The following is a 72,089-nucleotide window of genomic DNA, read 5'->3' as shown; positions in this document are numbered from 1 at the left end:
CTAAGTATTAAAAATAGAGCAACAGTGAATATTGATTTCCAAGTATCTCTGATAGTCTTTTGGTATACAGCAAGCAGTGCTATATATGGTTCATATTATAGTTTTATATTTAGCTCTTGAGGAACCAAAATACTGAGATTTTGTGGGGATTTTTAGCACTTAATATGATTTATTAATGGCTTCACTCCCTGCATCCTTGCTATTATCCATTGTTATTTCATACCTTGATAATAGCCACTCTAACTGAGGTAAGTTAGAATAGCAAAATTCTCTCATTTTGAATTTCTCGATTGGCAAAAGACATTGATCACCTTTTAACATGTTAATAGATTTATATTTCTGCTTTTGTAACTCTTATTATATTTATGGACTATTTTATGGGTTGTTTAGTTTCTTAATGTTTGTGTTTTTATCTCTTTTGTACTTAGATATTGTATCTTAGATATTGGAGGTCAGTGGGATGTGTCACTGCCAAAGATTGTGTGGCAAAGATTATGTAGACTGCCTCTTAATTCTGTTAGTTTTCTTTACTGCACAGAAACTTTTTAATTTAATAATGTTCCATCTGTCAATTTGGGTCCTTTTATCCTAAGTAACTTGAATCTTAATTAGAAAGTTCTTACCTATGCCTGTGTCTTATAATGTTCTCTATAGTTTTTTCTCTTGCTGTGCCTCAATATTGTATCATTTACTCACTGAGGCAACTTTATCCTTTTTTATCCTTGATCTACCAGGATGTTTTTATAACAGTGCAAAATAAAATGTTACATATGAAAAAGTAATGTAGATAAGGATCTAGGTGAAAAAGAACTCTGATACATTATTGGTATGACTGGTAATTAGTATATTCCTCTGGAAATCAAAAATCAGTATAGAAGCATCTCAAAAAGACTGTAAATAAAATAATTATGTTTACCAGATGAACCACTGCAAAGTATATATACCCCAAAATAAGCTGGATTTGAGCATATCAAAATATTTAGACAGACTTTAATGACACATCAAATATTTTTCTGTCAAATGTGGAAAACAGAAAAAATTATATGAAAATGAGGAGAAGTGAGTCTATACGCCAAGAAAAAAACAAGGTATTTGTAGGATGTAGCTTAAATTTGATTAGCCTACAACAGGTTATCTTTACCAGTCTCATATTATCACTTTTCCTATTCACTGTATTTATTCTGCTCCAAACATAACCGTGTAACCATGCTTTCTAAAGGTGGGTTTGTGATAAATAATCAAACATTAATCTGTACCAAATTCCCTACAAGCATAGATTTCAAAAAGAAAAGGTTTGTGCATACATTTTTATTTCTATAGAAAGTACTTCATATCTAAATTTGGCATCTCTGAGGCAATAAATGATGGTCGTGGTTTGCAGTTACCCTGAGAATTTGTTGTTCTGAGATGCTTTCCTCTAGGATGCAGAGGCACACATCCTCCACCACATCAGAGGCAGTGTATTTTCATATTGTGCTGCATGTCACACTCAGTCAGGTTTACAATACTTCAGGCAAGTGAGTTCTTTGTAGTAAGTGATAGAAATGTCAATATCATTTACTTTCCAACCAAGCAATAAATTAGTCAAAAATGCTATCTCTAAAACAACATGAAAGAAAACCATGTATTTTAGGTTAGAATATGGTGAGTAGAGATGGTCCATCCATACTCGTTATTTACCAGGATCCTGGCTGAAAGATGGAAGTGCACATTTACCAGAATCAATGTACACAACTGAGAAAGGCTTTTAAACTAATAAATGGTAAGTGTTTTGATATATTTTATATTGACCTATGGAGAAATAATGGCATTTGAATAGAGTAAGATGCAAAGTTTTTTTATAACATTAGAGAATATTTTAATTCTTATTTGATAGTTTTGTTTTGTTTGTTTTTGGTTTTTGGTTTTTTGAGACAGGGTTTCTCTGTGTAGCCCTGGCTGTCCTGGAACTCACTCTGTAGACCAGGCTGGCCTCGAACTCAGAAATCTGCCTGCCTCTGCCTCCTGAGTGCTGGGATTAAAGGCATGCGCCACCACACCCGGCGTGGTATTCTTTTTTTTTTTTTTTTTTTTGGTTTTTCGAGACAGGTATTCTTAATATACAATAAAATTCAATACAATTGTATTTCTTGGCCTGTGAGTCATATAATCTTGTAATGTGATTTGTGTTTTTAATCCTTTATACTATATTGTGAAAATGTATTTTGTATATAATCGTTGAAGCAGAACTAGTCAGTAATTTCAAATAAGGAGATTTTAAAGAATTATATAGTTAGACATTTATATCAATGTTGTCAAGTACACAGATTTTACAAATGAAACCATTATATATTATATGGTTATTCAAGTATCTATATGTTGTGAAGAACCTTTGAGTCCATGACATTGTTTTTTACAATGTTTTATGGTTATAGCAGAGTTAAAAATACCAGGGTGCTGAATATTTTTCAAACCAACTTTGGTTTGGCATATTAGATTTCTGAATCTCAGGTTGCTTCAGTTAGCTGGAGTGGCCTGTCTCAAGTGTTCAATTCTTTTAGAAACCATTTATCAGTACAGATGCTCACAAAGCTCCTTCTATAAATTCCTGTAAATGACAAAAGGGAAGACATTTATCCTGAATAACTTTTGATTCTTTGTATTTTTATCTTGTATTTGTACTATTTTCTAAAGAATAACATATACTACACAGGTTGCAAATAACTTTATCATCAGATAAGAATTCATGATCTTATACATTTTCTACTTTAAATGGCTTAAATTCTTTCATTATGAAAAAATGACATCGTAATTTTTTTCCTAGAAAGAACCCTAAAACTTTATTAAAATGTTTTCCATAAAGTAAATTATAATTAAAATATGGATAAAATTTTACATAAAATCTTTCAAAAATAGAGCCTTTTTAAGAAAATAAGCATTGTCCATATTATATACTTATATTCGTAAATGATCTTTTCATACATCTTTCTTCTTCCTTGAATTCCTTCACATAAAAAGGAAAAATAAGCATTGTATGCTTTCATGATCATTTATCTTTCTTTTCACTTTGTGTTTTCTTTAGTATGCTGTAAAAATATATTTCCCTATTTCTATAATAATTTGCTATACATCTAATACCTATCTATTTTTAAAACCATGGGAATATGAAAAAAAAAGTTATGTTGCTCTCAAGGGAAGTATCACCAAACTTTTCCTAATGAAACTGTAAAAGAAAGGAAGTATTATCTGTAATGTCACCAAAAATGCACAATTTGGAAGTCTTATAAGAAGTGCAACTGAATTGACCTATTTGTTTCATGGAAATATTGGGAAGGCAATATTATTAGTCACAAAATATCACTATAAATCAGTAAGTTTCAGCTTTGTTAAAATGATTAAAATTGACACAGTAAACAAATTCTAAATACTGGCATGGACAAAGATATGTATTAAATTCCAAATATATGCTATTATTTGTATGCCATTTGATTCTACTTTACAAATTAGAAGGAATTACATGCTATCTTAGTTTCTATGCATTTTGCAAAAAAAAATGTGAATCTATTATAATGAATTTATTATAATGATTCGCTTGAAAATTTGGATGCTTACAGAATTATAAATTCTGGAATAATACTTAATCAAGATAGTTTAGAAATATAAACTATTGGGGGAGTTGTTTGGTTGGTTGGTGGATTTTGTTTGTTTGTTTTAGTTGGTTTGTTTGGTTTTCTTTTCATCCCACCTGTGGTTTTCCCTACCTCTTCTTTCCCCAGTCCCTCTCTGCTACCTCCCCTTCCCCACCTCCATCCCCCACTCCTCCATTTCTCTTCAGAAAAAGCCAGGCTTCCCATGATATCAACCAGCCATGGCATATCAAGGTACAGTAAGAGTAGGCCCCTCCTTTCCTATTAAGGCTGGACAAGGCAACCCAATAGGAGGGAAAGTTCCAAAGGTAGGCAACAGAGACAATGCTCCCACTGTTACAAGTTGCACAAAGAGACCAAGCTACATAACTGTAAGATATCTGTAGAAGGCCTATGTTAATCCCATGAAAGCTCCCTGGTTGATGCTCTTTCTCTGTGAGCCTTTATGAGCCCAGATTGACTCTGCAGGTAAAAATATGAAGTATTTGTTACAACAGTCCTTCTAAAAATGTATGAAAATGTATATCTACTGAAATATTAGATTTATATTTATAGGTGAAATGTTAGTTATTACTTTTTCTATAAATATCTTTCCCCTCTCTCGCTTGTCATGACTCTGAAGACACGACTAAGAAATCATACTAAAACAAAACAAACAAAAAACTGAACAAAACAAAACAAAAAACAACAAAACAGCTTATGTTAGCAGGTTGAATTGATGATTCAGTTTGAAACTTGTAAGTTTTTCATGTTAGCACTTAACTAAGATCATCATCATACTGATCCTACAGTACTCTCATTTTACATTGCCATTTATTTAAATTCTTTGTTGTTTTCTTTTCTTAGAAGTTTTGTAAGTGTGTATTCCTAAATTACGTTGTATGACTACCAGGAATATACAGAGTTATCTAATATAACCCCCAAATTTTAAATATCAAACAATTGAATAGTCTATTGAAATAAATTATAGGAAAGATAGGCAAAGATTAATATTAATGAAACTGAAAATTTATATTTCAGATGACAAAAACTCTAAAATACACAATTATACTCAGATCTTAACAAGAATAGAAAAATTTGTTCTTTAAACTTACTAAGGATATGGAGGACAAGATTGTGCGTAAACTCTAAGATAATTTTTAAAAATATTTTGACATTGGTTGAACTTCTAAGAAATTTTCTATGATGAAAAGGGAAAAAATTTTAACATGTGTACTTTTTTTCCTAAACTTTTTTTTTTAAGACATGTTAGAATAAAGAAGGAATGAAGAATCAGTCAGTAGAGATTGTGTTCATTTTGCTGGGACTGACAGATGATCGTCAGCTACAAATTCTGATTTTCCTGTTTATGTTTTTCAATTACATCTTGAGCTTGATGGGGAACTTAGTAATTATCTTTCTCACCCTGCTGGATCTTCGCCTCAAGACTCCAATGTACTTCTTTCTCCGGAATTTCTCCTTCTTGGAAATGGCATTCACATCTTCTTGCATTCCACGTTTCTTGATGAGCATTCTCACTGGAGACAAAACAATTTCCTATGGATCTTGTTTAACTCAATTATTCTTCTTCTTTCTATTACTAATCACAGAGTTCTACCTCCTGGCTGCCATGTCCTATGACCGCTATGTAGCCATCTGCAGACCACTGCATTATCCCATCATCATGAATAGCAAAGTGTGCCACATACTGGTCCTCAGCTCCTGGGTGACTGGGTTTTTATCCATCTTTCCCCCTTTAATATTGGGACTCAAACTGGATTTCTGTGCTTCCAAACTGATAGACCACTTCTTGTGTGACACTTCTCCTGTCCTGCAGCTGTCTTGCACAGACACTCGTTTCATAGAATGGATGGCTTTTGTCATAGCTATAATGACACTTATCATCACCTTGATCCTAGTGATTCTTTCCTACACACTCATCATCAAAACCATCCTAAAGTTCCCTTCAGCTCAACAAAGGAAAAAGGCCTTTTCCACCTGCTCCTCACACATGGTTGTTGTCTCCATCACATATGGGAGTTGTATCTTCATGTATATTAAAACATCAGCCAAGGAGAGGGTGAGTTTAAATAAAGGTGTAGCTGTGCTCAACACTTCTGTGGCCCCTTTGCTAAACCCTTTCATTTACACCCTAAGAAACCAGCAGGTGAAGGATGCTTTCAAGCAGATGCTTCAAAGATTGTGTCATTCTCAAAACAGTGAGTTAAGATTTAGGCATCAATAGCATGCTGTTGAGACATTTCTAAAAACCGAAAATTAATGTTAGATGTATCCACGATGGCCTATGCTATTTCTCTTCAAAACTTAGATCATAATGAGTACTCTCATTGCTCTATGTTCATCTTTCAGAATCAATCTTTTGAATCACTAGGAGAAAAATGCTTCTTTAATTCATAATGTGTAATTCTATCTTTGCTTAGAAATCTCTCTTCTTGTGATAGGTTTATTTACTAAATGTACTGTACAATTAAATGCTGTTAGATATTCTGAATTAGTCCTATGTCCATAATTAATTGCTAAGTATTTTATTTGCAGTTTAATATTTTGTTTTGTTAAAAGTAGAGACAAGTAGAGAGCATGAAATCAATCTATAATGTGATGGATATTATCATGGAAAATCCCTAGGAAATCTGAGTTGATCTGAACTTTAAATTAGTGTTGTAGAACGAAGTGTCCACATGATGAAACTTGTGATGTGAATAAAGAAAATAAATATTGAAGTACACTGTGATGAGATGATTGAAGCATGCAAAGGAGTAAGATGTTTCTCCTCTAGATTTGTAATCATTTAGAATTAGTTCTCAGCCTAATTAGATCATTTGTTCAATAGTGTCAACGCAAAAGTAACACAGCTTGGTTGTCAAAGGTAATTAAAGATATTTATTCTAGAGCTAAATTTTTAGTAACTGAGGCCTAGAAACAGATTTGTGTTACTTGTAGTCCCAAATGCCTATTGGAAACAGTCTTATGAAGTTTGTTTTTCTTTTAGTAACAGATCAAAGAAAGCCATAAGTCAGGATGTTTCTTAAATACATTGATGGAAGCATCTAAAAAGTAGATTACAGAAATGTGGGGAATCTTTCCTATAGGCTACAGATATTACCTGATGACAGGCTTAGCTTTTTGGTTATAGAACCAACTAATCTGTTAATGATTCCATAGCATTTTTTTTCTATTGTTCTTGAATTTTAATTACTTTTATCCTTTTATTGAAAATGATATTTTCCTCATATATTACATTCTGATTAGTTTCCCTCTACTCCTCCCAGTTCCTAACCATCTCCCCTCCCCCATTCTAATCCACCCTATTTCTGTCCCTCATTAGAAAACAAACAGACTTCCACGGGATAAAATCAGAACACAAGGGATAAAATCAGGGATTAAAAGTGTGTACTAACAGTGTGTCTGCATTCCAGCCAGATCATAGTGTAATTCAGGGCATGTCTGCATTCTGGCTGTGATCACTTTCCAGAGAGGCTTGTTGCTGAATTAAAATTCTTCTACAGACTCTTCAGCCCCAGCTGATTAGAATGTCTTAATCTTAATTCAAAATAGCAAATGGTCCTGATAGAGTCCTTAAATTTCCCTCTGAAATTTCACAAGCCAGGCCTCCATCTCCAGCTGCTCTCAAAAATTCTTATCTTCCAAGCTCCTAAAGAACATTCCACTTAGTTCTCAACACTCAGTGGACTTTTTAGTCCAAAGTTCCAAAGTCCTTCCACAATTCTCCCAAAAACATGGTCAGGACTGTCATGGCAATACCTCACTACACTGGTACCAATTTGTCTTAGGGTTTTTATTGCTACAATGAAAAAGCAAGTTGGGAAGAAAAGGTTTAGTTCTCTTATACTTCCACAGCACCATACATCATAAAGAAATTCAATATAGGAACTCAAACAGAGCAGGATCCTAGAGGCAGGAACTGATGCAGAAGCCATAGAGGAATACTACTTACTGACTTGCTTCATATGGATTGCTCAGACTGCTTTCTTATAGACCCCAGGATCACCAGACCAGAGATGGCAGCACTCACAGTAGGCTAGGCCTTTCCCCACTGATCACTAATTTTGAAAATGCCTTACAGCTGAATCTCATAGGGTCATTTTCTCAACTGAGTCTTCTTCCCTTCTAATGACTCCAGCTTGAGTTAAATTCTCTCTGTCTCTCTCTGTCCCTCTGTCTCTCTCTCTCTGTGTCTCTCTCTCTCTCTGTCTCTCTCTCTCTCTGTCTCTCTGTCTCTGTCTCTGTCTTTCTCTCTCTCTCTCTCTCTCTCTCTCTCTCTCTCTCTCTCTCTCTCTCTCACACACACACACACACACACACACACACACACACATACACAAAACCAGTCAGTTTATCCCTCTTTTGTTTTCAAGGCTCCTGTTCTTTATTACCCTTTTTCCACAGGTCTCTACATCTTCACTCCAGTCACTCCCCTAATAATGCCCATGTCCTTTAGTAATTAAATGAAGTATCCACAGTTGATATTTCAGTTACTGTAAATACTCTTGTCCCTTATGAAAATTTAACTGAAAGAAAATACTCAATTTGCATATTATTTATAGAGTTTATGAGCTCACATAAAATTTTGAGGTCTCCTACTGGGAACCAGGAGTTACCCCCACAACCCATACATATGCCAATTTCAGTCAGAAGTGATCCATCAGGGTCTCAGACCCGACTGAAGAGCCAACTGCAACCACAAATGTTTCCCAGGGCCAGTTTATAAAAGAAAAACCACAATAAGCTCATGTGCAGGTGCAGGAAGTTCTGCCCAGTGGTCAGCTCTGACTCAAGCTATTTTGGCTAGTTAGACAGAACAGTTCTAAATGACCTTTATTTTGAATGGCCCTTAGTGGAGCTTATGGTTGTGGAACTTCTTAGGATTAACAAACCTCAGAAAATAACAGGATATGTGGTCAACCTGACCCTGCTCTGAGTCAAGCTATATTTCTATGTCAGTAGCAATATGGAATTATTGGCAGGTATGGAACAAAATGGCTACAACTAAGCTGGGGAAGCAGGCTTCAACACCTCCCATGCTATACTTGATTCCCTGTACTGATTTGATGTATTAGCCTGTCTGTTGCACCTCTTTATTTGACAGATCTCATTCCATTTTGGCACTGTATTGCTATTTTTCTTTTTTCAGAAAAACACAATAATGAATATTACTTTAATAGGTGTAGAAAATAGATATAATGCCCTGCCAAGTCTTTTAATATAGCTTTCCACATTGTACCTTTGCAGCAGTGTAGCTTGACTGTCTGCCAAACAGGATTTCACCTAGGTCTCCTCCAAAGTTTTAGAAATAATTCTTAGAATGAAACAGAACTCATGAAAGTGAAGGGAACCCTATAGATGGTCATGGCAGGCATGGAAGCCAACTGTGAAGAGGTGAGAATGAAAACTCAATTCACATTATACTAGCTTAGGGACCAAAGGAAGGACCTCAATCATACCGATAATATAGAGATCATTTGGTCTATTAGGTATCTTCAATAAGGTAATACAGCTTTGGGAATCCTCTGTATATACAGATATTATAAGGAAGGTCCTTTAGACTATTATGTACTTCAGTTCCTGATTGTGGGAGCTTGAGTAGGCCTTGAATGTAAGGTTCATTTAAATTACTAGCCATTTATGGTCCTGGTTGTAGGAGCTTGATATAGTCTGGCCTAATAGGCTATTTATTAGTCACTTCCAATTCCCAGCTATCTGGGTCGAGGAACAGGTTTCATACTTTTTTCCATTGGAAATAACCATTGCTTAAGATTTCTGGTTTCTCTAGAGATCTGTGAAAGCAAGTATCTTCATGTTGTGCTCCCAACATTGAAAGATCCATTCCAATTCTGTTACTCCCTATAACAACCCATCCCAGCTGAAATTGGAAAGTGGTTTATTTGTTACTGAGGTAGACAATGTTCAGCCTCCTTTTGAAGAGCTCATGGGGGTGAAGTCTGAAAACTACTAACAATGTTTATGATTTGAACTAGAGGTCTGCCAGGAAGTGAAGTTACATTAGTGGGAAATGACAGTGATTTTCAGTAATATTTGGGTGTTTGCTAATAATCTTACCAGAAATGTAAATGGTTCCCAAACTGAAAACCCACTATGGATGTCATATTAGCTCATCATCCTGGATACAAAGAACAAGTCTCTTCTCTATCTCCCAATACTAAATTATATACAAAACCCACCCTCTAAAAAATCTGCAATAGAAGAACTAAGGGAAAAGTATGTTAGGAAAGAGCTTCCCAGCTCCTCCTCCTTTAAGAGGAAGGTCATCAGTGACACTAATGTGTTAGCATGCAGTTAAACGCAACTCTGTGAAAATACCTAAAGATGTAGAATCAGAAGTTACAATTGATATTTTTATCATTGTTCATGTCTGTGTGGGGAAAATGTAAAGAAAACTGACTTAAGTATCATTTTGTCCACAGTTTGATTCTATTGCATAGGAACATTATGAAATTTGAACCATTATGAGTACTCAGGTTCAGAAGTCTCACTTATAATACTTCAAACCCCTTTGAAGCCCTGATTGAAAGGCCTGATCAACAGGATAGAGTCTAAAGTTGGAATGGAAAGAATCATTAAAAGTATAATTTTTAAAATATATTACATTATATCACCAAGCTTTTACTAATCTGTAAATAAATTGCATCTGTATTCTAAAATCTATCAGTTCCCTGAGAGAAAAAAAGATTAATTTTCAAGTTCTACAAAAGATTCCTTCCAATCAGTAATTTTCATATTCTGTGTAGAAGTGTATAGGTTTTCATTTGAGTTTAATTTTTTAAACTACTGATATTAGTAATATTTACAGATATTGACATGAAACATCCTCTGAGAATAAATGTTTATAACTCCATTGATTATAGAATGTGGTCTATAAAAAATATAATACTTGCAGTTATATACTTGGAATGAAATGCATAATTACGTACTAGATAGGTAGGTCAGCAGGTACAAGTCTTGCTACACAAGCTTGAGGAACTTAGTTCAAAATAACAATACTCATAAAATCTGTGTGGGTGCTGGTGAGTTGGAGCAAGTGGAATCCCAGTAGCTTGCTAGCCAGTCATTCTGCTATAAATGGTAAGCTTCATATTCATTGAAGAAACCATTTATAAAAATAAGGTGGGAAAGACTAGAAAACACCTGACCTCTGACCTCTCTATACACATGCTTAGTTGAGCACAACCATGCAAAAAGTAGACACAAATATAAAGTGTACACACACACACACACACACACACACACCACAGCTAAAATGTATAATAGAGGATTTTGCATCTTTAAAAGACAAGGAAGATTTTTCTGTTTTTTTTCCCAGGAATAATTTATTTATATTTATTTTATTAGCTTTTTATTGAATTATACATATATAAAGAATATTCTAATGGGCATAACAATCAAAGAAAATGCAAAAGGCAAAAAGATCCTAAGTCAAAACATCCAGGAAATCCAGGACACAATGAGAAGACCAAACCTACGGATAATAGTAGATGAGAATGAATATTCTCAACTTAAAGGGCCAGCAAATATCTTCAACAAAATTATAGAAGAAAACTTCCCAAACCTAAAAAAGAGAGGCCCATGAACATACAAGAAACCTACAGAACTCCAAATAGACTGGACCAGAAAAGAAATTCCTCCCGAAACATAATAATCAGAACAACAAATGCACTAAATAAAGATAGAATATTAAAAGCAGTAAGGGAGAAAGGTCAAATAACATATAAAGGCAGGCCTATTAGAATTACATCAGACATTCACCAGAGACTATGAAAGCCCGAAGATCCTGGACAAATGTTATACAGACACTAAGAGAACACAAATGCCAGCCCAGGCTACTATACCCAGCCAAACTTTCAATTACCATAGATGGAGAAACCAAAGTATTCCATGACAAAACCAAATTCACACAATACCTTTACACAAATCCAGCCCTTCAAAGGATAATAACAGGAAAAAAATAAAACCCCCAAAAAACAAAACAACAATACAAGGACGGAAACTACACCCTAGAAAAAGCAAGAAAGTAATCCTTCAACAAACCTAGAAGAAGACAATCACAAGAACAGAATGCCAACTCTAACAACAAAAATAATAGGAAACAACAATTACTATTCCTTAATACCTCTTAATATCAATGGACTCCATTCTCCCAATAAAAAGACATAGACTAACAGACTGGCTACACAAACAGGACCCAACAATCTGCTACTAACAGGAAACCCATCTCGGGGAAAAATACAGACACTACCTCAGAATGAAAGACTAGAAAACAATTTTCCAAGCAAATGGTCTGAAGAAACAAGCTAGAGTAGCCATTCTAATATTGAATAAAATCTACTTCAAACCCAAAGTTTTCAAAAAAAGACAAGGAGGGGCACTTCATACACTTCAAAGGTAAAATCTTCCAAGAGGAACTCTCAATTCTGAATATCTATGCTCCAAATGCAAGGGCAACCACATACATTAAAGAAATTTTAGTAAAGCTCAAAGCACACATTGCACCTCACACAATAATAGTGGGAGACTTCAACACACCACTTTCATCAATGGTCATATCGTGGAAACAGAAACTAAACAGAGACACAGTGAAACTAACAGAAGTTATGAAACAAATGGATTTTACAGATATCTACAGAACATTTTATCCTAAAACAAAAGGATATACCCTTCTCAGCACTTCATGATACCTTCTCTAAAACAGGCCTCAAGAGATACAAAAATATTGAAATTGCCCATGCATCCTATCAGATCACCATGGACTAAGGCTGATCTTCAATAACAAAATAAATAATAGAAAGTCAACATTCACGTGGAAACAGAACAACACTCTCCTCAATGATACTTTGGTCAAGGAAGGAATGAAGAAAGAAATTAAGGACTTTTTAGAGTTTAATGAAAATGAAGCCACAACATACCCAAACTTAAGGGACACAATGAAAGCATTTCTAAGAGGAAAACTCATAGCTCTGAGTGCCTCCAAAAAGAAACTAGAGAGAGCACACACTAGCAGCTTGACAACACACCTAAAAGCTCTAGAAAAAAAGGAAGCAAATTCACCAAAGAGGAGTAGACTACAGGAAATAATCAAACTCAGGGGCAAAATCAACCAACTGGAAACAAGAACTATTCAAAGACACTAGCAAGATTTTGCTGAAAGGACCCAGATATAGCTGTCTCAAAGAATCAACAAAAAGAGGAGTTGATTCTTTGAGAAAATCAACAAGATAGATAAACCCTTAGCCAGACTCACTAGAGGGCACAGGGACAGCATCCTAATTAACAAAATCAGAAATGAAAAGGGAGACATAACAACAGATCCTGAAGAAATCCAAAACACCATCAGGTCCTTCCACAAAAGACTATACTCAACAAAACTGGAAAATCTGGATGAAATGGACAAATTTCTAGACAGATACCAGGTAACAGCATTAAATCAGGATCAGATTAATGATCTAAACAGTCCTATATCCCCTAAAGAAATAGACGCAGTCATTAATAGTCTCCCAACCAAAAAAGAATAAGCCCAGGACCAGATGGATTTAGTGCAGTTTTATCAGACGTTCAATGAAGATCTAATTCCAGTTCTTCACAAACTATTCCACAAAATAGAAGCAGAAGGCACTCTACCCAATTCATTCTATGAAAGCATAATTACTCTAAAACCTAAACGACAGAAAGACCCAACAAAGATAGAGAACTTCAGACCAATTTTCCTTATGAATATAAATGCAAAAATACTCAAAAAAATTATCGCTAACAGAATCCAAGAACACATCAAAACAATCATACATCCTGACCAAGTATGTTTCATTCCAGGGAAGCAGGGATGGTTTAATCAATGTAATCCACTATATAAACAAACTCAAAGACAAAATCCACACCCTTAGATGTAGAGAAAGCATTTGACAAAATCCAATACCCATTCATGATAAAAGTCTTGGAAAGATCAGGAATTCAAGGTCCATACCTAAACATGATAAAAGCAATCTATAGCAAACCAGTAGCCAACATCAAAGTAAATGGTGAGAAGTTGGAAGCAATCCCACTAAAATCAGGGACTAGACAAGGCTGCCCACTTTCTCCTTACCTATTCAACATTGTACTTGAAGTCCTAGCCAGAGCAATTAGACAACAAAAGGAGATCAAGGGGATACAAATTGGAAAGGAAGAAGTCAAAATATCACTTTTTGCAGATGATATGATAGTATATATAAGTGACCCTAAAAATTCCACCAGAGAACTCCTAAGCCTGAGAAACACCTTCAGTGAAGTAGCTGGAAACAAAATTAACTTAAATAAGTCAATGGCCTTTCTCTACACAAAGGATAAACAGGCTGAGAAAGAAATTAGGGAAACAACACCCTTTACAATAGTCACAAATAATATCAAATACCTTGGCATGACTCTAACTTAGGAAGTGAAAGATCTATATGATAAGAACTTCAAGTCTCTGAAGAAAGAAATTAAAGAAGATCTCAGAAGATGATAAGATCTCCCATGCTCATGGATTGGCAGGGTCAGCACAGTAAAAATGGCTATCTTGCCAAAAGCAATCTACAGATTCAATGTAATCCCCATAAAAATTCCAACTCAATTCTTCAACGAACTAGAAAGGGCAATTTGCAAATTCATCTGGAATAACAAAAAACCTAGGATAGCAAAAACTCTTCTCAATGATAAAAGAACCTCTGGTGGAATCACCATGCCTGACCTAAAGTATTGCCCGCCGCTTTTGTGTCCCCCTGGTAAGAACATGCTCAGGGCAACCGGAATCTTCTGCAGCACAAACTTTATTGCTTACCCCATCAGGAGCCAGTGGAGAAGAGAGCCAGAGAGAGAGAGATATGGCGGAGCCCCCTCCCTTTTATGGAGGACTGTCCTCCGCCTCGGACGTGTCACTCCCTGATTGGCTGCAGCCCATCAGCTGGAGTTGTCGTCACGGGAAAGGCAGAGCACATGGTGTGGAAAGCTACCCCGGCACATGCGCAGCTTGCTTGTTTACTACTTAGAACACGGGTGTCAGTGCCATCATCGCCATCTTGTAATGGCAAATGTGAAGGCGGCTCCTTACACTAAAGCTGTTCTACTACAGAGCAATTGTGATAAAAACTGCATGGTACTGGTAAAGCGACAGACAAATAGACCAATTGAATAGAATTGAAGACCCAGAAATGAACCCACACACCTATGGTCACTTGATCTTTGACAAGGGAGCAAAAACCATCCAGTGGAAAATAGATAGCATTTTCAACAAATGGTGCTCGCCCAACTGGTGGTTATCATGTAGAGGAATGCGAATTGATCCATTCCTATCTCCTTGTATTAAGGTCAAATCTAAGTAGATTAAGGAACTCCACATAAAACCAGAGACACTGAAACTTATAGAGGAGAAAGCGGGGGAAAGCCTAGAAGATATGGGTACAGGGGGAAAATTCCTGAATAGAACAGGGATGACTTGTGTTGTAAGATTAAGAATCCACAAATGGACCCTGATATAGCAGTCTCTTGTGAGGCTATGCTGGGGCCTGGCAAACACAGAAGTGGATGCCCACAGTCAGCTATTGGATGGAACACAGGGCCCACAATGTAGGAGCTAGAGAAAGTACCCAAGGAGCTAACAGGGTCTGCAATCCTATAGGTGGAACAACAATATGAACTAACCAGTACCCTCGGAGCTCTTGTCTCTAGCTGCATATGTATCAGAAGATGGCCTAGTCGGCCATCATTGGGAAGAGAGGCCCCTTGGTTTTGCAAACTTTATATACTTCAGTATGGTAGAATGCCAGGATCAAGAAGTAGGAGTGGGTGGGTAGGGGAGTTGGCGAGTGTCTCGTGGACTTTTGGGATAGCATTTGAAATATAAATGAAGAAAATACCTAATTAAAAAAATAAATTAAAAAATATTCTAATTAATATAATTCCTTTGTCTTTAAATTCATTCCCACTCCTAATAACTACTCCTCCTCCCTAAGTATCCCACTCCTACATTCTTGTCTTATTTTAAACAGTGGCATCTATTTTTAACTATTCATTGTAGACCAGGGAACTACTCAGAGAATAAACAGCTAAAGAAAAAGACAGTTTCTTCCCCACAAATCATCAGTATCCAGTAGTTCAGTTGGGAAGAATACTACTCTCTTAGCCTCTTGGCAATCCCTGATTGACATTGCAGTACTCAGAATTTCTACGTCCATTTCAGGCAGCCCTAACTTCTCTAAAGTTGTGACAGCATTGTCTGTGTCATGCCCCCAAACCACTATTTTCTAACCTTTCTCCCCTCTTTGGACCCTTAGATTCTTCTAACCCCTCTCTGTAATACCCCTGTGCCTTCAATAGATAATGTAAATGTCCTGTTTAGGACTGATCACTCAAACACCACTTATGATCAGACCTTAAGCAGATATGTATCCCTTCATTCACAATCATTTATTACAAAAGAAGCCTCTATGAGTAAGACCAGGAGTAGCACTTGTGTATGTATACATTAAGAAGGTAATTTGGTGATATGACAATTTCGCTTAACAGTGGTATGATAAAACTCCACTGGTTCTGAGATGTCATCAGTCAAAGATTTTTGGCTCTCTTTACAATACCATATGAGAATTTCATCTTGTAATATCAGCCAGCGTTTAATCATAATAAAGTTGGATACCTCCACGCTAGTCATGCCACCATTGTATCAGTGAGCACAACTTGCCTGGAAGGTTGGTCTTCACAGGGTTTACTTCTGGCTTGAGCCATTAGTCCCTTTTCTCTACTACTAACAAGATGGAAGTTCCAAGATTGGTTTCTCTGTACTATGCAAAATGGAATAATGACAAGAGAATGCAGTATTTTAGAGGTCTCTGGGGCCTTCTTTGGCCGACAACACAAAAAAAGAGAAAACTCATACCTGTCACTAACTGGGGTTATTTAATTACCCTTGCCTTACAGGAGAATCAATATGCAGGCTTTAGAGATATCATCCATATATATGTGTATATATACCTTGGTTTTAGTTACTTCCCCTTTGTTCCACCTTATCTCTCTCACAACCACATCCATGCTTTAAACTATATACCCTGAAATCCCTGCTCCTCTTTTTCATCTGATCTATGTTCTGAACTTCTTCCCACCTTTAAAGTCCTCCCAATCCCATGACCCTTTCTAGTTTGCTTATTTCTAATAATTCTACAAGTTATACATAAAATCTAAAGATCTAAGACTAGGATTCCTGTAGGAGAGAAGTTTTAGGCAGTTGTTTCTAGGCCTGAGTCATATGTTACAGAACAATATTTTTCCTGTTATCCTTTCCTCCTGATATTTAATAATCTAATTTTCTTTAAGCTGGATAAAACAGATTCTATGCATAGCCCATATTATTGTTATTTATTCATCTGTTGATGAACATTTATTCAGACTCAATTTCTTTGTTTCCTTTTTTATTAGATGTTTTCTTTATTACACTGCAAATTTTATCCCCTTTCCTCATTTCCTATCTGAAACCTTCCCCTCCCCCTGCTCACTAACCCACCCATTCTCATTTCTGTATCCTGATATTCCCCTACACTGGGGCATCGAGTCTTCACAGGACCAAGGGCCTCTCCTTCCATTGATGTCCCACAAGGTCATCCTCTACCACATATGTGGCTGGAGACATGGGTTCCTCCATGTGTACCCGTTGGTTAGTGGTTTAGTCTCTGGGAGCTCTGGGGGTACTGGATAGTTCATATTGATGGTCCTCCTATAGGGATGCAAACCCCTTCAGTTCCTTGGGTAATTTCTCTAGCTCCTTTATTGGGTACCCTGTGCCCAGTCCAAAGGATGACTGTGAGCATCCACTTCTGTATTTGCCAGGCACTGGCAGAGCCTCTCAGGAGAAAGAAATCAAAGAAGATCTCAGAAGATGGAAAAATCTTCCATACTCATAGATAGGTAGGATTAATAGAGTAAAAATGGCCATCTTACCAAAAGCAATCTACAGATTCAATGCAATCCCCATAAAAATTCCAAATCAATTCTTCATAGAGTTGTAAAGAACAATTTCCAAATTCATCTGGAATAACAAAAAAAAAAACCTAAGATATTAAAATCTATTCTCAACAATAAAAGAACTTCTGGTGGAATCACCACCCCTGACCTCAAGCTGTACTACAGAGCAATTGTGTTGAAAACTGTGTGGTACTGGTACAGTGACAGGCAGGTAGATCAGTGGAATAGAATTGAAGTCCCAGAAATAAACGCACATACCTATGGTCACTTGATCTTTCACAAAGGAGCTAAAACCATTCAGTGGGGAAAAAAAAGACAGCATTTTCAACAAATAGTGCTGGTTCAACTTTTCAACTGACAGCTAGCATGTAGAAGAATGCAAATCAATCCATTCTTATCTCCTTGTACAAAGCTCAAGTCCAAATGAATAAAGGACCTCCACATAAAACCAGATACACTGAAACTAATAGAAAAGAAAGTGGGGAAGAGCTTCAAGTACATGGGCACAGGGGAAATTTTCCTGTACAGAACACAAATAGCTTATGCTCTCAATTACTTTGCTATTGAGTACAAAAGGCCAATGAACATGGCAGAGCAAGTGTCTCTGTACTATGATATGTAGTACTTTGCCTACATTCCCATAAATCTTATACTTGAGTACTATGGTACTTCTATTTCTAGCTTTCCTAGAAAACTCTATGGTAATTTCCACAGTGACTGCACTTTAACCCACACACCAACTGTGAATTTACATTTATTTTTAAAATCTGTGTCAGCATTGGTTATCATTTGATTTCTTGATAATGGCCATTCTTACTGAGGTAAGATGAAATGTCAAAGTAGTATTCATTTGTATTTTCATCAAATGAGTAGAACACTTTTTTATTTTTTAAGTTTTATTTAATCTTTTCTTTACACTCCAGATTTTATACCCCTCCCGGTCCACACCCTGACTACACCCACATCACATATTTCCTCCTTCCCCCTCCATTTTCACAAGTATGTCACCCCCCCCACCCTACCAGACCTCCCCACTACCTGGGGCCTCCAATTTCTTGAGGGTTAGGTGCATCTTCTCTGAGAACCCAAGCCCAACAGTCCTCTGCTGTATATATATATATATATATAATTGGATATTTTCTTTATTTACATTTCAAAGGTTATCCCCCTTTCCTGGTTTCCCCTCCAAAACCATCCTCCCTATCCCCTCCTCCCACCCCCTGCTCACCAACCCACCCACTTCTGCTTCCTGGCGTTGGCATTCCCCCACACTAGGGCATAGAGCCTTCACAGGACCAAGGACCTCTCCTCCCATTGATGTCCAACTCGGCCATCCTCTGCTACATATGCAGCTGGAGTCATGGGTCCCTCCATGTGTACTCTTTGGTTGGTGGTTTAGTCCCTGGGAGTTCTGGGGGTACTGGTGAATTCATATTGTTCCTCCTATGGGGCTGCAAACCCCTTTAGTTCCTTGGATACCTTTTCTAGCTACTTCATTTGCGACTTTGTGCTCTGTCCAATGGATGGATGTATATGTATTGGGGGCCTCATATCAGCTGGTGTATGCTGCCTTGTTGGTGATCCAGTGTCTGAGAGATCTCAGGGGTCCAGGTTAATTGAGACTGCTGATCCTCCTACAGAGTCATCCTCCTCCTCAGCTTCCTCCAAGTTTTCCTTAACTCAGCCACAGGGGTCAGCAGCTTTTGCTCATTGGTTGGGTATAAATATCTGCAACTAACTCAGCTGCTTATTGGGTCTTTCAGAGAACAGTCATGATAGGGCTCCTTTTGAGAGCATTCCATAGCCTAAGTAGTAGAGTCAGGCCTTAAGGCCTCCCCTTGAGCTGATTCCACTTTGGGCCTGCCGCTGGGCCTTCTTTTCCACAGACTCTTCTCTATTTTTGTCCCTGCAGTTCTTTCAGATGGGAACAATTATAGGTCAATGTTTTTGACCATGGGATAGCAACCCCATCACTCACTTGCTACCCTGTCTTTCTGCTGGAGGTGGGCTCTACAAGTTCCTTCTTCACCCTATAGGACATTTCATCTAATGTCCCTTCCTTTAAGTCCTGAGAGTCTCTCACCTTCCAGGTCTCTACTACATTCTGGAGTGTCCCCCACATCCTACCTCCCCAGGTTGCCTGTTTCCATTTTTCATGTTGGCTGTCAGGGCTTCAGTACTTTTCCCCCACACAATATCAGACCCAAAAGCACATGCATGGTATGTACTCACTAATAAGTGAATATTAGCAAAAATTAATAATAATAATAATAGCAATAATAATACAAAATAGCCAGGATACAGTCCACAGAACTCAAAAAGGTTAATGGTTAATAAGCCAAAGGGCCCAAGTGAGAATACCTCAATTTCACTTGGGAGGGAGAAGAAAGCAATCACAGGAAGGAAGAGGGAGGGAGGATCCTGGGTGGGAAAGAGGACAGGGAGGGGAAGAGAGGAACATGATAAGTTGAACCTTCTTTTAAATGTGTATTTTTTACTTATTTATTAGATATTTTCTTCATTTACACTTCAAATGCTATCCCCAAAGCCCCCTATACCCTCCCCCCACACTGCTCCCCAACCCACCCACTCCTGCTTCCTGGCCCTAGCATTCCCCTGTACTGGGGTATATGATATTCGCAATACCAAGGGCCTCTCCTCCCATTGATGGTCTACTAGGCCATCCTTTGCTACATATGCAACTAGAGACACAGCTCTGGAGGGCACTGGCTAGTTCATATTGCTGTTCCTCCTATAGTGTTGCAGACCCCTTTAGCTCCTGGGGTACTTTCTCTAGGGGGATCCTGTGTTCCATCCAATAGATGACTGTAAGCATCCACTTTTGTATTTGCCAGGCATTGGCATAGACTCACACAAGAGAGCTATGTCATGGTCCTGTCAGCAAAATCTTTCTGGCATATGCAATAGTGTCTGGGTTTGGTGGCTGTATATGGGATGGATCCCCGGGTAGGGTGGTCTCTGGATGGTCTTTCCTTCCATCTAAGATCCAGCAATTCCTCTCCTGAGCATATACCCAGAAGATGTTCCAACTTGTAATAAGGACACATGCTCCACTATGTTCATAGCAGCCTTATTTATAATAGCCAAAAGCTGGAAAGAACCCAGATGTCCTCAACAAAGGAATGGATACAGAAAATGTGGTATATGACTAATGGCCACAGACCTGTGGAATGAAGATCTATGGCCTTGTATCAGGGGCCTGATATCTAGGAGCATGGCAGAATACATACCATTCCTTGCAGAGTTATCTGCAGGATCTCCAGGGTTTTAAACCCAGCTCAACCAGAAATCAGGCTGCCGTTAACGGTCCCACAGGTGTCTGTGTGTCTTTACAAGTTCAGGTGTTATCTTTACTGAATGGTCCATAGTCCAAATAGAGCATACTCACTGAACAACTCTGTGGGCTGCACTTCTCCTATGTAATACACAGAGAAGCCAGGCAGAATCACTTGTCTAATCTGTACTGAGTGTCTGGTAAGGTGAGGAGGGGTGGAGTGTGTGATGTGGGGATGTGAAGTGCATATGCACCCATGTATGGAAGTCACAGGAAAACTCCTGGGGAAAGTACTTACCTTGGCTTCTGGAAGTCAAACTCAAGTGCAAGGATTTCTGGAAATGGGCATGTAACAGACAATAACATATACCCATAGAGATACCTTTAGAAATGAATTGGAGGAAGTTAGTTCTTGAAGAGTGCAAGCTTTCATGGGAAAGTAGAGTATAAGGTGGAACAGAGTTACAGGGTTCTTCAGAAACATCATGTATACGAAATAACTGCTGACATAGGAAAACAATCATAAAAGTATATAAAGTTTCATTTTTTAATGCATGGTTGCAGTTTAAAATACATTTTTAAACTTTGTTTTTTAAAAAGCCCAAAGTCTTTCGTAATACATCCCAGAAGACTTCTTTCACCTGCTGGTTTCTTAGTGTATAAATGAAGGGGTTCAGGAGAGGGGTGATTGAAGTATACAGCACAGCTACACCTTTAGACACAGACACTCTCTCCCTTGCAGATGGTTTAATATACATGAAGATGCAACTTCCATATGTTGTAGAGACAACAATCATGTGGGAAGTGCAGGTGGAGAAGGCTTTGGTTCTTTGCTGTGCAGAAGGGAAACTCATAATAGTCTTAATGATGAAAGAGTAAGAGAGACTCACTAGTACCAGTGTGACTACAAGTGTCACCACTGCTAAGACAAAGGACATCATTTCTATGACATGAGTGTCTGTGCAGGAGATCTGTAAAATAGGAGAAGTTTCACACATAAAATGATCAATTATCCTGGAATCACAGAAATCCAGCTTCAGACCCATGGCCAATGGGGGAAAGATGATCAAGAATCCAGTCACCCAGGAGCTGAGGATGAGTTGGTGGCATACTTTGCTGTTCATGATGATAGGGTAGTGCAGTGGTCTGCAGATGGCAACATAGCGGTCGTAGGACATGGCAGCCAGGAGATAAAATTCTGTGACTCCCAGCAAAAGATAGAAAAACAACTGAGTTGCACAATTATTATAAGAAACAGTTTTGTCTCCAGTGACAATGGTTGTCAAGAATTTGGGAATACACACTGTTGTGAACATGATTTCCAGAAAGGAGAAATTACGGAGAAAGAAATACATTGGGGTTTTGAGGCGAGGGTCCAGCAGGGTGAGAAGCACAATGATTAAGTTCCCCACCAGGCTCATCATGTAATTGAGAAAGAGAAACAGAAAAACCACAATTTGCAACTGTGGGTCATCTGTCAATCCCAAAAGAATGAAGTCAAGTTCCATTGACTGATTTTTCATTCTCATGCATGAGCCTTAGCAAACAAATATAGGAAACTAAAAACAAATGAATATTTTAGGTGTATTAGAATTTATATACCTACACTAAAGCAGAAGGGGTTATGTGTCATAAAATCCATTTTCAAGTGTTCTCTAGCTGAAATTTCAGGTGACACATGATTATATGCCATAGGTTAATTATAAACTTGTCCTAGTCTGTTTTTTTTTCTCTCAACATTCTTCATATAATTCCATTCTTCATATAACTCCCTCCTAAAAAACAGATAGTATTTTTCTTTAATTTGCAAAAGTGCTAATTAATACATTCACTTCCAAATGGCCTCTAACACCATGCAGGCCATAAGCTTCTGATCCCTTCACCCCTGCTTGGGCCTCTGAAGCAGCCTGGATTACAGACCTGTGTCACTGGTTCTTGCTTCTTTATGGACTTAATTTTTTTTTTCAAAATTGTAGCTTAATTACAATATCTCCTCTCCCCCTTTCCTCTCTCTAAATTTACCATGTACCCTGCACCCCTGCTCTCTTTCAAACGCATAGACTCCTTTTTTCATAGATACATTTATATACACTTATTCCTGAATACATGAGTGCCACCTGCTCAGTCTGTATGATGTTGTATATGGTTTCAGAGCTGAGAGTTTGGTTTTGAATAACAAATTGATGCTCTCTTTCCCTTTAAATGAGTTTACTAGAGCTCCTTCTTTCCTGTTTATTCCTTTTTATTTATCTTATTAATATTCTTTTCCTTTCCATATGCTATTTTATAAACCAATTTGGGGGGAAATCAATTCTGTACAAACATAAAAAAATTTTACACAAAAAATCAGCATTAGTGAATAATTTTAAGATTGACTTCTTATGTTCAGGTTTTAGTTACTAAGTACTTGTAAGCTTTCATCAAATGAACATATTTATTATTTTCCTGTTACCCACAATGCTCATATTTGAAAAGATGGCTAGACATTAGTCATTTATGAATGGTGTAGGTTTAGCAGACTTAGAATTATGCTATCACCAAATCACAAGTTGCTTATTATAGCATTTTTCATACCACCTTATAAAACAGTCAAAGAAAAAACAATTATAGATATAATAGTATAAAATAAAATGTACTAGTTAATTTGTTAAACATAATCTCAAAACACATACTACCTTGAACATTTTATAAAATATAGAAATTCAGTAATCCAAACACAATTGCCTTAATTGGACTTACAACTGTGCATTTGCTTTAGTTCTACACTGTAAAATTAATTTAAAATTAACATGGACATTTCACATTTTAAAGTTTCACATTATAAAATTAATGTAAAATCAGCATGGACTTACTTTTTGCGCACATTAACCATTCTGTTTTGTTAAAGATAATTTCAATTGTTTGCATGATCACTTTTATTCATTAGAAATACTGATTTCTAATGTTTTTGTCAGAAAAGGCACAATAAATAATATACTTCCATGAAGAATTTCCACATTCCTTCAAACCCACATTTACTACGGAATATTGACATCATGAGGATAATTTTAACTGTGCCATATGACAGGCTGAGTTTTGCAAAATTTAGGTCTTTGTGTTGAGATCACTGTCACTACAATGCTCCAATTAGATGTCATTCTTAAAGATGAAGTAAAAAAAATCAGGAGTAACAAAAATATGAACTCATTGCTGAAATACACAACTCTTAGATCAAAGAGATGCCTCATAGCCACCTACACACTTATAAATGCTCTAGTTCCACTGCTTCCTACTTCCTATTAACTCAGGGGATCTACTGAATTTACAGCAAACTCTTCTCTAGGGATACCTGCAACAAAGTACTCGTTAATGTAATAAAAGATACCAAGGTCTATCAGAACTTTAGGAAAAGCATCCCTGAGGAGTGTCATAAATGGCTTAGAAAAGTCAAGAAAATGCTTCTCAGAAGCATCAACAGCTCACTGTAGTTGCTATGAATTTCTGAAATTAGCCCCCTGTTGGGTTTTATGTTTTATAAACTATGCTTCTATACACTATCTTTTAATTCTGCTGAGTTTTTTGTTTGTTGTTTGTTTGTTTTATTTTTTACATTGGTGCATTCATTTTTATTTTTATTTTTTTGTTTTTGCTCTTGTGTCTTTGGTATCACATCTTTCAAATCATCACTAAGAACAATGTCATTAAGACTAGAAAGGTGTCTGTATGGTTAATAGTACTGGCTTTCTTCCACAGGACCTGGATTTGGATCCTAACACCCATATGACATCACAACAGCATGCAACTCCAGTCCCTGGAAATGCAACACCTTCTGGTCTCCACAAGTGCAGCACATAAGTGGTATACAGACCCTCATGCAGACAAAACACCCATACACAGAAAATGAAAGGATGTTTTTAAAATGAAAAAGAGCAATGTGAAGTTGAACCTCCAAGTTTTCTTCCAAAATTTTAAAATTATCAAGTATTATATTATTTATATTATTCTCTTTAAGTTGATTTTTGTTTGTGATATAAATCAAGTATACGTTATCTTATTTCTTTGTGGATATCCACATTTTCAGCTCTAAGGTTAACAGAAGTAATAATATATGGGCAAAACCATAAATATTCCGTAAAAAGTTTAACAGATACATTACATTCATTTAACAAACCAATAGCAGTTACTTTTCCCTGGTGCCTGTGACTTCATCTGCCATGAGATTTTATCTGAGCTCTCAATACCAGTTTTACAGCATGCCCTCTGCCGTCCTCATTGAATGATTACTAAATCCAATAAAAGGTTGGTTGTACCCATAATAATACATGCCACTATTGCTATAGCTATTATACCTTGATTGGCACTTCTACAATATAGCATACAGGGTCAATAACTGAGTAGAAATGTGGGCTATCATTTTTCCTAACTTGCATAATTCCTTCCATAATTATGAAAGATGTCCAAAGGAAATGAATGTTTCTGAGCCAGTCCAGCTTGATTTCTCCATTAATTTCTCCAATTAATATTTAGTTCTAACATGCAACTAACAGCAATGACACTAGTCTTTATCATATCAGGTACACTCAAAGGACCTTGTTGCCAACAACTCACAGGGGACAACCTACTACTTCTAGTACTGGGATGCTCATTTAACTAGGATGTGGCTTCCTGGAGTGTCGTTCTCCACCCTTATAGGATACTTTTGTTCATTCCTTAAATAATGTTTTAACATTTATAGACATAGGCTGCCATAGAATCTCCTAAAACACCCTACTGTTTATCATATGTGTCTTACACAGCTGTCCTAGTGTTTATAATCTGTGCCTTACACAGATGTCCTACTGTGTATCATCTGTGTCATACATAGTTGTCCTACTGTGTATCATCTGTACCTAACATAGCTGTTCTAGTGGACATAATCTGTGCCTAACTCAGCTTACTACTGTGCATCATCTGTGCCATACACAGTTGTCCTACTGTGTATGATCTTGGCCTGACACAGCTGCCCTAGTATGCATCATCTGTATCATACATAGGTGTCCTACTGCGTATCATCTGTGCCTGGCATGGCTGTTCTATGACAAATAGTGGGGCTGTGAGGGTAGATAGAATAAGCACTCTGAAAGTCCATGATCATCTGCTTCAAGCTAATATCAGTTTATTTGTGGATCAGAAGCTGAAGAAAGAGCCACACCACATTGTGTGGGCAGGCAGAGGACACCCAGAGGCCCACCAGCTGTGGGAGCCACTACAATGTACAAATGTGTAGGGGACAGATGGGAGATGGAAAAAAAAGAGCAGTTTAAGCATTATGAAAATAGGTGGAACTGAAGAGAAATAGCCTGTGGTGAGTAGCCAGTCCTGACACCTGAGAACATGGTAAGGTCCCAGCCTGTGCTGCCTCTAAGGGTTGGTGGCCATGAAGCAACAGGGTCTGTGTCAATGTCCATGGCTCAGAGTACCACTAAAGACCACGTGGACAACCCTGGTTGGGACAGCTGTCTAGGAACATGTAGATGTTCAAGGGCTAAGCAGAGCTGGGCCTGCCCCTCACTGGCTTCACACACTGTGGACAGCTGGTTCTTCCTGTCACCAGCTGTAGCACTCAGGAGAACAGGCTTTGTACCTCACCTAAACAGCATAATATAGCTCACCCTTATAGGAAATTATGGGAGAGGTGGCATGCACATGGGAGAGGTGGCCCTGACACTTATCTGCTATAGGTGATATGGAGATTGGGTGGTGCCATTCCATCCTTATCCATCACCACCAGCAATAGTCAGGAGAGCTGTCCCCAGGGTTATGAGAACACATGTTAGTCAGTCTCTCACCAGCTACAGCACTTGAGAAAGTGGGTCCCACACCTCACCTGGGCAACTCAGTAGAGCTAGCCCTGGTGGCAAAGGCATGCACGAGCGGGAGAGATGGCCCAGTCCTTCAGTAGCTAATACATTAACTCACTCAGGATAATATTCTCAAGATCTATCCACTTCTCTGCAAAAATCCTACCAGATAACTGCTACAGCACATTATATTATATAATGATCCATGGAGTACTGGATGTGTTTGCTCCATATTGTCCATTGTCTTGTTCAATTGTAGTTGCCATGACACTAACTATGGTCTTCTGAACACTCTTTGGTTCGCTATTCTTCCTCCTACTCCAACAACTGGCACTTTGGTGTCTCTTCCCAACAACAATCTAACAATGTATGGTCAACAACTGCACATGCTTAGTTTGCCTGAAACTGTACTTCTAAGAACCTCAGCAGCCCCAGAGGCATCTCTCACTATGTTTCATTCATGTATGAACTAATCTGGAGATCTCAGATGGTGTACGAGAGAATGGAATGTGCTTTGTCTGAAGCTTTGCTTTCCTTGCTCCTTTCATTCTGAGGTTCATAGTATAGCTTCTAGTTGAATGGGTTTATCATGATCACATAGGTCTTCTTTGATATTTATGTCTACAAAGACATAGTATCTAATATAATTTCCATTGTCTACAACACTATATTTTAACATTTTTTGTTTTGTTTTATTGTTTCTTTCTTTCTTTTTCTTTCTTTCTTTCTCTTTCTTTTCTTTCTTTCTTTCATTTTGTTAGCTTTTCTCTCTCTCTCCCCCTCCCCCTCCTCCCTCTCTCTCTATGTGTTTGTGTGTTTGTGTGTTTGTGTAAAGGTAAGTGAGTGCCTCCAAAGCACACATGTGGAGGTCAGAGGACAACTCTTGGATGTCAATTTTTTCTTGCTTCCTGTGAGATTCAGGGACTGAACTCAAGTCAACAGGCCTTCACACAATTAGCAATAGTTACTGAACAATGTTGCTGGCCCCACCACTATTTTACAATCAAAACAGTGTGACACCTTAGCCTTACTCTCTTCCAATCTCCTACTAGGATGGTCCTTTTATGGGGGAGAGGCAAAAGATTAACCATTGTAATTGAGTTTATAGGAGCAAGAGAATTGGCTGTTAAAGACTGTTAGAAAAATAATTGAAAGAAGAAAACAAGGATATTCATCATATAAATAAGATCAATGTAGTTATATTGCCCAAAGCAGTCTATTGATCAACAAAATCCCCCTCATAATCCAAATGAAATTCGTTGCAGAACTGAAAAAATAATCAAATAAATGGAATACTCAGAAATGAAACATAAAAGACACCAAATTAGGATAGAGGAGGCACTCTGAGGTATCTTGCCCTCATCAATTGTTCTATAAAGTATGTGTATGATTATTCTTGACAGATATACATATGTTCTATATATATATTATAATATATATTATAGTATATGTGCAATTGCATTTAGGATTATACTAAACATAGTTCATGCATCCAAGATTCTAGTAGTAGACATTTGCATGGTGTCCCATCTTTTGCTGAAAGAAGGATATGTAATTTGTGTACACTTATGGTCTTAAACATGTGGATATAATTAACAAAAACATCCTATACACACAGAATTTCCAGGCTAGGACAATACACACTGTACATGCTGATGTCTTTCTACTCATACAAACTATCTTTTTCTGTACCTGCTGCACTATTCTGGTTAAAATATACAGTTCTTCAAACCTGGATTGATTTTAAAAAGAATGATTTACCAGCCACGGGTAGTCTGCAATTCCCCTGCTGTAACTGAAACTGAGAGGACTTCTTGACTTAAAGGCCACCCTCACATCTACTTTGCCACAGATTGTTCATATTTGAAAAGAAAAGTAAACTAGAACATAAGTGGAAGGACCATGGACCATGGACCATGGGACATGCAGCTGAAGGAAGACTCTGTAGGGAAATGGTAGGGTAGCATGGGACCAGAGAATAATGGGGGAATGAAATGAGAATTGGACAGGTGCACATGAGAATCAAGAATAAACATACATACACACACACACACAAAACTTCCATGATGAAACCCATTATTTGTGTAATAAGATAAAAATTTAAAAGTTTCTTATTAATGTCCAGAAATAATACTTAATATTAAATAAGACAAAAGCAATTGATGAACTAATAAATAATAAAATATATGCAATATCTCTTTTGGAAAATATATTGCCTTTGAGGGGCTTTTGATATTCAAACCATGATTCTAAAGATATACTGCTTCTGAGTTTCTATGCCCAGGTAGTCATGTCACTTTTTAAAAACTTTTTATAAGTTCCTTGTGAACATAACATCATGTAGCCCAATCACACTCACCGCCCCCTCCCCTTGCACCCACTATCCACCCCAGCAACCTTCTCCCAAACCAAATAAAACAAAATCTCATGGAAGCTGTAGTGTGTCACTCTGTGTCTCATGGTATACCCTTTTTTTCTTGCAAATATTCATTGCAGTGACTGGTTGGTCTGGTATGAGGTCTCTGGCTTTTGCTATTCTATCAGTACTGAAACCTTACTGGGACTAATCTTAGACACCCTGTCATGTGCCTTGTGTCATGGAGATCCTACAGTTTTAGAACTATAAGAATGGCATCCTCATGCACTTTAGAAGTACATAGGTGTGGTTGATGTTGGGTTGGGCCAACTCAAAACCCTGGATCTGGGCCTGAGAGATATCTGAGCTGGTCAGCTCATGGACTCTTCCACCCTCAAACCCTCAGGACTTTGCCGTCAGTGCCAGCGCTACCATGCTGCCCAAACAAGGGGCAGTGCCCACTTTCCCAAGCATTGCAGACAGTGAGGGACATGGCCCGTTCTCCCATTTTTATGCTCCTGGGACCAGCTCTCCTGCCTGCTATAAATGGCAAAGGATGGGGCAGAGGAATGCCACTATCCAGCATACAAAAGGCGGAACCAGCTCTCACACACTCACACTCTCTGGCCAGCTTACACACAATGCAGCCATCAGGATCAGTTCTATTGTGTTGCCTAGGTAAGTTCAGGGAATGCTCTCCTACTCTCATGACTCAGTTAAGCCAACTCTTCGCCAGACTTTGGTGGTGATGTCAAAAAGGGAGGGGAGGGGAATCTTTCACTCACTGATGCCACCACATAGCAGACAAGAGGCAGGGCCAGCTCTCCCATTCTCATACACACAGGCTGGCTCACCCACAACCCCCACATCAAGGATCAAATGCACTGTGCTTTCCAGGTGAGGTGCAGGGGACCGTTCCCCAAGTGTTGCAGCAGGTGAGGGGCAGGGTTAGCTCTCCCACTCAGATAACCCATAGGTGGCAATGGGCAAGAGGGGTAGGAGGTATCTCTCCCTCATCTACACCACTGCCCAGATAAGTGGTAGGACCAGACCTCCCACACTCAGATCTTCAGGGGTTGGCTCATCTGCAACTCCTGCAGTGTGCTCCCAGGGGCTCTACTGAGTACAGCAGCTGGATAGGGGCAGGACCAGCTCTCCCATGATGCCCAGGTGAGGGTTGTGGCCAGTTACACATAGCCCACAGACATCAACATGTCCCTAGATGGCAGCCCAGGTCAGGGACATCTTCCTGGCCTTTGGTGGTAACAGATCCCTATTGCTTCAGGGCCAGGGACCCAGATGTGGCAGCACAGGCCAGGACCACACCATGGTCCCAGGTGGCATAACTGGCTACTCAGATCAAGGTGCTCATCACTACCCTCAAGTCTCCAGTTCTGCCCATCTTCATAGTGCCCATACCCTTATGTTCCTCTTCCATTTCTCCATCACTTACTTGCTCCTCTTAGTAGTTCCTGGGATCTCTGAGTGTCTGTGGTCATCTCAGGAGTGCTGTGCACTACTCATATATTATGGAACTCAGGAGGGGTCATCTTGGGCGTTATCTGAACCCCACCACCCTTGATTCTCATACTCGCCTACTGGTGGTCCATATCAAGCTAGCTCCCTGTCCAGGCCCCCATGATGCCAGTCTGATGGTCATCTCAGGTTTACTCCTCACCATGCAAGGGTCCTCTGTTTCAGACTCACAGCCACAGTGGTTCACAGTCTCAAATCTGGATCTTCTAGCCTCTAGCTTGCTCCTGGACCTGGGAGTTGGTCTGGCTCCCAAGGTGATAAGCACCTTGATCTGGTGCCAGGTCTGCCTGGCACCAAACTGGTGGTCATCTCAGGCTAGCTCCCTGTTCAAGCCCCTGGTAATGGATTGGTAGTTGTTTCAGACTTTCTTTTTTCAGGGAATATTAGGCTATTAATCATTCAAATGTTCGTAGATCAGAACACTGAGTGTAAAAATAGGATATCTCCTTTCTGCCAGCTACCCTTTCCTCCCAACTAGGCAACTTCCTTTTCTGTCTTTAAAGTCACTTTTCTAAACTCTAGTTATATGTCCTAAACTCACAATCATGGCCTCATATGAATATATATATACCCTAGACATCTGCACATATATAAAAATTAAGATAGAATGTGCCTGAGAGCATTCAATTTTTACCTATTTTCTGAGCATGTTACTTTAGTCAATATAATAATTCAGCTCAATTCATTTTTCTACAAATTTTACTATTTAATTTTTTATTTAGTTAAGTAAAATTCCATTTTGTGAATGTATCATGTGTTGTTCAACAACTATACTGGTTCCATTTTCTGGTTGAGCAAAAGTAACAAGAATACTCAAGCACCTCTATGGTGGTATTTAGAGTCCTTTGGGTATATGCCCACGAATGGGTCATGTGCTAAATTTAATTTTGAGAAAGCTCCATATTGATTTCCATAATGGGTGCAACATGTTATACTCTGAAAGAAGCAAATAATGTTTGCTGATATTTAAAGATATTAAAATATTTTCATTTAACTGTTCATCTTTTCTGTGCCCTTGAGATGCACAGATGAATAAAATTAAGATACTACTCTCATCAAAGCATGCTTTGCATAATAGTTCACTCAGTTTTAACCAATCCCCAGATAATTAAGGATAAATTATGTCCCGAGTGTAGAGTCCATGTGTTTATTAGGAAAATTAAGTTTGGCTGAAGAGAGAGTGGTTTTATTGCATCAGCTCATTGGCTTACAATGTTTTTATCATCCTATATTGCTGTGACTTCCAGACAGGTATGTCATGACAGCATCACGCCTCCTGAATTAACCTCTGCTTTCTTCTTCTCTTCAAGCTAGTCTCTCAGGGATTTATAGTGATCACAGAAGGTAAAGTTGTCTTATCCTTATGTAATATTCATTCTTTACCTTCTGCATAAAACTTTAAAATGTCTAGTCATACACATTTCCCTAGAAGTTAAATTATTGTAATTCAAGACATAACATTTTATAGTGCAGTTCCTAGTCATATTTCTGTTCACATGGAAGGATAAAGAATATTATAGAGAGAGGCAGGCATATCTCTATGAATTCAAGACTAGTCTGGTCTACATAGTGAGTTCCAGGCCAGCCAGAGTTTCATAATAAGACTATCCCAATATACACATATTCATGCATTTGAATAGATAGGATAGATAGATAGATAGATAGATAGATAGATAGATAGATAGAGATAGATGATAGAGCAATTTATTTTACTTCTATGTGAGACTACCAGAAATCTTCCTTGAGGTTAAGCATGTGCTTAATCTATGTGAAAATATTTTATATAAATGTAAAACTGAAAGCCAAAAATTATTCTGACAAATATCATAAAATATATTTCAGATTTTGGGAAAATTTAAGGTTACATTTCTAATGTAGTTATACAATATAAGAAAAGAATGTTCTGTGATTTCAATAAATTCATGCTGTTATTTAAAATCCTATTAATTAAAAAGAATTGAGAATGCCTTCAATTACCATTTAAACATTTATTCTTAGTAGAAGCACATTGAATATAGTTCAATAATTTTTCAAATAATAACAAGTAGGCCTTTGACTTACCTGTTTAATAATAAATTATTGACAAATATGTATACTGCAAAAAGTACAGCACTGATTATCGAAAACATTATGTAGAAGAGGGGAAATGTCCATTATAATTTTTAATAATTACCTCTTGCCAAGAAGAGCATGACCTGTTATAGACAGACAGCTATATCACATAATAATGGAGAACTTGTGCCACAGCCATTATGTTGTTTACTGGGTATTAGTATTAAACAGGACAGCTAGGAGTCATGTCGCTTATACCTTAAACATTCAAAAAAGTAAATCTAATAATTTTTTAAATTTAATCAGAATAGATAGTCTTTAAGGCAATAAGCAATGCTATATTTGCACACCAAAGAACAAAACTTCCTTATGAGTTCCTTTTTGTTCTCAAAAAAAAAAAAAAAAAACTAAGGATAAAACACTAAGCAAATATTAAAAAGTTCATTTTTCATGAAAATATTTCATATAATAATCATCTAAATCTATTGTTTATCATATTATGTTTCTATTTCTAGATATCTGACTAATATTATTCTTGTTTGTTCTTTTTAAAAATATTTATTATTATATGTAGGTACACTGTAGCTGCCTTTAGATGCACCAGAAGAGGGCATCAGATCTCATTACGGATGGTTGTGAGCTACCATGAGGTTGCTGGGATTTGAACTCAGGACCTTCAGAAGAGCAGTCAGTGCTCTTACCCAGTGAGCCATCTCACCAGCCCTATTACTCTTAATCATAACCAACATAATGATAATCCTACATATCTCTGTTTGCAAGACACAGGTACTTGGGGTTATACATAAAAATGATTTTTATAAGAATGAAAAAATTTAAAATATTATGCATTGTACATTTGTTCATTGAATTCTATCAATAAATCCTTTAAGTTTCAAATGGCATCAGAATCAACTTTAAGTACTGGATATTTCAGTTCTAAAAACAGTCTCAGAAACTTGAAATTAATACATGTTCTTTCCAGGCAGCTATTTCCTGGCAGCATTCAAATTACATGTAAAGTTAATAATTACTATGGAGCAATCTGTCTTTCAATGTTGTATTACACATATGTTGTGTTACACATTTTATATGTTTCATATAAAAACATTACTAAGGAAATTTTATATGCTGATCCATAAGTATATATCCCTTTTCAATATAGTATGGTATATGGTCTCTATTTCAATAATAATGAACACAAGTATTGGCTTTGACCTGCATGCTTTGATGATATATTAATGACATCTATATGTATTTATAAAGGAAGACAATGCTGATTAACAAAAATGTTAGATGAAACCTGGAAAATGCACATGCAGCAATTCTTACAGGGAAGGGAAGTCATTGCAATGTTTTGTTGGAGATGGTAATATCAGCATATAAAAATTTCAGTTCCATCCCATTAAATATGCTCTTTGGTCTCTTTTTCATCAATATATTTTATTAGAAGAGAAATTAAGTATGAAAAACTACACTATCATTACAGAGTTTGTGCTCCTGGGAATATCAGGCAACAGAGAGCTTCAGGTAGTAATTTTCGTCTTTTTATTAATAACTTACATAGTAAGCATCACTGGAAACCTAACCATCATCCTCCTCACATTGTTGGACTCTCACTTAAAGACTCCTATGTATTATTTCCTTGGTAATTTCTCCTTCTTAGAAATTATGTTCACTAGTGTTTCCATTCCCAGATTTCTGGCATCAATAATTACCCAAGACAAGACCATTTCCTATAATAATTGTTTTGCTCAGTTATTTTTCTTCATCTTCATGGGGGTGACAGAGTTTTTTCTTCTAACTGCTATGTCTTACGATCGTTATGTTGCCATCTGCAAGCCACTGCACTACACCCTCATCATGAATCAGAAAGTCTGCACCCTTCTTGTCTTCACCTCATGGCTGGCAGGATTCCTGACCATCTTCCCACCACTTATGCTGGTCCTAAAGTTAGATTTCTGTGCTTCCAATGTCATTGATCACTTCTGCTGTGACTATTTTCCCCTCTTACAACTGTCATGCTCAGATACTTGGCTCCTAGAAGTGATTGGTTTCTATGTTGCTCTGGTTACTCTACTGTTCACGTTGGCATTGGTGATTTTATCTTACATGTACATTTTCAGGACTATTTTAAGAATTCCATCAGCCAATCAGAGGAAAAAGGCTTTCTCCACCTGTTCCTCACACATGATTGTCATCTCCATGTCTTATGGAAGCTGTATATTTATCTATGTGAAGCCTTCAGCAAATGAAAGAGCATCACTGACCAAAACAGTAGCTATTCTCAGCACTTCAGTTGCTCCCATGTTGAACCCTTTTATTTATACTTTGAGGAACCAGCAGGTAAAACAAGCTTTCAAAGACTTGATTCATAAGATAGTTTTTTACAGAAACAAATGAAAAAGAAAATGTGTTTATATGAACACATACCATTGTAAATATTCAATAAAATTTAATAAAAATTTAAATCCTTTATATTCTTTACTGATCTTATAGAGTCTATCTCAATGCTCTCTCACCAAATCACTCTTGTGCTTGTTCTTTGTAGCCCAGGTATGGCTGAGTCACTATTTCTTGCACCTCATTTTCCAAAGTAGCTTGAATCACACACCTTTCAGTCTGGTCAAAAAAACTGACAAATTGTTAGCCCTGAAAACATATATACAAGTAACATGCTATAGACTTAACAGGTTATATTTAGGAATACACACACACACACACACACACACACACACACACACACACACCACATACACTAAAAGAGGCCATGAATTTGAAGGAGAGGGTATACAGGAGATTTTGGAGGCAAGAAAGAAGAGAGAGAAATGCAATTATGTTATAATACCAAATTCAAAAAATAAAAAATGAAAATATGAATAAAATTCTGAGTGGAAAACTAGTTACTATAAAATTTAAATTACTTTGTTTTTTATTCTTGACAATAGTATTTTATATTCTTATTCTATAGAGATATTACTGCCATAATAAACATAAATTTCCTCTTCTGTGTCACAAAAGAAATATTTTTTACATGGACTATATTAAATATCTGTAATAATCATTATTTTTCAAGCTGTGTACATTGCCCAACTAATTCTTCACTTATTGGATATACAAATATTTTCTACTAACAAACAATTTGAGTTTCATAATATTTTTATTTCATAGATTTGCTGAAATCCTAGATTTTGTTTCTGTATTTTCCATGTTTATGTGTGTATGCCTATGTTATTATTTTTTATTGCACATTATGTGCCATTGTACATACATGGATTACAACTTCAGGAGACAGATCTTGTCTTCAACAACTGTGGCAGGGTCTATCTTGTTTCTTTTCTGTGTTTCCTACTCTTCTCTTTGCCTTCAATAAAGCAGTAGACATGCTGGGACCATTGCTTTGAACCACCAGATCCAGCATTTGATGTGCATCACAGGGATAGAAGTGAGATTACCATCATTAATGTGACATCATTAATTCTTTTACACATTAGGCCAGCTACCTGATCCATTATTCTCCATTTTGATTTTTATTAGTTTTGTATACATAGTTCATAATCATCTATATGTCATAATCTGATTACATGCTATGATACTCTCTTTTATATGTTTCCTATCCTTATCAATATCCATCATCTCTACCGGTCTGTTTTCAAGATTTAAAATGTTTAGTTTTGATTGGTGACCCATTCAGTTTAACTATAATCATGTATGTAACCATTGTAATAAAACTATCACCAATCGAATGACTAATCAAATGGTACCCACCATTACTATTATTTTAGCTGGAAATCTGTTTAAAATATGCTAATTTAAAAAAAATTATATATTATGCTATACCTCTGAAGTATTTATGGCAAGACTGCATAGTAGTTAGGAGCATTGGTTACTTTTGCAGACAACCTGAGTTCAATTTCTAGCACCCAAGGTAGCCAACATCCTTTTCTGACTTCTGTGGACACATGGTACATATTCATACATTAGGCAGAAAATTCATGAGCATAAAATGAAAAAAATTTTAAGAAATATTTAAAGAATAAATATAATATACCAAATATATTCTATAAAACATTTACAAAATGTCATTTTGAAATATACATATGACCTAACTTCTGTCACATTTAATGTTTATAACTACATGAAAATCACCATTACCTCCTCTTTATATGTAATCAATGCTCAGGAAAGTTGAGAAACTTGATTATAATCACTGACCAATTATAGATAAAATGATGACCTGAATTTAAAAGCAAGTGAAAGATGTCATGGAGTTGGATGAGTGAGGATATGGATAGGGTTTGAGAAGAGTTTGGAAAATGGGAACCATAATTAGAGTATATTGCATAAAATTGTATTTTAATTAAAACATGAAAAAGTAAAACAAACTAATTTTAAAAAGCAAGAAAGTTTGAGAAATAGTCCTCCCCAGGGAAGAGCATACCAATTGTTATCCAATACTGAATAATCATCTATGAAAACATACATACAAGTAATATTAAACAGACTTAATAGATGATTGTATTTATGTACATATATGTCTATAACAATAATTAATGAAAGACGAGGCCATAAAGTTTGAAAGAGAGTTAAGCAGGGGTATATGGTTGGGTTTGGAGGGAGGAAAGCAAAAAGATCAAGTCATGCAATTATTATCTCAAAAACTAAAATAAATAATTTTAAAATGAAATAAAAAGCAAGCAAAATACATAATCAAAATCCCTAGTCATGCTCTACTTTAATGTTTTGGACAGCATTTGCTAAATTCTTGCACAATATTATTGGACCTTAATATCAATCCAACATGACAGTATATTTATGGCCCCTTCAAGGAAGATGGTCCTAATATATTTGACACAGAAATTATAACATTAACTCATTGTCATTTAGCAGTTCAGTGAACGGATAAAAGGAGAATAAAGTGTAAGAAATTTTAACGTAGGCAAAACTTTAAAGGTGGGGAGATTTTAAACTGCATGAAAAATCAGCCACTGGACAATGTCCCCCAAGCTTCTTTCTTTTTTTTTTTTTTTTTTTTTTTTGATACTAATGCTATTATGATTGATTATTCCCCTGTGTTTTGTGTACATTCCTCTGCTGGCAACTTTTACTCATTGAATTGGTCCCTTGGGCCAATTGCAGAGTAAATGGATAAAACTTTATCCCTTGCAACATAAAACATATTAACAAACCATGATTATTTTAAATCCTTTTTTGACACTAATTCTATGTCCACCTTCATTCTTTCTTATCTCTCAGCAATTAAATGAATAAACTCACTTTGGGTAAAATGAGAGAACATAGATGAAAACATTTGCAATGAATCCTAATCTCATTTCCTGGGGGAAGAAGTTTTTAAAGAAATAGCAATGGACGATGCATCCACTCTTCTAGCTGTTCTGAGAAGCTGTTTATAATCACAGGTAAGCTGACATAAAGAGGGAAGTGGAAGTCGCTAAAAGTTAAACATCAATTCAGAGCTCAACGTTGTCAAATTGAAGATTTTGAAATGTGGCATGACTGCTTATGCCAATTTATACATTTTCCATTGGTTGAAAGCAAATGTTCATTATCTCACCAGTTCTCATTCTGTTTTTAACAGGCTATTTAGTGCTCTTTTGAAGAAATATTCTTTAATTGTAGTAATCTCTTGATATCTGACATTCAACATTTGTATAAATTAATGAAAATTGCCAAATCGGATTTTCCATTTGAGAATCAGAATAAAAGTTTTACAAATGTGTTAGAATAATCAAATGAAATAAAATATACAAGCCTTTGATTTCTGAAATAAATAATGTCCTTAATAAATTATTACTACTATGAATATACTGTTAAATTTGAGAATTCATTCATTTTAAATGAAGTTTACATAAGGGAATTTATAGTTTGTTGGTATATAGTTGGTATATAGTTTGTTGGTATTAAACAAACTTCCATGAGGCATTACTTATTACTTTTCTAACATTTCTGTGAAACGTATTCTTGAAATTCATTTTTCTTCTGTACTGGCATTATTCTTAATAGATCAGATTTTCTTTTTTCATTTTCAAAAACACTATGATATGAGTTTTAGTATTAAATGTAACTCAATAGTTTCTTTTGGGAAAAAGAAAAGTTTTATTCTATATATAAATGGCAATGTTGAAAATTGACCCTTTTCATTATTATTGAAAATAATTAATTTATTCTATTCATATGTTTCTAGAAATAAAAACACAACTAGCTGTGAAAGTAGTAAAAGATAATTTAGTAAAAATAAGTCCAATCATTCAGCTCTTAGAAGTCTGCTATATCCAATTTAAAAAAATTAAGAAAATAAATAAATAAAGCTCTCAAAAGATCTTTGTGGCACGGTCCAGACCGTGCAGTGCAGTGAGAGTATCTGATATGAGAATATTTTTGTTTATTGTTTACTTATTGTTAACATGTATCTAAATCTATTGCTCATAATATATTTTGATCATATTCTTTCCTATCTCTCAACTCACCCTAAATCCACTCCACCTCCTTATTATTTAACTTCATATTTATAGTTTTTTTTTTTTACATTTTGAAATTTGAAGCTGAGCTAGATATTACTCACACATTGAATTAAATAACTATTCTTTCTATCCTCTAAAATTAAAAACAACTCCTTAATATTTGAATGTGTAAAGAATTAAGGCAATGTGGTCAATAAAATATGTTTGGAGATGTGATTTGTATAATTTTTCTAATAACTTTAATCTAATGAGGGTTGACTGAAAAGAATAGATAAATGTAGAGAAAGTTGAGGGAAAAAATGGCCTTTCAAAGTCAATGTATCATGGCGGAAAATGATCATCATTGTATCATGTAATATTACTAACAATTTTAAATACACATAACAAAATTAAATTGCAATTAGTCAAATTTAATAACCTATCTCTCAAAAGAGCATTTTTAACCTTTCAGTCTAATATACCTTCCAATATGGTTTCTCTCCATGAATTTTGTATAATTTGTCCATATTTTACCTAGTTTATTCTAAGAGTTTTTGTTATTTGTTTCATTGGAGAGACTTGGAAAGGACATGATTTGAGGATATTTTCATAGTGAAAACCCCCAAAATTAATTAGAATCATGATACTAAACAAATGTTATCATTTTTCATTTTATTTTGAATTGTTCAGATTCTTTAGAAGATAAGCAAGAAGTAATTTTGATGAAATGAGTGGAAGAAAATGAGACGTTAATAATCTAACCCATGTCATGGAGAGATGGCTCTGTGGTTACGAGAACTGGCTGCTCTTCCAGAGTTCTAAATTTAATTCCCAACAACCATCTGGCAGCTCACAACTTTTTATAATGAGATCTGAAGACGACTCTGGCATGCAGGCATACATGCTGACAGAGCACTCATATACATAAAAATAAATAAGTAAGTAAATCAATATGTATTTAAATGCATAAATAACCTATGCTGTTTAACATTCTGTACCTAAACAGATGGCATAGAACCTTCACAGGACCAAGGATCTCTCCTCCCATTGATGACTAACAAGGCCATCCTCTGTTACACAAGCAGCTGGAGCCCTGAGTCCCTTCATGTGTACTCTTTGGTTTAGTCCCTGGGAGCTCTGGGGGTACTGCTTGGTTCATATTGTTGTTCCTCCTATGGAATGTAAGGTTTTATGTGTGGTAACAGCAGGTGGTACTGCTGATGTCATGGAAAAAAGGAGTGAGAAAATGTGGTTTGGTTGTCATTACACTGAGCTACAAATACAATCATGACCACCTATATGATTTTCAAATGTTTAATGTATGTTAACACTTACAACTTAAAGTTGTCCTTCAATATTGATTTGTCTGAAAATGAAACTATTTATTTACATGGCAGAAAAATGAAGCAAAAGGGGTTAACTAACTTTCAGGCTAGTAAGTTATTCATATTCAACACAAGGTATCCTTAACATTTCCTGGGGTTATATAGCTGCAAGATCACCTCACTTTCTATGAAAAGTAAAACCCTCTTTCAAATAGCATCAATTGGATATATACCTTGGAACAGGGCGACAGGGATATATGCTAAGTTCTTATTCCTATTTGGGGTAACTCTATTCTGTTCTCATACTAGTTGTACCAAGACAACATCACTACTGAAATGTCTTAGAGTACTTTTCTCTTTACAGCCCCCAAGAGAATATTTTTCATAATTTTCTTGTTCATTGAGATGAAAGATAATGCATTACACTTTTAATTCCAAACAGTCTTTCAAACTGCCTTGAATGTGAAGTTGTTCTCTGTACAAAGAAAGGTAATTAAAGAATCACTAGTATTTAAGAGCTTTACATTTCCCTTACAGGTAGAAACAGCATACTACTTGAACAGCCCCCTGTTTGGGTTTTCACAAATTCTCAATTCTACATGATTCTTTCTAGTTTTTGTATCTAGATTTGGCAGAAGGATTAAAAAGTAACTGCAGAATGAGCAACCATACAGAAACTACAGAGTTCATTCTTCTGGGATTGTCAGATGACCCAAAGCTCCAGGTTGTGATCTTCATCTTTCTCTTCATCACCTACACACTCAGCATCACAGGGAACCTGACCATCATCACTCTCACCTTGCTGGATTCTCACCTCCAGACTCCCATGTATTTCCTCCTTAGGAATTTCTCTGTTTTAGAAGTATCCTTCACAACCGTCACTATACCCAAGTTCTTAGGCACCATTATCTCAGGGGATAAAACCATTTCCTTCAACAACTGTATAGCACAGTTATTTTTTTTCATCCTTTTGGGAGTCACTGAATTTTACCTTCTAGCTGCCATGTCCTATGACCGTTACGTTGCCATCTGCAAGCCCCTGCATTACCTGACCATCATGAGTCAGAAGGTATGCACAATGCTAGTCTTCGCCTCCTGGCTGACTTCTTTCCTAATCATCTTCCCATTACTGATGTTACTTCTACAGCTTGATTATTGTGGTTCCAATATTATTGATCACTATACCTGTGATTATTTCCCCCTGCTTCAACTTTCCTGTTCAGACACAAAGTTCCTGGAGAGGATGGGATTTTCCTGTGCTGTTTTTACCCTAATGTTAACTTTGGTGTTAATATTTCTGTCCTATACATACATCATCAGGACGATTGTGAAGATTCTTTCTGCCAGTCAGAGGTCAAAGGCCTTTTCCACATGTTCTTCCCACATGATTGTCATCTCCATCTCTTATGGCAGCTGCATTTTTATGTACATTAAACCCTCAGCTACAGAGAGAGCATCATTGACCAAGGGAGTTGCCATACTAAATACCTCAGTCGCTCCCATGCTCAACCCCTTCATTTATAGCCTGAGGAATCAGCAAGTCAAGCAAGCCTTTATGAACATGGCAAGGAAGATGGTGTTTTCTACAACTAAATGAAATGGACTGTGAATGAGAGGTATGTTGAAGGCCAAAATAGAAGATTTCAATGGCCTACTTATATCAATATGGCTCTCTATCCTTGGTCATCCAATTAAAATTGCTTTCCTACATAGTTCTAACATAATTTTACTCTCCAAGAAATACCATTTTGTATTGGATAATCAATTGATGTGGGCCAAAACTTTTTTTATAGAAATTCCAAACTCACCTTACCTTTAAAATAGATTCAAATGCCAAATCAAAGCCTACCCATGAATGAAATGTAAGGTATTTTTTATTAGCGAAGACATGTTAGCTGATGCTTACTTTCATAAGTTATGCTTCAGTGATTTGATTATTGATGAGTCATCATAGACCATTACTCATTTAAACTTTAGGTAAAATGTTAAATAAACATTTATGTTATTAAATTCCTGAGTGCTCCCAATACAGATAAATTAGCATCATTTCCCTAAATGTAACTGATATATATATCTATAACAAATAGATAAAATAGTTGACAATAACACACAACACACATGTAAAAAAAATAGTGAAGAATTGGCCATTATATTCAGGATTCAAATTTGCTTTTTCTGAATCTATCAACAGAAAGCAATACTATGAATATTAGCAGACAAATATTTAATATTTATAATTATATTTGTATGTATGCCTTGCTCAAAACAGCTCTAGAATTTAATATAAAAATTCTAAAAGATATTAAGCATTCATATATATTATAAATATGTATATGAATATTTATGGTTGTATATACATATATACTCTTCACATCATACTTTCAAAATGTTTGAATTATGGTATGTATTTAACTTACAACATTCTTTAACAATACCATTTAAAGCCATGATTTATATAAATAAATAGTCAGGAACCGAAGTGTTTAAGAAAAGAGTGCTTCCAGAAGTCCTGAGTTTAGTTCCCAGTATCCATCTTAGCTGGCTCACTATCGCTTATAATCCTGGTTGTAAAAGTACCAAACTACTCTGTCTTCTATGGCCCCCTGAACTCATGTGCACATATGCACACAGAGACTCCACACACATGCACATAATTAGAATAATAAAACTGAATCTTAAAACATCTGTAAAACTTCCATATGTAAAAATGTGATTGTTAGTGTTCTGATATGACTAAAAGCTTCATGTACTGAAGGGTTGGTTTCCCTATGGAGTTGCTATCAAAGACTGATTAGATCTTGAGAAATAGCTTGGAAATGGATTAATCTACTGAAGATTTCAGAATCATATAAGTAATTTACCAAGGCTGAATATGTTGCCAAGTATCATCTGGACCCTCATGCAGGTTCTTTATCTTCTTTACAGAAAAAAAATATTTGAAAGAAGTCAGAAACATAAAGATTTTTAAAAGAAGAGCAGAGGAGGCTGTAACTTGGTAGATGCCAGGAGGGTGGAGTTGGATCAAAGGGATGGAAAAGGCCAAGCCTTTTAGAAATGAATGGAAGAGACAGGCTCTACAATGAAAATTTACAAGCTGCTGCATTGGGAATGAGTGTGTGTGTGTGTGTGTGTGTGTGTGTGTGTGTGTGTGTGTGTGTGAGAGAGAGAGAGAGAGAGAGAGAGAGAGAGAGAGAGAGAGAGAGAGAGAGAGAGAGAGAGAATGCCCAGAGTAAAGCTCAGACCAAGTCGAAATTGAGCAGATTCAGAAATGTTTTAATTACAGAGAAAAGAAAAATTTACATTTTTCAAGTTAGAACACAGAAAAATGAGCACACTAAGCCATGAGAATCTGTGAGCAACTGCAGGAAGAGGGGCTTCTGAGGTGTGTAAACATGTCTCATTAAGGGGACAGTGCTTGATACTTGTTATCTTTTTTGTTGTTGTTAAAAATGGTCAAAGAAATGGCTTTTTAAATTTTATTATTATTGCTAGGCAGTGGTGGCACATGCCTTTAATCCCAGCACTTGGGAGGCAGAGGCAGGCAGATTTCTGAGTTTGAGGCCAGCCTGGTCTACAGAGTGAGTTCCAGGACAACCAGGGCTATACAAAGATACCCTGTTTCGAAAAACTAATATATAATATATATATTATTAATTTATTTACAATACAGCGATTGCCCCCTCCTGCTCTCCCTTCCCACAGTCTCCCTCATCCTTTTCTTCTTCCCACCACTGTCTCTGAGAGGATATTCCCCAACCACCAGGCTTCTCCCCTCCCTGGTACCTCAAGTCTCACCAGGATTAGGTGCACCTTCTCCCACTGAGGCCAGACCAGGCAGTCCTCTGATTATACATATACGTCATATATGTATACATATTCATAATATATACATAGACATGAACATACACAGACAGACAGACAGACACACAATGCTGGGGGCCTTGGTCCAGTTCATGTATGCTGCCTGGTTGGTGGTTCAGTCTCTGGGTGCTCTCTGGGGTCCAGGTTAGTTGAGACTGCTGGTCTTCTTATGGGATTGGCCTCCTTTTCCACTTCTTCCATCCTTCCCCTAATTCAACCGTAGGGGCCCCGACTTAAGTCCTGTGGATGAGTGTAAGTATCTGTATCTGTCTTAGTCACTTGCTTGTTAGGCCTCTCAGAGGACAGCTATGCTAGGTTCTTGTCTCTCAGATCATAGCATTAGTAATATTGTCAGGCCTGGTGTCTTCCCATGAGGTAGATCCCCAGTTGGGCCAGTCATTGGCCTGCCTTTCCCTCAGTCTCTTCTCCATTTTTGTCCCTGCAGTACTTTTAGATAGGAACACTTCTTGTCAGAAATTTTGACTGAGGCTTAGCAACAGTATCCTTCCTCTTGAGGCCCGTTCAATCTACTGGAGGTGGACTCTTCGAGTTCCCTTTCCCCGCTGTTGGGCATTTCATCTAAGGTCACTCCTATTGAGTCCTGAGAGTCTCTGACCTTCCAGGTCTCTTGTCCTTTATAAAGGGTCTCCCCATCTCCCACTTCCTGGGCTTCTTTCCTGTCACCATCCCCATACCTGATCCTGTTCCCTTTTCCCCTCTCCCACCTAATTCCCTCCCTCCTTCTATCTCTCGGGATTATTTTCTTCCACCTACTAAGTGGAATTAAAGCATCCTTTCCTTGGCATTTCTGCTTGTTAAACTTCTTAAATTCTGTGGATTGTACCCTAGGTATTCTGTAGTTTTTGGCTAATATCCACTTAATAGTGAGTACAAATCGTGTATGTCCTTTTGGGTCTGAGTTACCTTACTCAGGATGATATTTTCTAGTTCCACGCATTTGCCTGAAAAACTCATGATGTGTTCATTCTTAATTGCTGAATAGTATTCCACTGTGTAAATGAACCACATTTTCTGTATCCATTCATTGTTTGAAGGACATGTGGGTTGTTTCCAGTTTTTGTCTATTACAAATAAGGCTACTATGAACATTGTGTCTTGTAGTATGATGGGGAATCACTTGGGTATATGCCTAAGATCAGTATAAGTGGGTCATCAGGTACATCTATTTCCAATTTTCTGGTGAACCTCTAGATTGATTTCAAGAGTGGTTGTACCAATTTGCAATCCCACCAGCAATGAAGGGGTGTTCCTCTTTCTCCAATCTTCACCAGCATGTGCTGTCACCTAAGTTTTTGATCTTAGCCATTCTGATTGGTGTAAGGTGGAATTTCAGGGTCATTTTAATTTGCATTTCTCTGATCACTAAGAACTGAGAGGCCCTGCCATAGCCTTACAAATAGAGGCGAATGTTCACAACCAACCATTGGACTGAGCTCAGGGTCCCCAATAGAGTTAGAGAAAGGACTGAAGGAATTTAAGGGGTTTTCAACTCCATAGGAAGAACAAGACTATCAACCAACAGACACCCTCCCAGAACTCCCAGAAACTAAGTCATCAACAAAGGAGTACACATGGCTCTAGCTGCATATGTAGCAGAGGATTGCCTTGTCATGCATCAATGGGAGGAGAGGTCCTTGGTCCTATGAAAGCTCAATAGATGCCCCAGTGTAGGGGCAGAAAGGTGGGAGTGTATGGGTGGGTAGGTGGAGGAACACCCTCATATAAGAAGGGGGAGGGAGGATGTGATAGGGTGTTTCCAGGAGGGATAGAAACGAGGAAATGGGATAACATTTGAAATGTAAATAAAGAAAATATCCAATTAAAAAAAAAACTTGTACCAAAATAATATCTCCGTAAAAAAATAAAATAAAATAAAAAATTGTCTTTGAGCATTTCTTTAAGAGCTTCTCAGCTCTTTGAGATTCCTCTATTGTGAATTCTCTGTTTAGTTCTATACCCCATTTTTTGATTGGGTTATTTCATTTCTTTGTGGTTAGCTTCTCAAGTTCTTCATATATTCTGAATATTAGCCCTCTATCGGATGTAAGGTTAGGGAAGTTTTTTTTCCAATCTTTAGGTTGCTGGTTTGGTTTGTCCTATTGACTATGTCCTTTGCCTTACAGAAGCTTTCCAGTTTCATGAGGTCCTATTTATCAGTTCTTAATCTTAGAGCCTGAACCACTAGAGTTCTATGAAGGAAATTTTCCCCTGTGCCAATGAGTCTGAGGCTCTTTCACACTTTTTCTTCTATTAGGTTCAGTGTATCTGGTTTTATATTGAGGTCCTTGATCCACTTGGACTTGAGCTTTGTGCAAGGTGACAAATATGTATCAAATTTCATTTATCTATATATAGACTACCAGTTAAACCAGCACCATTTATTGAAAATACTTTCTTTTTTCCATTGTATAATTTTGGCTTCTCTGTCAAAGATCAAGTGTCTGTAAATGTGTGGATTTATTTGTGGGTCTTCAATTCTATTCTATTGATCAACCTATCAGTCTTTGTACCATTACTATGCTGTTTTTATCACTATTAATCTGTAGTATAGTTTGAGCCAGGGATGGTGATTCCCCAGAAGTTCTTTTATTGTTAAGAATTGTTTTCGCTATTCTGGGTTTTTTGTTTTTCCAGATGAATTTGAGAATTGTATTTTCCAGAATTGTGTCGGAATTTTGATGGGGATTGCATTAAATCTGTAGAATGTTTTTGGTAGGATGGCCATTTTACTGGCTTTTGTTTTGACTTTTTTGTTTGTTTGTTTTGTTTTTGTTTTTTGTTACAGAGTTCTTCTACATAGTTCTGTCTGTCCTAGAAGGTTGCTATATAGACCAGACTGACTTCAAAAGCATACACTTCTGCCTGAGTCTGCCTCCTAAGTGTTGGGATTGAAGGCCTGAGCCACCATACCTAACTGTCTTTTTTTTTTTTTTCCTTGAGACAACATCTCATTTAGCTCACGTTTACAGTGAACTTGCTGCATAACTGAGATTACAGGTATATTCCATCATTCCAAACAATACATTTAAAGATTTCAATAGTAGTTTTGTAAATATTAAAAATGCCTTTTAACAGTATTTTTCATAAATGTTTACTGTAAGAACTCTGATAGCACCTTTATAACAATTGAGGAAAAGGATACACTCTTCATAATACTTTCCCATGTTTTACTATCTTCCATAAAATATTTGTTTGGTTTTTTATTGGTTATTTTATTTATTTACATTTCAAATGTTTTCCCCTTCCCAGATTCCCTCCAAAAGCCCTCTTTCCCCTACTCCCTCCTCCTGCCTCTATGAGGGTGCTTCCCCACCCACCCACCCACCCACCCTCTCCTGCCTCAGTAGCCTAGCATTTCCCTATCCTAGGTCATGTACTACATAAAGTATTTATTAATCATCACATACTATGGCTATTATAGGCTGCATGAAACATGCAAATTAATACATACAACACTGAAGAAATTTTGCTAAGCTAGTGGAATTTATAGAATGGATTAGGAGAAATAAAAACATCCTTTAGGATGCCAAGTTTTCACTGAGGGTCCCTTTAGTTTCCTACAATTGCAAAGGAATTTAAAACTCAGATCTTCCAGAACTACCAACCAGGTCAGAGAGGGTCTCAGGGGTCATTGAAAGTAACCTGGGCTCAGATGCATAGCAGTGGGAATGTGGAACCTGCGGATGCTTCCTGTGGCAGGGAGGGGTCCCCAGTAGAGAGATGGGGACACCAATCCACCAACGAATTTTTGACCCAAAATTTGTCCTGTCTACAAGAAATGCAGGGAGAAAGATGAAGCAGAGACTGAAGGAATGGACAACTAATGACTGGCCCAACTTGAGACTCATCCCATGAACAAGCACCAATCCCTGATACTATTGACGATGCTCTATTGTGCTAGAGACAGGAGCCTAGTATGAGAGGCTCCACACAGCATCTGACTGAAAAGATACAGAGACCCACTGCCAGACATTGTATGGAGCTTGAGGACTCTTGTGAAGGAGTTGAGGGAACAACTGAAGACCCTAGTAGGTATCAGACCTCCACAGGAGGACCAACAGAGTCAGCTAACCTGGGCGTTTGGGAACTCTCAGAGATTGGGCCACCAAACACGGAGCATACATGGGCTGAACCAAAGCTCCAAGCACTGGTGTAGCAGATGTGCAGCTTAGTCTTCATATGGTCCCCCAAAAACTGAAGCAGGGCTATTCTGAAGCTATTGCCTGTCTGTAGAGTTCCCTCCCCAAGCTAGACTGCCTTGGGAAGGGTGTGCCAATATGGAAATTAGAACAACAGTTACTTAGAAAGCTGAGAATTAATCTACCTAAAATACAACTATACCACTCTTGGGCATATACCTAAAGATTATATCATCCTACCACAAGGACACTTGCTCAACCATGTTCATTGCTGTTGTAATTATAATAGCCAGAAACTGGAAACAACCTAGAAGTACCTCAACTGAAGTATGGATTAAAAAAAAAAAGTGGTGCATTTCACAATGAAGTATTTGTTCTGCTGTTAGAAAAGATCACATTATTAAAGGCAAATGGATAAAACTAGAAAAAGTCATCCTAAGTTATGTAACCAAGATCAAGACAGATAAATATTTGATTATATGTAGATATTGGTCATTAATAAATGAAAATCAAGTTATAATCAGTAGACCCTAAATGTCAAGGCATAGAAGAATGAACTGTGGATCCTCTGGACTCATGGATCTCTCAGAGAGGGGGACATAGAATAAAAGAAATAGGAGCATTTGTACACTAATGTGGAGAATTGATTGGATCCAGATAGATCATTTATTTAGTTTTATTTAAAGTACTGTTTAATTTTGAGTCAACAATTTCACTATGAGGAGTTCATCACAGTGGTGATAACAAAAGTTAAACATTGAGCAGTTTATGGTTTTTGAAAATATATCACAAAATATTCACACACCATTTAGATATTAATAGTGTTCTGAATATTATAATTGAAAACTGTTGCCTGACCTCTGAGAGAATGATAACATAAGTTTAGCCCTACAAAGAACTATGCAGCTGGAGTTACATTTGAAGAGCCTCCATGTATTGACATGGTTCTGTTATTGACAGTAAATGCCTTTACGCCTTTAAGCATACAAGCCAAGGTGAATCAGGGCGTTTTGTAGAATAACACATTTTTCTTAGAGTTAATTGGTATACAATGGGTTTAAAGGTTCATGTTTATTTTTATAGACAGTACTTCTGCATCACACAATTTGTCATCCCTTAGGAAATGATGGTGTTAGGTCTAGTTAGCCTGAGAATTGTTTGTTCATATTTAATGTTTTCCTATAGGAAACTGGAGCATAAATTCTTCATTATTTCAGAGATGGTGAGTTTCCATATTATGGTATGTTTTACATTTAACAGGATTTTATATACTTTAAATAAATGAACTGTAGTACTGTAGAAATACAAATTTCACAAACCTATCATTAATTAGATTAGTCCAAAATAATATCTCTAAGACATCATACAGATAAATGATAAATCTGTCATATATTTTAGGATAAAATGAGGTAGAAGGAATGGTCCATCCACTGTTCACCGAGGTGATAACTGGGGTAAGAAAGCACAAATTTCACAGAATTTACACTTCAACCAAGAAAGCTGTGAAACGAATAAGGGGTTAGTGTTTTAATATCTTCTTATATGACTAATAAAGAGATAATTGTGATTACAAAAATGTTTTAATATTAGAAAACCTTTAAAATGTATGCAATATTCATAAAATCTAATCAAACTAAATGCAATTGTATTTCTTACCCTGTGAGTCATATAATTATAATGTGATCTGTGTAGTTTCCCCTTATAATGCATACGTATTATGAAGATATATTGTATGTGTAATTGTTATAGCAGAACAAATCAATAATTTCATGCAATTAAAATCTATTGTAAGTGCAATATAATTAAACATTTATATCAGTGTTACCAATGGAAAGATTTTATAAATGATAATATTTTCTGATATATTGCTTTATAACATCTGCATATCCTAAAGAACTTTGATAACCATGGTACTGTTTCTTACAATGATTTATGGATTAATGAGACATGAATACATATGAGAATAGTGAGTATTTTTTCCAAGCAAACACTATGATATATTAAGTTTTCTTAATCCCATGCTGCTTTATCTGCCTGGAATATCCTATCTCAAACTTCAGTTCCTTTACAAACCATCTAAATATCCAAATACCCATATACATCCTTTTGTATATTTCTGTATACACCAAAGAAAAGAACATTGATTTTAAATTATCCTTTGGTTCTTTTATGGGTGGTTTTATTGCATTTTTAATGTTTTAATGAATAATTTGCACCTCATAGTTTGGAAATAATTCTATTAGCATCCACCATGCAGAACACATGATCTTATCTATTTTATATTTTAAATGGTTTAAATAATTATGATTTTTAAAACTCTAGTAAAAGGTTTTTTTCTAAAATGTCACTAATTATTTAATAAATGGTCTCTAAGTTGGCTTTTGAATAGAATTTGAATAAAATCTTCCAGAAAGGCTTTTATAAAATAGAGTGATTTTAAAATCATGACTTCTGAATACAGTCCCAATTAGTGAATGCAAGCCAAAATACTTTACATTTGATATTATTCATATCACATCACTCCATCATTTCTTAGTATATCTTAAAATATTTATATGTTTCTCTTTCATGCAGTAGATTACCAGGCATTTCATATCACTATAACCTGCACTATCAATACTACAGAAATGTGAAAAAGTTATGTTGCTCTCTGTAAAAGTATTACCAATGTGCTCATAATGAAAGAACGTCATACCTGAGATTTGAAACCAGAGACAACCCAGAAGCTTTAAATAAAAAGTAAATGGATTCAGCATCTTTGGAAAGTGGAAATACCTGAACACCAGTGTTAGTAGCCATAAAACAAAATCACTTGCGAATCAGGTATGTTAATCTTTTATTAACTGGATAAAATAGTACAAGTGAACTAATTCTAGTTACTGACATGGCTAGGTTTATTACTGTGGGTGTGTATATTCATTTCCAGATACAGACTGTTGTTCACAGGCCACTTTGTTCTATGATACAGTTCCTAAAACTAACCAGGAAATTAACACTTCACAGTGTACAGGACCTGCAGTTTTAAAGCTTTAAGTGTATTCTAATTATTCAAAATAAATATCACATTCTTTTCAAAACTTTCCATGCTTATATGGCTATAAAATGAGTAGAATATATCAAGATTTAATATTGAATCAAAATATTCCATAAATATAAGGTGTATATATCTTACACAATTATTTTTTCATTAGACATTTTTTCATTTACATTTCAAATGCTATCTCCAAAGCCCCCTATACCCTCCCCCTGCCATGCCCCCCAACCCACCAACTCTCACTTCCTGGCCCTGGCATTCACCTGTACTGGGGCATATGATTTTCACATAAAATGAAAATTACTCTCATATTTTTACTTGAAACATTGGCTTTATATTTACAGGTTAAACAATAGTTATTCCTTTTTCACACAGATATTTTTCTCTATTCAAAACTGTTTCGAGTCAGAAGATAGTTATGGGAAATCCTACCAGAAAGAGAGTTTATGGTAGCAAGTTCAACTGGTGACTCGGCTTGAAATTGATGTGATGTTCATGTTTCCCACTTATTTTCTAGGAACTGACCTCTGATTATCAGCATACACACTTTGCTAGAATCTCTTTCTACAATCTCATATATTTTCTTCTTTGGAGATTTTCTTTCTTAGAAATTCCCTATGTATATATGTATATCTAAATTGGGAGTTACTATGGATACTGGGAACACCACCATTTACTATAAATATTGTATCAATGAAGTGGCAACTTACTCAACAGATTTATTTGAGAAATTTTCAAATACCACAAACTTGAATATTTTATTTAAACAAACTACTGGAAAGATAGGTATGGGTGAACAGTAACACAATTAAGGGACCGTTTCATATAACTGGCATGCCTCCCATAAATCAGCTAAAAGGACCCAGTCAACTTTCAGTTAGGTAAGAATCTGAGTCTGTCTAGCCTTATGTGATACTGACACAAGCCATAGTCATCTGGTGAGAGGGAACTTCAATTGAGAAAATGTCCCCCAACAGACAGGAAGCCTGTTGCGTTTCCTTGACTGATGTTTGATGAGGAAGGGTGGTCCTGGGAGCAGTCTGAGAAAGCCAAATGAACAAGTTAGCTACTGAACAGCTCTCCTCCATGGCCTCTGCATCAGTCTCTACTGCCCAGTTCCTTCCCTAAGTTCTCACCCTGGAGTCCCACCCTGACAGACTTATAAGCTCTAATATGAAGCAAACCTTTTAGAGCATTTCCTTCCCATGTAACTTTTGGCCTTGGTGTTTTTTCACAACAATAGAAATCTTAACTATGATACACACCAATGTTTTTTTCTGAACTCTGTCTGGCTAGTTCAACTCAGCTGTTCTGGTTCACACTCCTCTTCGTGCAGACTGATTCAGTCTGTCTTCTCTCAGTCAGTCTCTCACTGAATTAGTCTGCTTAAGAATTACTCCTTAAACTAATTCTGGAAATTTGTTTTAATCTTCTGGCTACTTCTTATCCTCCAGATTCAACTGCCTCTGCTCAACTGCCTTGAACTGCATGCAGTCACAACTCCACTGCCTTGAACTAACTCCCAACTGACAAAACTGAACTCAACTGAACTCCATATTCTGCTCTTAAATAGTTTCTCTTTCCTGTGCTGTTCTTGAGAAAGTTGGGTGTATCCAATCTCTGACTCATTCTATAAAATCTTTCTCTGATTCATCACTTTGTCTGCCCCTAAATTAGATGTCACTTTCAAATGTGGCTGCTTCCTTCTACAAACTAACTGTACATGAAAAGGTGTACTAAGGGTGTATATGTATTAAAATCAAAGAGCTTAAAGGTCTTAGTGTGTCTGTATTCCAGATGGATCACACAGACATAGGTCTTTGGATGTGAACGCTTGCCAGAGCAGTCATGTTACTGGATTAAAATTCCTCTACACCAATGAGTTGGATTTTTTTTTGTTTAAAGTACTCAAAAGAATGAATCAATACTTAGATAAGTATTAAAAGGAGGTATATTGAAAGGCCAGCTCCTTTATCTTTTCATAATGCTCCTTCATGGGAGTAGAGCAAGTATACTAAACAGGATCACACTCTTCAATTTTCATTCTCTGTGAAAAAAAATTTATGAAATAATCCTTAGAGGAAAGCAAAGCCGTGGGAGGACACATTCCAATCTGGTTGCTGCCTTTAAGAACTCATTTCACATATATTATAATTATATCATTTTCTCCATCCCTTTCTTTCTTCCAAACCTTACCATGTACCCCAGCCCCTTGCTTTTAAATTTGATAGCCTCTTTTCCTGTAATTGTTGTTGGAGGAGGGCACTTTGTGAATGTGTGCACATCCATGTGTGTATAAATCCATAAATATAACTCAATCTGTACGTTACTCATACACATTTCTCAGACCTGATCTTTCACTATTGGATAAACAAGCAGTGTGATCCTCCCTGGGGAAGGCTATTGTCCTGCTCTCAGCCTTTTAGCTGAAAATAATCAGAAAGTGGGCTGTTTATTACTGCAGCAGACAATGTTCACCCTCCTTTTGAAGAGCTGATAGGGATGGAGTCTGAAAGCTGCTAACAATGTTTAAGATTTGGAGTAGAGCCCTGATTGCAAGTAACATTAGGGGGAAATGGCAGTGATTTTCAGGAATGTTTGAGTGTTTGCTAATAATTGTAGCACAAATATAGATGGTTCTCAAATAATGAAAGCCCACCATGAATGTCAAATTAGCTTGTCACCCTGGATACAAAGAACAAGTCTCCTCTCCACCTCCCAATATTAAATTATACATAAAAACTACCCTCTGTAAAGTCTGCAGTTGAAGCACTAAGAGAAATAGATACTCAGAAAAAGCTTCCCAGCTCCTCCTACTTCTTTAAGAGGAAGATCATAAATAATGCTGCTGTGTTGGCATGCAGTTAAACTCATCTGTCAAAATATCAATATTTCTATCATTGGTCATGTCTGTGTTAAGAAAGGGTCAAAAATGTTGACTTTATTTTCATTTTCAGAGTTTAGTTCTATTACATGTGTCTTAGTCAGGGTTTCTATTCCTGCACAAACATCATGAAGCAAGTTGGGGAGGAAAGGGTTTATTTGGCTTGCACTTCCATGTTGCTGTTCATCACCAAAGGAAGTCAGGACTGGAACTCAAGCAGGTCAGAAAGCAGGAGCTGATGCAGAAGCCATGGAGGGATGTTCTTTACTGGCTTGCTTCCCCTGGCTTGCTCAGCCTGCTCGCTTATAAAACCAAGACTACGAGCCCAGAGATGGTCCTACCCACAAGGGGTCTTTCCCCCTTGATCACTAATTGATAAAATGCCTGACAGTTGTATAAAAAGAATAAAAAAAGAAACTGGCTGTCAAAAAACCCAAATAACTCAATTCAAAAATGGTGTAGTCTCTGTGAGCCCTGATCAGCTGATTCAGTTTACCATGTTCTCCTGGTTTCCTCCATCACCTCAGATTCCAACAATTATTCCCCTTTTCCTCAGCTCTGAGGGAAAGGAACCAATCCAGACCTCCTCCAGTTCAGACTCTGTATCATGTCTGGCTGTGAGTCTCTGCGCCCACTCCTATCTGCTGCCAGAGGAAGCCTCACTCATGAAAACTGGACAAAGATAGCAGAATATCATTAGGAGTCATTTATTTTACCTTTTTGCCAGTTGTTGGTCTCTAGGCCATTTAGTTCCTAAGGGGCCTTCACAGGTCTGCAGCTGGTCCTCTGCATATATGTTTTAGCTGTTAGCTCAGTATTTTGTGGGACTCCTAACTGTGGGAGCAGGTGTGTCTCTGGATTTTTTGGCTGCTCTTAGGATTCTTTTCCTCTTATTAGATTGTCTTGTTCATCCTCAACATGAGGGCTTTTTATATCTTTTTTTGTCTTATATATTTTTTTCTTATAAGGACAACATTTAATTGGGGCTGGCTTACAGGATCAGAGGTTTAGGCCACTATCATCAAATTGGGAACATGGCAGCATCTAAGCAGGCATGGTACAGGAGGAGCTTGGAGTGCTACATTTTCATCTAGCAGTATACTGGATTCCAGGCAGCTAGGATAACAGCCTTACAGCCTATATCCACAGTGACACACCTTTTATTATATCTAGTTTGTCATGTTTGGTTGTTGTCTTTTGTTGGCCTGCTCTTTTCTTAAAAGAAATGTAGAGGGAGTGGATCTGGGGGAAATGGAGGGGTGGAGAGGAGCCTGAAGGGTGGAAGAGGGGAAACTGTGGTCTGGGATGTATGCATGAGAGAAGAATCTACTATAAATAAATAAATAAATAAATAAATAAATAAATAAATAAATAAATCAAAATGAAACAAATGTTGTGCAGATATAAGTAGAGGATTCTCAAAAGTGGAAACTCAAATGGCGGAGAAACACAGAAATGATAAAACCACAATTACTTGGAGATTTCACTTTACACCCATCAAAATACCCAATATCAATAAAACAAATGACAACTATGCTGGTGAAGATATAGCATAAGGGAAATACTCCTCCATTGCCGGAGGGAGTGAAAATTTATAGAGCTATTGTGGAAATCATTATAGAGATGCCTCAGAAAGCTGGAAATAGATGTACCTCAAGACAATCTTGAGCATATATCCAAAAGACACTTCATCCAATACAGAGACATTTATTCAACTGTCTTAGTCAGTATTTCTATTCCTGCATAAACATCATGACCAAGAAGCAAGTTGGGGAGGAAAGAGTTTATTCAGCTTACATTTTCACATTGCTGTTCATCACTAAAGAAAGTCAGGACCGGAACTCAAGCAGGTCAGGAAGCAGGAGCTGATGCAGAGGACTTGGAGGGATGTTTCTTACTGGCTTGCTTCCCCTGGGTTGCTCAGGTTGCTTTCTTATAGAATCCAAGACTACTAGCCCAGGGATGGTATCACCCACAATGGACCCTCCCCCCTTGATCACTAATTGAGAAAATACCTTACAGATGGATCTCATGGAGGCATTTCCTCAAGGGAGCCTCCTTTCTCTGTGATAACTCCAGCTTGTGTCAAGTTGACATCCAGAACAAGCCAGTACACTGAACCATGGTCATTATTGCTCTGTTCATAATAGCCATACACTGAGACCAACCTCCATGCTTATTCAACAGAAAAAAAATGATTTTAAAATAGTACTACATTGATACAATGGAAAATTATTCAGCTTATTTAAAGTTAAGGTTATCTGAAAGTCAACATTTTCTTTTGTGTGGTGTGTGTGTATATATACGCAAATATATGCATATATATGCATATCTATTATATAATGTAGAGTGTATGCAATATGCATATAAGTATATAACATATAATAGATGGATGATAGATAGAGATATATTAATGAGTATAAAGTAATTTCTATTTGTTGGGCCATAGCCTCAGGACATTAGGAATTGCATCAGGTTGTACTGGGAAATAATCCCAAGCCACAACAAATTGCTTAGTCCCTAGCTGACCATTCCACTTTACCCTCAGAAACACTATGCCCAGGTAATACAAGCAACTCACCCTGACAAACCACAAAAACAGCTGTAAGCTTCTTATCTGTGGGTATGATAGAAATATTTAGAGTGTAGTTAGGGATTATGCTGATTTAGTAAAGTGGCAATTGTAGGTTCTACTCCAAGAATCATGATCTCATGAGCCCAGGGTAACTAACTTGATTTCCAGTGCCTGGCATGACTGTAGTTCATGGGTTACCTCATTTAGTGAATTTATTTTCAGTTTCGTTCATTTCCATGCAAATTTCATAATTTTTATTTTCTTTGTGCATGAATAAAATTTCATTTTGTGTACATTTCACATTGTCATTGGCTGTTCATCAGTTGATTAACAATTAGAATGATTTCTAAGTATTAGAAATAGAGCAACAGTGAATATTGATTTCCAAGTATCTCTGATAGTCTTTTGGTATACAGCAAGCAGTGCTATATATGGTTCATATTATAGTTTTATATTTAGCTCTTGAGGAACCAAAATACTGAGATTTTGTGGGGATTTTTAGCACTTAATATGATTTATTAATGGCTTCACTCCCTGCATCCTTGCTATTATCCATTGTTATTTCATACCTTGATAATAGCCACTCTAACTGAGGTAAGTTAGAATAGTAAAATTCTCTCATTTTGAATTTCTCTATTGGCAAAAGACATTGATCACCTCTTAACATGTTAATAGATTTATATTTCTGCTTTTGTAACTCTTATTATATTTATGGACTATTTTATGGGTTGTTTAGTTTCTTAATGTTTGTGTTTTTATCTCTTTTGTACTTAGATATTGTATCTTAGATATTGGAGGTCAGTGGGATGTGTCACTGCCAAAGATTGTGTGGCAAAGATTATGTAGACTGCCTCTTAATTCTGTTAGTTTTCTTTACTGCACAGAAACTTTTTAATTTAATAATGTTCCATCTGTCAATTTGGGTCCTTTTATCCTAAGTAACTTGAATCTTAATTAGAAAGTTCTTACCTATGCCTGTGTCTTATAATGTTCTCTATAGTTTTTTCTCTTGCTGTGCCTCAATATTGTATCATTTACTCACTGAGGCAACTTTATCCTTTTTTATCCTTGATCTACCAGGATGTTTTTATAACAGTGCAAAATAAAATGTTACATATAAAAAAGTAATGTAGATAAGGATCTAGGTGAAAAAGAACCCTGATACATTATTGGTATGACTGGTAATTAGTATATTCCTCTGGAAATCAAACATCAGTATAGAAGCATCTCAAAAAGACTATAAATAAAATAATTATGTTTACCAGATGAACCACTGCAAAGTATATATACCCCAAAATAAGCTGGAGTTGAGCATATCAAAACATTTAGACAGATTTTAATGACACATCAAATATTTTTCTGTCAAATGTGGAAAACAGAAAAAATTATATGAAAATGAGGAGAAGTGAGTCTATACGCCAAGAAAAAAACAGGGTATTTGTAGGATGTAGCTTAAATTTGGTTAGCCTACAACAGGTTATCTTTACCAATTTCATATTATCACTTTTCCTATTCACTGTATGTATTCTGCTCCAAACATAACCGTGTAACCATGCTTTCTAAAGGTGGATTTGTGATAAATAATCAAACATTAATCTGTACCAAATTCCCTACAAGCATAGATTTCAAAAAGAAAAGGTTTGTGCATACATTTTTATTTCTATAGAAAGTACTTCATATCTAAATTTGGCATCTCTGAGGCAATAAATGATGGTCGTGGTTTGCAGTTACCCTGAGAATTTGTTGTTCTGAGATGCTTTCCTCCAGGATGCAGAGGCACACATCCTCCACCACATCAGAGGCAGTGTATTTTCATATTGTGCTGCATGTCACACTCAGTCAGGTTTACAATACTTCAGGCAAGTGAGTTCTTTGTAGTAAGTGATAGAAATGTCAATATCATTTACTTTCCAACCAAGCAATAAATTAGTCAAAAATGCTATCTCTAAAACAACATGAAAGAAAACCATGTATTTTAGGTTAGAATATGGTGAGTAGAGATGGTCCATCCATACTCGTTATTTACCAGGATCCTGGCTGAAAGATGGAAGTGCACATTTACCAGAATCAACGTACACAACTGAGAAAGGCTTTTAAACTAATAAATGGTAAATGTTTTGATATATTTTATATTGACCTATGGAGAAATAATGGCATTTGAATAGAGTAAGATGCAAAGTTTTTTTATATTATTAGAGAATATTTTAATTCTTTTGATAGTTTTGTTTTGTTTGTTTTTGGTTTTTGGTTTTTTGAGACAGGGTTTCTCTGTGTAGCCCTGGTTGTCCTGGAACTCACTCTGTAGACCAGGCTGGCCTCGAACTCAGAAATCTGCCTGCCTCTGCCTCCTGAGTGCTGGAATTAAAGGCATGCGCCACCACAACCTGCGTGGTATTCTTTTTTTTTTTTTTTTTTTTTTTTTTGGTTTTTCGAGACAGGTATTCTTAATATACAATAAAATTCAATACAATTGTATTTCTTGGCCTGTGAGTCATATAATCTTGTAATGTGATTTGTGTTTTTAATCTTTTATACTATATTGTGAAAATGTATTTTGTATATAATCATTGAAGCAGAACTAGTCAGTAATTTCAAATGAGGAGATTTTAAAGAATTATATAGTTAGACATTTATATCAATGTTGTCAAGTACACAGATTTTACAAATGAAACCATTATATATTATATGGTTATTCAAGTATCTATATGTTGTGAAGAACCTTTGAGTCCATGACATCGTTTTTTACAATGTTTTATGGTTATAGCAGAGTTAAAAATACCAGGGTGCTGAATATTTTTCAAACCAACTTTGGTTTGGCATATTAGATTTCTGAATCTCAGGTTGCTTCAGTTAGCTGGAGTGGCCTGTCTCAAGTGTTCAATTCTTTTAGAAACCATTTATCAGTACAGATGCTCACAAAGCTCCTTCTATAAATTCCTGTAAATGACAAAAGGGAAGACATTTATCCTGAATAACTTTTGATTCTTTGTATTTTTATCTTGTATTTGTACTATTTTCTAAAGAATAACATATACTACACAGGTTGCAAATAACTTTATCATCAGATAAGAATTCATGATCTTATACATTTTCTACTTTAAATGGCTTAAATTCTTTCATTATGAAAAAATGACATCGTAATTTTTTTCCTAGAAAGAACCCTAAAACTTTATTAAAATGTTTTCCATAAAGTAAATTATAATTAAAATGTGGATAAAATTTTACATAAAATCTTTCAAAAATAGAGCCTTTTTAAGAAAATAAGCATTGTCCATATTATATACTTACATTCGTAAATGATCTTTTCATACATCTTTCTTCTTCCTTGAATTCCTTCACATAAAAAGGAAAAATAAGCATTGTATGCTTTCATGATCATTTATCTTTCTTTTCACTTTGTGTTTTCTTTAGTATGCTGTAAAAATATATTTCCCTATTTCTATAATAATTTGCTATACATCTAATACCTATCTATTTTTAAAACCATGGGAATATGAAAAAAAAAGTTATGTTGCTCTCAAGGGAAATATCACCAAACTTTTCCTAATGAAACTGTAAAAGAAAGGAAGTATTATCTGTAATGTCACCAAAAATGCACAATTTGGAAGTCTTATAAGAAGTGCAACTGAATTGACCTATTTGTTTCATGGAAATATTGGGAAGGCAATATTATTAGTCACAAAATATCACTATAAATCAGTAAGTTTCAGCTTTGTTAAAATGATTAAAATTGACACAGTAAACAAATTCTAAATACTGGCATGGACAAAGATATGTATTAAATTCCAAATATATGCTATTATTTGTATGCCATTTGATTCTACTTTACAAATTAGAAGGATTTACATGCTATCTTAGTTTCTATGCATTTTGCAAAAAAAAATGTGAATCTATTATAATGAATTTATTATAATGATTCGCTTGAAAATTTGTATGCTTACAGAATTATAAATTCTGGAATAATACTTAATCAAGATAGTTTAGAAATATAAACTATTGGGGGGGGTTGTTTGGTTGGTTGGTGGATTTTGTTTGTTTGTTTTAGTTGGTTTGTTTGGTTTTCTTTTCATCCCACCTGTGGTTTTTCCCTACCTTTTCTTTCCCCAGTCCCTCTCTGCTACCTCCCCTTCCCCACCTCCATCCCCAACTCCTCCATTTCTCTTCAGAAAAAGCCAGGCTTCCCATGATATCAAGCAGCCATGGCATATCAAGGTACAGTAAGAGTAGGCCCCTCCTTTCCTATTAAGGCTGGACAAGGCAACCCAATAGGAGGGAAAGTTCCAAAGGTAGGCAACAGAGACAATGCTCCCACTGTTACAAGTTGCACAAAGAGACCAAGCTACATAACTGTAAGATATCTGTAGAAGGCCTATGTTAATCCCATGAAAGCTCCCTGGTTGATGCTCTTTCTCTGTGAGCCTTTATGAGCCCAGATTGACTCTGCAGGTAAAAATATGAAGTATTTGTTACAACAGTTCTTCTAAAAATGTATGAAAATGTATATCTACTGAAATATTAGATTTATATTTATAGGTGAAATGTTAGTTATTACTTTTTCTATAAATATCTTTCCCCTCTCTCGCTTGTCATGACTCTGAAGACACGACTAAGAAATCATACTAAAACAAAACAAACAAAAAACTGAACAAAACAAAACAAAAAAACAACAAAACAGCTTATATTAGCAGGTTGAATTAATGATTCAGTTTGAAACTTGTAAGTTTTTCATGTTAGCACTTAACTAAGATCATCATCATACTGATCCTACAGTACTCTCATTTTACATTGCCATTTATTTAAATTCTTTGTTGTTTTCTTTTCTTAGAAGTTTTGTAAGTGTGTATTCCTAAATTACGTTGTATGACTACCAGGAATATACAGAGTTATCTAATATAACCCCCAAATTTTAAATATCAAACAATTGAATAGTCTATTGAAATAAATTATAGGAAAGTTAGGCAAAGATTAATATTAATGAAACTGAAAATTTATATTTCAGATGACAAAAACTCTAAAATACACAATTATACTCAGATCTTAACAAGAATAGAAAAATTTGTTCTTTAAACTTACTAAGGATATGGAGGACAAGATTGTGCGTAAACTCTAAGATAATTTTTAAAAATATTTTGACATTGGTTGAACTTCTAAGAAATTTTCTATGATGAAAAGGGAAAAATTTTTAACATGTGTACTTTTTTTCCTAAACTTTTTTTTTAAGACATGTTAGAGTAAAGAAGGAATGAAGAATCAGTCAGTAGAGATTGTGTTCATTTTGCTGGGACTGACAGATGATCGTCAGCTACAAATTCTGATTTTCCTGTTTATGTTTTTCAATTACATCTTGAGCTTGATGGGGAACTTATTAATTATCTTTCTCACCCTGCTGGATCTTCGCCTCAAGACTCCAATGTACTTCTTTCTCCGGAATTTCTCCTTCTTGGAAATGGCATTCACATCTTCTTGATGAGCATTCTCACTGGAGACAAAACAATTTCCTATGGATCTTGTTTAACTCAATTATTCTTCTTCTTTCTATTACTAATCACAGAGTTCTACCTCCTGGCTGCCATGTCCTATGACCGCTATGTAGCCATCTGCAGACCACTGCATTATCCCATCATCATGAATAGCAAAGTGTGCCACATACTGGTCCTCAGCTCCTGGGTGACTGGGTTTTTATCCATCTTTCCCCCTTTAATGTTGGGACTCAAACTGGATTTCTGTGCTTCCAAATTGATAGACCACTTCTTGTGTGACACTTCTCCTGTCCTGCAGCTGTCTTGCACAGACACTAGTTTCATAGAATGGATGGCTTTTGTCATAGCTATAATGACACTTGTCATCACCTTGATCTTAGTTATTCTTTCCTACACACTCATCATCAAAACCATCCTAAAGTTCCCTTCAGCTCAACAAAGGAAAAAGGCCTTTTCCACCTGCTCCTCACACATGGTTGTTGTCTCCATCACATATGGGAGTTGTATCTTCATGTATATTAAAACATCAGCCAAGGAGAGGGTGAGTTTAAATAAAGGTGTAGCTGTGCTCAACACTTCTGTGGCCCCTTTGCTAAACCCTTTCATTTACACCCTAAGAAACCAGCAGGTGAAGGATGCTTTCAAGCAGATGCTTCAAAGATTGTGTCATTCTCAAAACAGTGAGTTAAGATTTAGGCATCAATAGCATGCTGTTGAGACATTTCTAAAAACCGAAAATTAATGTTAGATGTATCCATGATGGCCTATGCTATTTCTCTCCAAAACTTAGATCATAATGAGTACTCTAATTGCTCTATGTTCATCTTTCAGAATCAATCTTTTGAATCACTAGGAGAAAAATGCTTCTTTAATTCATAATGTGTAATTCTATCTTTGCTTAGAAATCTCTCTTCTTGTGATAGGTTTATTTACTAAATGTACTGTACAATTAAATGCTGTTAGATATTCTGAATTAGTCCTATGTCCATAATTAATTGCTAAGTATTTTATTTGCAGTTTAATATTTTGCTTTGTTAATAGTAGAGACAAGTAGAGAGCATGAAATCAATCTATAATGTGATGGATATTATCATGGAAAATCCCTAGGAAATCTGAGTTGATCTGAACTTTAAATTAGTGTTGTAGAACGAAGTGTCCACATGATGAAACTTGTGATGTGAATAAAGAAAATAAATATTGAAGAACACTGTGATGAGATGATTGAAGCATGCAAAGGAGTAAGATGTTTCTCCTCTAGATTTGTAATCATTTAGAGTTAGTTCTCAGCCTAATTAGATCATTTGTTCAATTGTGTCAACGCAAAAGTAACACAGCTTGGTTGTCAAAGGTAATTAAAGATATTTATTCTAGAGGTAAATTTTTAGTAACTGAGGCCTAGAAACAGATTTGTGTTACTTGTAGTCCCAAATGCCTATTGGAAACAGTCTTATGAAGTTTGTTTTTCTTTTAGTAACAGATCAAAGAAAGCCATAAGTCAGGATGTTTATTAAATACATTGATGGAAGCATCTAAAAAGTGGATTACAGAAACGTGGGGAATCTTTCTTATAGGCTACAGATATTACCTGATGACAGGCTTAGCTTTTTGGTTATAGAACCAACTAATCTGTTAATGATTCCATAGCATTTTTTCTATTGTTCTTGAATTTTAATTACTTTTATCCTTTTATTGAAAATGATATTTTCCTCATATATTACATTCTGATTAGTTTCCCTCTACTCCTCCCAGTTCCTAACCATCTCCCCTCCCCCATTCTAATCCACCCTATTTCTGTCCCTCATTAGAAAACAAACAGACATCCATGGGATAAAATCAGAACACAAGGGATAAAATCAGGGATTAAAAGTGTGTACTAACAGTGTGTCTGCATTCCAGCCAGATCATAGTGTAATTCAGGGCATGTCTGCATTCTGGCTGTGATCACTTTCCAGAGAGGCTTGTTGCTGAATTAAAATTCTTCTACAGACTCTTCAGCCCCAGCTGATTAGAATGTCTGAATCTTAATTCAAAATAGCAAATGGTCCTGATAGAGTCCTTAAATTTCCCTCTGAAACTTCACAAGCCAGGCCTCCATCTCCAGTTGCTCTCAAAAATTCTTATCTTCCAAGCTCCTAAAGAACATTCCACTTAGTTCTCAACACTCAGTGGACTTTTTAGTCCAAAGTTCCAAAGTCCTTCCACAATTCTCCCAAAAACATGGTCAGGACTGTCATGGCAATACCTCACTACACTGGTACCAATTTGTCTTAGGGTATTTATTGCTACAATGAAAATGCAAGTTGGGATGAAAAGGTTTAGTTCTCTTATACTTCCACAGCACCATTCATCATAAAGAAAGTCAATATAGGAACTCAAACAGAGCAGGATCCTAGAGGCAGGAACTGATGCAGAAGCCATAGAGGAATACTACTTACTGACTTGCTTCATATGGATTGCTCAGACTGCTTTCTTATAGACCCCAGGATCACCAGACCAGAGATGGCAGCACTCACAGTAGGCTAGGCCTTTCCCCACTGATCACTAATTTTGAAAATGCCTTACAGCTGAATCTCATAGGGTCATTTTCTCAACTGAGTCTTCTTCCCTTCTGATGACTCCAGCTTGAGTTAAATTCTCTCTCTCTCTCTCTCTCTCTCTCTCTCTCTCTCTCTCTCTCTCTCTCTCACACACACACACACACACACAAAACCAGTCAGTTTATCCCTCTTTTGTTTTCAAGGCTCCTGTTCTTTATTACCCTTTTTCCACAGGTCTCTACATCTTCACTCCAGTCACTCCCCTAATAACGCCAATGTCCTTTAGTAATTAAATGAAGTATCCACAGTTGATATTTCAGTTACTGTAGATACTCTTGTCCCTTATGAAAATTTAACTAAAAGAAAATACTCAATTTGCATATTATATTATTTATAGAGTTTATGAGCTCACATAAAATTTTGAGGTCTCCTACTGGGACCCAGGAGTTACCCCCACAACCCATACATATGCCAATTTCAGTCAGAAGTGATCCATCAGGGTCTCAGACCCGACTGAAGAGCTGACTGTAGCCACAAATGTTTCCCAGGGCCAGTTTATAAAAGAAAAACCACAATAAGCTCATGTGCAGGTGCAGGAAGTTCTGCCCAGTGGTCAGCTCTGACTCAAGCTATTTTGGCTAGTTAGACAGAACAGTTCTAAATGACCTTTATTTTGAATGACCCTTAGTGGAGCTTATGGTTGTGGAATTTCTTAGGATTAACAAACCTCAGAAAATAACAGGATATGTGGTCAACCTGACCCTGCTCTGAGTCAAGCTATATTTCTATGTCAGTAGCAATATGGAATTATTGGCAGGTATGGAACAAAATGGCTACAACTAAGCTGGGGAAGCAGGCTTCAACACCTCCCATGCTATACTTGATTCTCTGTGCTGATTTGATGTATCAGCCTGTCTGTTGCACCTCTTTATTTGACAGATCTCATTCCATTTTGACACTGTATTGTTATTTTTCTTTTTTCAGAAAAACACAATAATGAATATTACTTTAATAGGTGTAGAAAATAGATATAATGCCCTGCCAAGTCTTTTAATATAGCTTTCTACATTGTACCTTTGCAGCAGTGTAGCTTGACTGTCTGCCAAACAGGATTTCACCTAGGTCTCCTCCAAAGTTTTAGAAATAATTCTTAGAATGAAACAGAACTCATGAAAGTAAAGGGAACCCTATAGATGGTCATGGCAGGCATGGAAGCCAACTGTGAAGAGGTGAGAATGAAAACTCAATTCACATTATACTAGCTTAGGGACCAAAGGAAGGACCTCAATCATACCGATAATATAGAGATCATTTGGTCTATTAGGTATCTTCAATAAGGTAATACAGCTTTGGGAATCTTCTGTATATACAGATAATATAAGGTCCTTTAGACTATTATGTACTTCAGTCCCTGATTGTGGGAGCTTGAGTAGGCCTTGAATGTAAGGTTCATTTAAATTACTAGCCATTTCTGGTCCTGGTTGTAGGAGCTTGATATAGTCTGGCCTAATAGGCTATTTATTAGTCACTTCCAATTCCCAGCTTTCTGGGTCGAGGAACAGGTTTCATACTTTTTTTCCATTGGAAATAACCATTGCTTAAGATTTCTGGTTTCTCTAGAGATCTGTGAAAGCAAGTATCTTCATGTTGTGCTCCCAACATTGAAAGATCCATTCCAATTCTGTTACTCCCTATAAGAACCCATCCCAGCTGAAATTGGAAAGTGGTTTATTTGTTACTGAGGTAGACAATGTTCAGCCTCCTTTTGAAGAGCTCATGGGGGTGAAGTCTGAAAACTACTAACAATGTTTATGATTTGGACTAGAGGTCTGCCAGGAAGTGAAGTGACATTAGTGGGAAATGACAGTGATTTTCAGTAATATCTGGGTGTTTGCTAATAATCTTACCACAAATGTAAATGGTTCCCAAACTGAAAACCCACTATGGATGTCATATTAGCTCATCATCCTGGTTACAAAGAACAAGTCTCTTCTCTATCTCCCAATACTAAATTATATACAAAACCCACCCTCTAAAAAATCTGCAATAGAAGAACTAAGGGAAATGTACGTAAGGAAAGAGCTTCCCAGCTCCTCCTCCTTTAAGAGGAAGGTCATAAGTGACACTAATGTGCTAGCATGCAGTTAAACGCAACTCTGTGAAAATACTTAAAGATGTAGAATCAGAAGTTACAATTGATATTTTTATCATTGTTCATGTCTGTGTGGGGAAAAGGTAAAGAAAACTGACTTAAGTTTCATTTTGTCCACAGTTTGATTCTATTGTATAGGAACATTTGAAATTTGAACCATTATGAGTACTCAGGTTCAGAAGTCTCACTTATAATACTCCAAACCCCTTTGAAGCCCTGATTGAAAGGCCTGATCAACAGGATAGAGTCTATAGTTGGAATGGAAAGAATCATTAAAAGTATAATTTTTAAAATATATTACATTATATCACCAAGCTTTTACTAATCTGTAAATAAATTGCATCTGTATTCTAAATTCTATCAGTTCCCTGAGAGAAAAAAAAAAGATTAATTTTCAAGTTCTACAAAAGATTCTTTCCAGTCAGTAATTTTCATATCCTGTGTAGAAGTGTATAGGTTTTCATTTGAGTTTAATTTTTTAAACTCCTGATATTAGTAATATTTACAGATATTGACATGAAATATCCTCTGAGAATAAATGTTTACAACTACATTGATTATAGAATGTGGTCTATAAAAAATATAATACTTGCAGGTATATACTTGGAATGAAATGCATAATTACGTACTAGATAGGTAGGTCAGCAGGTACAAGTCTTGCTACACAAGCTTGAGGAACTTAGTTCAAAATAACAATACTCATAAAATCTGTGTTGGTGCTGGTGAGTTGGGGCAAGTGGAATCCCAGTAGCTTGCTAGCCAGTCATTCTGCTATAAATGGTAAGCTTCATATTCATTGAAGAAACCATTTATAAAAATTAGGTGGGAAAGACTAGAAAACACCTGACCTCTGACCTCTCTATACACATGCTTACTTGAGCACAACCATGCAAAAAGTAGACACAAATATAAAGTGTACACACACAGACACACACACACACACACACACACACCACAGCTAAAATGTATAATAGAGGATTTTGCATCTTTAAAAGACAAGGAAGATTTTTCAGTTTTTTCCCAGGAATAATTTATTTATATTTATTTTATTAGCTTTTTATTGAATTATACATATATAAAGAATATTCTACATGGGCATAACAATCAAAGAAAATGCAAAAGGCAAAAAGATCCTAAGTCAAAACATCCAAGAAATACAGGACACAATGAGAAGACCAAACTTACGGATAATAGTAGATAAGAATGAATATTCTCAACTTAAAGGGCCAGCAAATATCTTCAACAAAATTATAGAAGAAAACTTCCCAAACCTAAAAAAGAGAGGCCCATGAACATACAAGAAGCCTACAGAACTCCAAATAGACTGGACCAGAAAAGAAATTCCTCCCGAAACATAATAATCAGAACAACAAATGCACTAAATAAAGATAGAATATTAAAAGCAGTAAGGGAAAAAGATCAAATAACATATAAAGGCAGGCCTATTAGAATTACATCAGACATTCACCAGAGACTATGAAAGCCCGAAGATCCTGGACAAATGTTATACAGACACTAAGAGAACACAAATGCCAGCCCAGGCTACTATACCCAGCCAAACTTTCAATTACCATAGATGGAGAAACCAAAGTATTCCATGACAAAACCAAATTCACACAATACCTTTCCACAAATCCAGCCCTTCAAAGGATAATAACAGGAAAAAAAAACAACAAAAAAAACAAAATAACAATACAAGGACAGAAACTACACCCTAGAAAAAGCAAGAAAGTAATCCTTCAACAAACCTAAAAGAAGACAGTCACAAGAACAGAATGCCAACTCTAACAACAAAAATAATAGGAAACAACAATTACTATTCCTTAATATCTCTTAATATCAATGGACTCCATTCTCCCAATAAAAAGACATAGACTAACAGACTGGCTACACAAACAGGACCCAACAATCTGCTACTAACAGGAAACCCATCTCAGGGAAAAAGACAGAGACACTACCTCAGAGTGAAAGGCTGGAAAACAATTTTCCAAGCAAATGGTCTGAAGAAACAAGCTGGAGTAGCCATTCTAATATTGAATAAAATCTACTTCCATCCCAAAGTTTTCAAAAAAGACAAGGAAGGGCACTTCATACACTTCAAAGGTAAAATCTTCCAAGAGGAACTCTCAATTCTGAATATCTATGCTCCAAATGCAAGGGCAACCACATACATTAAAGAAATTTTAGTAAAGCTCAAAGCACACATTGCACCTCACACAATAATAGTGGGAGACTTCAACACACCACTTTCATCAATGGTCATATCGTGGAAACAGAAACTAAACAGAGACACAGTGAAACTAACAGAAGTTATGAAACAAATGGATTTTACAGATATCTACAGAACATTTTATCCTAAAACAAAAGGATATACCCTTCTCAGCACTTCATGATACCTTCTCCAAAACAGGCCTCAAGAGATACAAAAATATTGAAATTGCCCATGCATCCTATCAGATCACCATGGACTAAGGCTGATCTTCAATAACAAAATAAATAATAGAAAGTCAACATTCATGTGGAAACAGAACAACACTCTCCTCAATGATACTTTGGTCAAGGAAGGAATGAAGAAAGAAATTAAGGACTTTTTAGAGTTTAATGAAAATGAAGCCACAACATACCCAAACTTAAGGGACACAATGAAAGCATTTCTAAGAGGAAAACTCATAGCTCTGAGTGCCTCCAAAAAGAAACTAGAGAGAGCACACACTAGCAGCTTGACAACACACCTAAAAGCTCTAGAAAAAAAGGAAGCAAATTCACCAAAGAGGAGTAGACTGCAGGAAATAATCAAACTCAGGGGCAAAATCAACCAACTGGAAACAAGAAGAACTATTCAAAGACACTAGCAAGATTTTGCTGAAAGGACCCAGATATAGCTGTCTCAAAGAATCAACAAAAAGAGGAGTTGGTTCTTTGAGAAAATCAACAAGATAGATAAACCCTTAGCCAGACTCACTAGAGGGCACAGGGACAGCATCCTAATTAACAAAATCAGAAATTAAAAGGGAGACATAACAACAGATCCTGAAGAAATCCAAAACACCATCAGGTCCTTCCACAAAAGACTATACTCAACAAAACTGGAAAATCTGGATGAAATGGACAAATTTCTAGACAGATACCAGGTAACAGCATTAAATCAGGATCAGATTAATGATCTAAACAGTCCTATATCCCCTAAAGAAATAGACACAGTCATTAATAGTCTCCCAACCAAAAAAAAATAAGCCCAGGACCAGATTGATTTAGTGCAGTTTTATCAGACGTTCAATGAAGATCTAATTCCAGTTCTTCACAAACTATTTCACAAAATAGAAGCAGAAGGCACTCTACCCAATTCATTCTATGAAAGCACAATTACTCTAAAACCTAAATGACAGAAAGACCCAACAAAGATAGAGAACTTCAGACCAATTTCCCTTATGAATATAAATTCAAAAATACTCAAAAAAATTTATCGCTAACAGAATCCAAGAACACATCAAAACAATCATCCATCCTGACCAAGTATGTTTCATTCCAGGGAAGCAGGAATGCTTTAATCAATGTAATCCACTATATAAACAAACTCAAAGACAAAATCACACCCTTAGATGTAGAGAAAGCAATTGACAAAATCCAACACCCATTCATGATAAAAGTCTTGGAAAGATCAGGAATTCAAGGTCCATACCTAAACATGATAAAAGCAATCTATAGCAAACCAGTAGCCAACATCAAAGTAAATGGTGAGAAGTAGGAAGCAATCCCACTAAAATCAGGGACTAGACAAGGCTGCCCACTTTCTCCTTACCTATTCAACATTGTACTTGAAGTCCTAGCCAGAGCAATTAGACAACAAAAGGAGATCAAGGGGATACAAATTGGAAAGGAAGAAGTCAAAATATCACTTTTTGCAGATGATATGATAGTATATATAAGTGACCATAAAAATTCCACCAGAGAACTCCTAAGCCTGAAAAACACCTTCAATGAAGTAGCTGGAAACAAAATTAACTTAAATAAGTCAATGGCCTTTCTCTACACAAAGGATAAACAGGCTGAAAAAGAAATTAGGGAAACAACACCCTTTACAATAGTCACAAATAATATCAAATACCTTGGCATGACTCTAACTAAGGAAGTGAAAGATCTGTATGATAAGAACTTCAAGTCTCTGAAGAAAGAAATTAAAGAAGATCTCAGAAGATGATAAGATCTCCCATGCTCATGGATTGGCAGGATCAGCACAGTAAAAATGGCTATTTGCCAAAAGCAATCTACAGATTCAATGTAATCCCCATAAAAATTTCAACTTAATTCTTCAACGAACTAGAAAGGGCAATTTGCAAATTCATCTGGAATAACAAAAAACCTAGGATAGCAAAAACTCTTCTCAATGATAAAAGAACCTCTGGTGGAATCACCATGCCTGACCTAAAGCTGTTCTACTACAGAACAATTGTGATAAAAACTGCATCGTACTGGTAAAGCAACAGACAAATAGACCAATTGAATAGAATTGAAGACGCAGAAATGAACCCACACACCTATGGTCACTTGATCTTTGACAAGGGAGCAAAAACCATCCAGTGGAAAATAGATAGCATTTTCAACAAATGGTGCTCGCCCAACTGGCGGTTATCATGTAGAGGAATGCGAATTGATCCATTCCTATCTCCTTGTATTAAGGTCAAATCTAAGTAGATTAAGGAACTCCACATAAAACCAGAGACACTGAAACTTATAGAGGAGAAAGCGGGGAAAGCCTAGAAGATATCGGTACAGGGGGAAAATTCTTGAATAGAACAGCGATGACTTGTGCTGTAAGATTAAGAATCCACAAATGGGACCTTATAAAATTACAAAGCCTCTGCAAGGCAAAAGACACCTTCAATAAGACAAAAAGGCCACCAACAGATTGGGAAAGGATCTTTACCTATCCTAAATCAAATAGGG

At 36.4% G+C, this 72,089-nt stretch overlaps 4 protein-coding genes and 2 pseudogenes across 4 annotated transcripts; 4 read left to right on the top strand and 2 right to left on the bottom strand.

The window, feature by feature from the left end:
• Positions 1-4,890: 4,890 nt before the first annotated feature.
• On the top strand, positions 4,891-5,850 carry LOC147002799 (olfactory receptor 6C6-like). Its single transcript, XM_085843460.1, has one exon. The coding sequence runs from the start codon at positions 4,891-4,893 to the stop codon at positions 5,848-5,850; it is 960 nt and encodes a 319-aa protein (XP_085699586.1).
• Positions 5,851-21,494: 15,644 nt separating this feature from the next.
• Positions 21,495-22,439, bottom strand: LOC147002798 (olfactory receptor 6C6-like). Its single transcript, XM_085843459.1, has one exon. The coding sequence runs from the start codon at positions 22,437-22,439 to the stop codon at positions 21,495-21,497; it is 945 nt and encodes a 314-aa protein (XP_085699585.1).
• An 8,567-nt stretch (positions 22,440-31,006) lies between these two features.
• LOC147002797 (small nucleolar RNA SNORA17) lies at positions 31,007-31,110 on the bottom strand (annotated as a pseudogene).
• A 3,012-nt stretch (positions 31,111-34,122) lies between these two features.
• Positions 34,123-35,079, top strand: LOC147002796 (olfactory receptor 6C3-like). Its single transcript, XM_085843458.1, has one exon. The coding sequence runs from the start codon at positions 34,141-34,143 to the stop codon at positions 35,077-35,079; it is 939 nt and encodes a 312-aa protein (XP_085699584.1). The 5' UTR covers positions 34,123-34,140.
• A 6,041-nt stretch (positions 35,080-41,120) lies between these two features.
• LOC147002795 (olfactory receptor 6C1-like) lies at positions 41,121-42,059 on the top strand. The gene has a single exon (XM_085843457.1). The coding sequence runs from the start codon at positions 41,121-41,123 to the stop codon at positions 42,057-42,059; it is 939 nt and encodes a 312-aa protein (XP_085699583.1).
• A 20,159-nt stretch (positions 42,060-62,218) lies between these two features.
• On the top strand, positions 62,219-63,162 carry LOC147002794 (olfactory receptor 6C6-like; annotated as a pseudogene).
• Positions 63,163-72,089: the final 8,927 nt, after the last annotated feature.

This window comes from Mus caroli, unplaced genomic scaffold (genome assembly GCF_978045245.1).
Source record: "Mus caroli unplaced genomic scaffold, Mus_caroli_1 scaffold_9, whole genome shotgun sequence".
Lineage (NCBI taxonomy): Eukaryota > Metazoa > Chordata > Mammalia > Rodentia > Muridae > Mus > Mus caroli.
Note: the sequence above shows the minus strand (reverse complement) of the source record. Positions and strands in the feature narration are given on the sequence as shown.

Excerpts from the sequence above, each read along its gene's own strand:
- LOC147002799 (XM_085843460.1), top strand. The coding sequence starts at position 4,891 with ATGAAGAATCAGTCAGTAGAGATTGTGTTCATTTTGCTGGGACTGACA.
- LOC147002798 (XM_085843459.1), bottom strand. The coding sequence starts at position 22,439 with ATGAAAAATCAGTCAATGGAACTTGACTTCATTCTTTTGGGATTGACA.
- LOC147002796 (XM_085843458.1), top strand. The coding sequence starts at position 34,141 with ATGAAAAACTACACTATCATTACAGAGTTTGTGCTCCTGGGAATATCA.
- LOC147002795 (XM_085843457.1), top strand. The coding sequence starts at position 41,121 with ATGAGCAACCATACAGAAACTACAGAGTTCATTCTTCTGGGATTGTCA.